The following is a 72,089-nucleotide window of genomic DNA, read 5'->3' as shown; positions in this document are numbered from 1 at the left end:
TAAGTTGTTATTTTGATTCCTAGTATTATGTTAGGATGCTTTTCTTAGTATGATGTTTAGGGTAAGAATAATTTTCTTAATTATATCAATTATGATTTCTATGATGCTTCCTATTTTCTTTCTTAATATCATGTTAGTATCATGTTAGGGCTAAAGCTTTGATTGTGCTCGGGAATTTACCACTTCTCTTTTCTAGATCTCCATTTAGAACACTTATGGACTCCTTCTGGTTGGGGAACCTCCACCGTAGTAACAAAGTATCAAAAGGGTGAGTGTTTAGGACAAGAGGGGCTAGGTTTCACAAGTTCACAAGTTATTTCGCCAGAGTTTTTAGGTTAATTTCTATCTGTTTAAGCCTCGGTCTAAGCTTGTATTTATAGGGAATGATTAGGTTTAGGGTTTTGAACATTCTGCCGCAGCAGGTGTCTCACGCAACAAAATGAGTCGCGCGCGGCATCCCAGCGCAAGTGATTTGGTTGCGCTGCTAAGGGCAGCGCAACTAATCGCCTTGCGCGCGGCTTTATGGTAAGATTCGATTTTATATTTTCCGTATAATTCTGAATCTTCCGCAACGGAACTCTTGGGGTTTCGCTCTGGGTGTCGCGCGCAACTGAATTAGTTGTGTGCGGCAGCCAAGCGCGACTCATTGAGATGCGCGCGACTTTTTCAGCGGCAGCACTAAGATTTAACCTAGGCGCTCCTAAATCCGTCATTATTAGGGTTTAAGCACGGGCTTAATTCTAATTATGATCGAGTTTAGTTAATTGGACCTTTGTTTTGGCTTTTTCTTTAATTTGGGCTAGTCTTTTGTGTTTTGTGGCTTAACTAGTTATCTATTAGTATTCTTCACTTTGATCCAACATGAAGATGGTTTTATTTATCGTCATTGCACTTCCTGTCGGGACAGGAGGCCAAAAGTAGATGTCTACACAATCCCAGATCGATGTTCCAGCAATGGCGCAAAGGTTTAGGTTGTGGCGCCAAATGTTGTTGTGCAACGCCGGGCGACAACCCTGTCGTTTGGCGCTGCACTTCAGTGTGCGGCGACAATTCAGTTTATTGCTCGAGTCATCACGACGAGTCTAATTAAACAGTTTAATAATCAGTTTGATCAGTTTGTTAATGGCAGTAGCCATATTTAGTCCTTAATTGAGTCTAAGCACTTAGTCCCATGGTCAAACACAAGAGTCAAAGCATGTCACTTACACTCACTAATAAAGCACACACTAATATGTATGTTCACTTTGACCATGTCTAGAGAGTCTTGTATGCGCGCGTTTCCTGTCATTTTTAGGGTGGTAAGTCAGATATTAATCCTCCAATTAAACCACACTTGTTTGAACCCATATACTTGATTCCCAAAAATATGCACTCTATTTTTGCTTTTTTTTTTTAAAACCAGTAAAGTCAAAGTCAATTTGAGTCATGTCATTAAAACAAATAAAATGGTTTAATTTACAGCACGTGGTCAAGAAAGGAAGGGCATTTAGTCAAAGATAACACCTTCTCCAAGTTCAACTTTTTGATAAACCAGTCAGTCGGAAAAGAAAAGCTAAGAAGATAATGGCAAGTCAAGAAGAAGTCAATGAGCTTAAGAAGCAAATGGCTAGCGTGACTAAGGTGTTGAAGGCTTTAACCCTTCAAATCAATGACCCTGTGAAACAACAACAAATGGAGCTCATGCAAGAAGCTTGAGCAAAATATCCAATGACTATAGATTCCAGGGCATTAGCTCGCAAGGGGTCTCGGTGGACAAGGAGCTTCTTCCGCAGAAGTTCAATGCCAACGACATCCCTAGTTTCAAGGCAACAGATAATCCTTATTTCCACTTAAGAGCTTTTGAGACCATAATGAACATTAAGGGGATTGATAGAAAAGTCTTTCATTCCTTGTTTTTTTTATCTCTTGAAACCGTTTGTCAACAATGGTTCTTTTCCCTTGACAAAGAGAAAACCTCTACTTGAGAATCTATTGTAAACGATTTCATTGATAGGTATAAATGTAATATTCAAGTTGAAACTGATCATAGGGAACTTGAAATACTTAAGAAAAAAGAGAATGAAGGTTTCACTTCTTTCTTTAATAAGTGGAGGGAAACTTCCGCTAAGATGATTGAGGTACCTAGTGAAAAGGAATCTGTGAGGATGTTCATTAAGAACCTCCTAGAAAAGTACTCCAAACATCTTAAGTATCAAAACAACTTGCATACCTTTAAGGCCGTCTATGACATTGGAATTAATATTGAAGACGATCTTGCTAAACAAAAAGCTGCTAATAATAACTCTAACAGCGGCTGGAAAGGAAAGAAGAATGACAATCCTTCTTCTTCCAAAACCACCCACTCAAACAATGTTAGCACTTTTAATTTGAGTGAAGTCCTCGCCATGAACAATCAAGGACAAAAGAAACTATTTAGGAGGAACTTTACTTCTATTGGTATGAGCTATGACACCACATTTGACCGATTACATACAAAAGGTCTTATAACTCCCATTGGACAGTTTGGGGATCCACCTGTAAAAAAGAGGACGGCTAGCTGGAATCCCAATGCACATTGCAAGTATCATCAAGGCAGGGGCCATCTCACTGAGAATTGTTGGAAGCTTAAGGAAGCTATCCATGACTTAAACGATAATAATAAACTCCCATTGCCCCCTGCAAGTAAGAAGACAAGTATCAATAATGCGCCACTTTCTGATTCTTTGGCTAATTCTGATGAGGAAGAACATGGTGACCCCTCATCACTCATCAAACCAATTGAAAAGATTCATGCTATCGAAGAAGAGGAGGAAACCTTTTTCGATGCCATGAGTGATTTCCCTCCCAAACAAGAACCCGCAATTACAGAAGAAGTATGGATTCTCATACAATCAATGAGGGAAGAAATGGACTTGTTACGCGAAGCTCTCAAATTCGCAAAGAAACAAGAAAAGATGGTCCAAAGAAAACATGTCAACAACAAAGTACCACCCATGGAGAAGAAGCCATTTTCTCTCCAAGTAATTGATACACCCAAAAAGAGTAATAAGCCTTACACTCTAATTGGGACTTCCTATGCTAATATGTTCAAAATTCTCTCCGAGAGTCGTAAGATTAAACCTCTCGAACCGAGACCATTTGAATCATTAAAGAGGACAGATAGATTCTACTGCCCATATCATCAATCAGGGGGACATACCATAGAACATTGCTTTAAATTTAAAGATTTAATTCAAAAGTTGATTGATAACAAGAAGCTAGTCCAAATTCCACAAGAATAAGATGCTAGCATCAATGGAGTCTGGGACAGCGATGACGAGGACGTCTATCTCAAGGATATAGAAGAACCTCCACTTTCAGTGACATATCCAGTAAGTGACTACTCAACAAGTTCCTATACCAATTATAGAAGACACCGATGTCGTCAAGCAATTTAAAAAGACCAAGGTCGAGATGAATGTATGGAAACTTCTAGCTACATCCCGAGAACATAGGTTGGCGGTTATGAATGCTTTGGACAAAATAGGAATAGACTCTGAAACCACTCCTGAGGGGTTGGCTAACTTTCTCACGAGTGACCTTCCTAGTCCCATCAACTTGATCACCTTTTCTGACAAGGATCTACCTCCGAAAGGTGACAAACATTACAAGGCTCTAAACCTCACAGTAATCTGCAAGAAAATGAATGTCCCAATGTCTCTTGTAGAAAATGGATCAGCAATCAATGTTTGTCCACTTAGAACTGCGAGGATGCTAGGAATAAGGGATGAGGATTTATCCCCATCAACGCAAGGAATAAGAGCCTATGACAACACTCGTTGCCAAGCTCTTGGAAAAATTACCATGAATATAACGGCGGGAGTGATAGAACATGCCACTACCTTCCAAGTATTGGATATTAAGGCTTCCATCAACCTATTGTTGGGATGACCTTGGCTTCATGACCTTAAGGCCATCACTATAATGAGCAAAAAATACCCTTGGTTCACCTAGCTACTAATCCCCACATCACCGTCTCAGCGTCATGGCCCATCTATTTTATAAGATGGCACGAGATTAAGCCTGTAATTTCAATTTCAAAATCCAAAAAGCTAGAAAACAGCAAAATGCAAATCACAACAACAAAGTACATCTACAAACATCTAATAACCTAACATTTATGACGATTTAATAACGAAAAAATAGCAAATATTTTGCATCTAAACACAACAGAACCAGGATTCTAGCGTCGATCTAAAACGAAAACATCAAAAATTGAAGAAAAAAATAGAAATCGATCCAAAAACATATATAAAGAAATCATAGACCAGATCAATTTCAAATCAAAATGAACAAATTCATCAAATCAAAACAAAAGATAAAAAAAGAAGCAATGATAAGCGTAATACAAGTGAAACAGATGATCACAGATACCTTTACCTTCAAGGCAGCATGCACCTACAACAGTGGACATGCTAATTTCAGATATTATAATATATATTAATGTAGACATACATAAACACATACACATGTAAACGTAAAATTTTAGATGGAACTTACAGCAGAAGAACCAATAGATTCCAGGTGAGACATTGACTCTCCCACATACTTGACAGCTTTCTTGAAGTATTGATCTTAATTAATACCTTTTCAGCCTACATTGTAAAGTAAGATTCATAAATAAATAATTAAATACACAAAAAGGGAATAAATAGGCATGAAGACAATATTGAAAAGGATTCAGCATGGTGACAAAGCCCCAGATATTCAGTTTACCTCAAAACAAATCCTATTAATAGTTCTAAATGTGTCAAAAGGATATAAACCTCGGTGTGTCTCAGCTCCAAGAAGAATTGCATCACTACCTGAAATCATTAACAGTCAACCAATCATGAGTTGTGCATCATATATCTATAGTAGAGCACAATACTAAATGCCTTTTACTGGGATGAATTGCATGCACACAGGGAACACAAAAAAGGCATGTAGGAAATAGTTTGAGGACATTACATATAAAAATGAATAAGAGGACAGCCAAAATAAAAACTAAATATTAACAGCTAGGAACAAAGCATGGTGACAGACCATTTAAGATAGCATTCGCAACATCAGTTGCCTTAGCACGTGTAGGCCTCAGATTATTGGTGAAGCTATCAACAACACGAGTAACAACAGCAGGCTTCCCAACCATATTGCATCTGTGTAAAGCAGCCTTTTGGAACAAGAAAATCTTCATTGGAAAAAATAACAAAAGATTAGTTAAATAGTAGATAACAGTGCATATCCACTGCTAGAGCGTGTTTGAACTATAAATAGAAGACAGGAAGCAACTAAAGTTAGTGTTGCAAAAATGGCAGACCTTCTGAGGAGGGATATCTATGCCCAAATTTCCACGGGAAAGAATGGTACCGTCTGCTTCTTGTAGAATTTCATCAAAATGAGTCAAGCCTTGGACATATAATACATTAAGTAATTCAATAATGTACAATTAATCAAAATATTGAAAACAATATAGCATATAATGATGGGGAATGAATAAAGAGGATTTTAGAAGCTCATTATTGTGGAATAAAGCATGATGGCTCATACCTCAACATTTTCAATCTTTGCAAATATCTGAGTTTGATAAAGATCAACTAAACTTGCAGCAACTCACGTGTCTAAACAAAAACAAAAAGATACAATTAAATATAGGAATGCATAGGAGGAGATTACTCAAAAGATAACCATATTGCACCACCTATAATACTTGGCGAACATCTTCTGCATGACGAGTATATGGCAGTGAAAGGAAGTCAATTTTGTTTTGAACACCCCATGTGCTTATAACCTGAACAACATTGAAGAGGTAAAATTATTGATCCAATAAGAACAAGAATGCTGGAGATAAAAGGAAAAAATTAATCATAAAATAAACCAATAAAAACCTGCAACCCAACAGCACACCACCATCAGCACGCACCTACAAAATTCATCAAATCGCAAAGTCAGATTTGATTGTATTTCAATAATACAAGTGCTTCAGCACGACAATTACATACCCCAAAATGACAGTATATCTCACCCATCAGCTTTAATTTCAATCAAAACAAATTTTAACTACTACTTAAGTCAAAGTAATTCAGCATACTACTTAATTCTCATTTCATCAACATAAATCTCACAATAACATAATCAATCAACCAATCCAAACTATCTAAAAGATTCAATTGTAGCACAAAAATATAATTAAGCCCAGAAACTTGAATATTTGCAAGTTCATATAAGACCCAGAAATATAAATTGATAAAAAAATATCGAGAAAAAGTAGAAAAATTAAACTTATGCTTCTACCTCCGAACCTTCTTTAGTTGTTCTTGGCACTAGCAGCACACATTTTGAACAAAGAATCACGAGAAATACCCATCATGAACAAGTCAAAATCAATAAGGCCAACACTTATAAAGATCAAATTGTACCATTATTTTATAATCTATGATCTTAAAAATTCAACAATAAAAAATATAATTCATAGAACAAAATCCAGATCTAGTAATTTTTTCTTCCTCACCCTCAACACTAATTCTTTTCGTATTTTTAGAAATACTGCTACGTACTTTGCTGCTTTGAAGGCTACACTTTTCTCTTCATCCTATTTGATTTCTTCATCTCTATTCAACTTTAAAATTCATTTAACTATACTGAAATTAGGGTTTAGGATTCATCAAAAAAATAAAAACCATTGGAAAAATCAAATTCAAAATTAAAAATAGAATTCTAATAAAAAAATTAAGGTTTTCCCCCCGATGAAAATATGCTAATTGGGGCTTACGAAAAAGCAATTCAACAAAAAATGAGGGACCTTAATTAAGAAATCGATTTGGGGGAATTAAGAAAGAAATAAAAACAATATTTTGCTCCAGATTTAGCGAAAAAAACACCAAAAATTAAAAAACTTAATATCAAAACACCAAAGATATAGAATACCTTGGAAGTTTGAGGGGCAACATTCCCTTCCTAGACGACATTATAGCATGTTTCGACCCAAAACAGCTCAGTTTCCATTGCAAGAATGAGAAGAGAGAGAAAGTTAGAGTCGTATGAGAAGAGAGAGAAATAGTCAATTGAGGAGAGAGAGAGGAGGAAAGGAAAATAAGAAAAGTGAAGTTAGACGGCTAGGGTTTTTTAACATCTACTCTGTAATTTCGTATATTGTATTTGTATCGGGCAAGTTTTTCCTATTACGAATAATATAATTATCGTAACGGGAAAAACGCTGCCTGTTACGAATAACATATTATTTGTAACGGACACCTTTTTGCCCGTTACGAATATGTATCCTCTAAATCTCCGCGCTGTTTTAATGTAACGGCTTATTATTTTGCCCGTTACAGATAGGTTTATTTAAACATGGGCACGGGCCGTGCCGGCACGCGTGCGGCACGGGCCCGACACGACTCCGGCACGGCACGGCGGCCCACCTGTGGGCCGTGAACAAAATTGTGGGATTTGGCACGGGCACGACACGTGGCACGCCGGGCGGCACGGTGGCCGGCACGTGGGCCGGCACGCTGGCACGACCCGGCGGCACGGCACGAGCCCGCAAGGCACGGCCCGGCACGGCACGGCCCGTGCCATATCGTTGGAAAACTAGCCGTTTATGGCCGTTTTCCAACAGCTATAAACGACTAGTTTTCCACCCCTTTTCCCACCCAAATTCCCTATAAATACCTCATATTTTCCTCCAAAATTTTCACAATTCATCAACTCATCTCTTCTCTCTTATTCTCTAATTTTCTTACTCACAAATTCTCAATTCTCAAATTCCTACAAATCCTACAATCTTGCTCTCTTTTGTGAAAAAAAAAAAAATTCCTACTCTCTTATAAATTTTACATTTTTACTATTATTACCTTTATTAGTCTACTACCAAAAAAAAATTGTTATATTTACATTCGAGAAATTATAAATTCAGGAAATTATAAGTTCGGGAAATTATAAATTTGGGAAAGCATTGAAGCGTCATTGTAAGATCTAACTCAACTTTATTTTAACTTGTTATTGTTAGTTGTTAATCTTGTTATTATTATTATTATTATTATTGTTGTTGTTGTTGTTGTTGTTGTTGTTGTTGTTGTTGTTGTTGTTGTTGTTGTTATTATTATTATTATTATTATTATTGTATTCTTGGAAGTTGGAACTACTTAATTATATAAAAACTACTTTCTATTTTAATTGTGGGTTATTTGGATTGTTGAAATCTGTCTAAGGCGGGACTTGGGCTCTGGACAACGTCGCTCCTAACCTCTCCTACCTAGGATCTCATTGATCCAAGTAATCTACTATTATTATAATTATTTTTAAAAATTTAATTTATATAAAAACTACTTACTAATTCTTATTGTTATTGTTATTATTATTGTTGTGAATTGTTATTATTATTGTTATTGTTACTTTGTTATTGTTATTGTTATTTGTATTATTATTACTATTGTTATTTTTACTTTTATTGTTATTATTATTGTTATTGTTATTTGTATTATTATTATTATTGTTATTTTTACTTTTATTGTTATTATTATTAATTAATCATGGCATCAAACCCGAACGCTTCCTCCTCCTCTAGAAAAGCCAAGTCAAAACGTAGGGAATCACCAAATCCAAACACTTCAATGCCTATGCCCCCCCTAACATGCCCTTTCCCTCCCCTAACATGCCCTTTTCAAACACTTCCACCCCTTTCTTTCATCCCCAAAACACGGGAGGGCAAGAACAAATGGATGATATGGCTCCTTGGACCCAATTTCAACAAAGCCAATTTCAACAACATGAATTTCCTTTTCCTCCTCCTTCCCAAGGTAGCCAAACACAAGCCTGCGGGTCGAGTGAACCATCCACCTAAATGCCCAACACCCAAAATCCTAACATATTAGAGTGGTGTACCGAAGAGGATTTTGCTCAAACCAAAAGAAAGAGTGAAGTTTGGTCACATTATCAATTAAGTAAAAATGGACAAAAGGTCAAGTGTCGGACTTGTGGTAAAATTTTCTCGGCCGATACCAAGGGAGGGACGGGACACCTTAATAGACATACAAAAAAATGTGGTGGACCATCTAGGATCCAACCCAACCCAAAATTTCTCAATTCCATCCACAAGGCTTCATTTACAATTACGAGAGAGATAGGGATGAACTTGGGAGAATGATTGTACATGCGGAACAACCTTTTCTTTTCGCCGAAAATGATGCCTTCAACAACTATGTTAACCGAGCACTATAACCAAAACACAAAAAAATCTCCCGAAAAACCGTTCGATATGCTGCCATGAAGAGTTATCTAGAGTACAAATTGAAATTAGTAAATGAATTAGCTAATCTTCCTAGTAGAGTTTCTTTAACCGCCGATGCTTGGGATGGCGGTTACGGACTCCACTATTTATGTGTTACTTGTCATTGGTTAGATAATGAGTGGATGTTACAAAAACGCATCATTCATTTCAAAATGCTTGAATACCCTCATACCGATCTTAACATTTCACATCATTTAATGGAAGCCATTGATGCATATAGTCTTAGGGATAAAATCATGTCAATGACTTTCGATAATGCAACTTCTATGACATATAGTGCGAATTTGGTCAAAAACCAATTGACCGATGTTATATTAGATGGAAATGCACTTCATGTTAGATGCATTTGTCATGTTCTTAACTTGTGTGTGAAGGATGGAACACAAGCAATTGGTCCATTTTATCACAAAATAAGGAATGCTATTATGTCTATTAATAGCTCTAACATGAGATATCAAGAATGGAAAGGTTTTTGCAGGCAACAACGGATAAAAACCATAAAAATAGCACCGGATTGTCCAACTAGGTGGAACTCCACCTATGAAATGTTGAGTCGGGCAATCGAGTACAAGGTTCATTTAACACTTTTTTATAATATGAAATTTCCACAAAATGCTTTACTAGAAGATGATTGGGTTAATTGTGAAAAATATATGCAGTTTTTACAATTACTATATGGTATGACACATTGTTTTTCTTCTGTATATAATCCTTGTTCTCATTCTTTTCTTAGTAATGCATGTTTACTTGCACAACTTTTTGCGGAACACCGATCTCAACATGTTTATCGTGGATATCTTCCATCCATGGAGGAAAAATGGCGTAAATATTACACCGATATTCCTATGATTTATATTTTTTCTTCTATTTTAGATCCTAGGCAAAAATATGATGGCACCTTTTTATTAATTGATATTTATTATAGTAACATGAATTTTGAAGATGATGTTGAAGCTTTTAAAACTAAGGTGACAAATGATTTTTTTACTTTATACTCCACCTATGAAAGTAAATATGGAACCGTGTCTCGATTTGCCCCTTCTCAAACATCCAAAAATGTAAGTAAACGGGCCAAAGGTTTATTTGCACAAGTTGCTAACATGATGTCCAAGTTTTCAGGTACGGAATCATCATCAAGTAAGAGAACACAAAGCGATGTTTCGGAGTTGCAAATGTACTTAAGTTACGACTTCATGAAAGGCATGGACGATGAAGAGAAGTTTGGCCTCGACATCCTCGATTGGTGGAAATCGCAAACCGTGAAACATCCAATTTTGTCGGCAATGGCTCGTGATATTTTTGCAATCCAAGTCTCCTCCGTTGCCTCCGAAAGAGCTTTTAGTGCGTCGGGACGAGTTTTAGACGATAGAAGAACAAGACTAAAACCCGAAACACTTGAAATGTGTGTTTGCTTCAAGGATTGGTTGGATGCCGAAACTCGTTCTCAAGATCGTACTTATGCACAAAACGACGACGATGAAGGAACGTCGACTTCTTTTAGTTCTCATACTTCTCAATAAACTCAATTGACGGATGAACTTGAACCTCTAGAAGACGAAGACGAAGACGAAGATGAAGACGAAGGCAAAGACGAAGACGACCAATAATAATTACATGATTACATATTTACATTATACACTATTGTATTCTTTTTGTATTATCGAACTTCGTATTCCGTATAATAAATGAAGTTATTCAATAATCATACACTATTGTACGATTTTTAATTATCATTACTTATTTTGTATTATTGAATTATCGTACATTCGTACCGGCTACCGTCATATAATAAAATAAGTTATTCTTCAATTTTTTGTGTTTTCGGATTATCGCACTCGTATTTTTTTTTTATTATATGCATTGTTGTTTTTTGCTAAATTAATAAAATTGTTTTTATTTGTTTAAATAAACTTAAACATAATTATTAATTAGATAAATAATTTATATAACCTAAATTAAAATAAAGTTGTTCAAAAAATGAAAACAAAATATATTAACATTAACATTTAACATAAACATAAATTAATCACATATATTAAGTTGTACTAAAAAAAATATATATCGTTTAATTCGTTTTTTTTTTCATTTATTAAAAAAAAATAATAAAAAAATAAGCTGGCACGGTTTGGCCCGCAGCCCGGCACAGCACGGCCCGCAAGGCATGTGGGCCGTGCCGTGCCGTGGGCTGGGGTGTGCCAAATTCAGGCACGGCACGACACGACCCCCACCCCGGCACGGCCAGGCACGGCCCGCGGCGGCACGGGCACGGCCCGTGCCCATGTTTAGGTTTATTGTAACTGGCATACTTATGCCCGTTACAAATAGGAATTTTTCCACTAGTGTGTTGAAAATCCAATTATTAATGTAGAGCACGATGAGAATGATGAAGATCTGTGGGGCTTTGATGAAGAGGTCTCCTTAATCGAGGAAGATGAAAGGTCCCCTCTTTGGTATGACCTCCACTCTAATATGACAATAAATGCTATTCTCAGAAAATAGGGACACTTTCCTAGAATGACTCTTGGAAAGAAAAAGGAGATAGCAAAACAAATGGGACTACCTGGCCTCCCTAAATTAGATACTTTCGGACTTGGTTTCGAACCGACTCTTGAAGATTTAAAGCGAGCCCGGGAAAAATCTAAGGCGCGTAGGAACGCTCGTACCCATAAGAAAGCAATACCAATGGACCAATATCCTCTTACTCTTAATGGGCAATTTATAAGAGAAGGAGAGGACTATCCATGCCACGAATTTCCCAAACCCTTTGTTTTAAATGGCATAAGGTAACCTGGGTTCGAAATCTTTCTGGATTGCTACTTTTTATATGAGATCCTAACTCCTATCCACAAGGAGAAAGACAAAATATATAGAGGACAACTCCTCGCTCATTCAAACAGTCCTACAAAGTGAAAACTTCGATCCTTTGAAGCTCATCACTCTAGCAGAAGGTTTAGTGCAAGGATGGCGCAAAACAATAAAGGTGACTACTCCGAGTGGAAGAAAGATCTCCATAACAACAGGACAAGGACCAATGTTTGAAGAGTCTCCCGAGTCAGAGTTCGAGTCAGAGTCTTCCCCTATCGAGTCTTCTAAGTCCTTAGCTGTAGCACCTTCTCCCTAAAATTCTTCTATTTTAGCACCTACTACTAGGATAGTTAGTAGTCAAGTACCAGTGGACATTTTCTTTTTTGATGTAATGATTTCCAAATTCAATAATATGTCTTCTTCCCCTTACTCCTTGTGGTACTCTCTAACCCAAGATGACGAGCATTGCTTAACTAACAATGAAAATGACAAAGAAATCATTAAAGCAATGGAAACACTTGAAAATAAAACACCGGTAATTGAGGATACTGAAACGGTTGATATCTCAAAAGATCCAACTATCAAAAGAGAAGTAAATATCGGACTAACACTTAGTAAAGATGAAAGAACCAATTTAATCAATCTACTAAATAATTTATCGATGTATTTGCTTGGTTTTATGAAGATATGCCCGTTATTAACAGAGAAATAGCTCAACACACTATATCACAAATTCCAGGAATGAAACATGTAAAACAAAAGTTGCGTTGAATGAAACCCGACGTAGCTCTTAAAATAAAAGAAGAAGTTCAAAAACAAATAACTCCAGGTTTTATCAGGGTATTAAAGTACCCCGAATGGGTTGCAAATGTGGTCCAAGTTCCAAAGAAGGATGGAAGGGTAAGAATGTGTGTCGACTATCAAGATCTAAATAAGGCAAGTTCAAAGGACGACTTCCCTTTACCACACATCGAAATCTTAGTAGATAATACAGCAAACCACACGCTTCTCGCATTTATATATGGGTACGCAGGGTACAACTAGATTCTCATGGCGAAATAAGACATGGAGAAAACTACGTTTATAACACCGTAGGGTACTTACTGTTACACGGTAATGCCATTCGGGTTGAAAAATGCGGGTGCCACTTACCAACGAACAGCAACCGCCCTACTCCATGACATGATGCACAAAGAGGTTGAAGTCTATGTGGATGATATGATTGTGAAATCAAAAGATCGCCCAGGACATCAAGTAGCCTTAAGAAAATTCTTCGAAAGGCTAAGGAAATACAACATGAGGTTAAATCCATCCAAGTGCGCTTTTGGAGTCACCTCGGGCAAACTCTTGGGATATGTCATAAGCTCTAGAGAAATAGAGATAGACCCAACCAAGATTAAAGCAATTATGTCAATGCCGCCGCCTATAACCGAGAAACAAATTCGAGGATTTATTGGCCGGTTGCAATACATAAGTAGGTTCATATCCAAGCTAACAACAATATGTGAACCAATATTCAAGAAATTCAAAAAGAATGTGCCAGTAATATGGGACGATGAGGGTCAAAAAGCTTTTGAAAAGATCAAAGCTTATCCCGCAAATCCTCCCGTATTAGCACCAGCGCTTCCAAGGATTCCTCTTAGGTTGTACTTGACAGTCACCAAAGAGACAATGGGGGATATGCTCGCACAATAAGTAGAAGGTAAAGAAGACGTCATCTACTACCTAAGCAAGGAAATGATCGAGTATGAAGTACGCTACACCCCACTTGAGAAATTGTGCCTCGCATTAGTATGGGCCACAACCAAGTTGAGACATTATATGCTCGTGCATACAGTCTTTGTAGTATCCCAAATGGATCCACTCAAGTACTTATTTGAAAAATCTACACTTAATGGGCGCATATCAAGATGGATAGTCAACCTAGCCCAATTTTATGTAAGGTTCATGCCACAAAAGGCTATTAAAGGATCTGTGGTCTCGGACTTCAATTCTCAGCGGATTTTCCAATAGAAGATTTGACGCCAATACATGACAAAGAATTTACAGATGAAGACTTAATGGTCACAGAAGATGATAGTTGGACCTTATACTTCGACGGAGCCTCAAACAAAAAGGGATGTGGCGTTGGAGTAATATTAGTATCACCTAAAGAAGAACATGTTAGAATCTCCATAAAGTTAGTTTACGATGTTACCAACAACGCTGCAAAATATGAAGCATTCGTGGTAGGCCTCGAAACAGCTTTGGCATTGGGAGTAAAGAAACTTCGAATATTCGGAGATTCTTCTTTGATCATCAACCAAATCTCTAAAAGATGGAAAGTAAGGAGTGAAAGTTTAGCCCCTTACCAAAATTATCTGGAAACTCTCACCAACCAATTGAAAAAGGTAGAATACACATATCTACCTAGAGAGGAAAACCAATTTGCTAATGCCTTGGCAAGACTAGCCTCAATGGTTAGGATTCCTACGGAAATCGAGCAAATGCCTTTAATCATAGAGAAAAGGCACAACCCGGCTTACATTCAAGCCATTGAAGACGATGAAGTGGTCCAAGAAGAAGAAGAAAGAAGAAGAAGAAGAAGAAGAAGAAGAAGAAGAAGAAGAAGAAGAAGAAGAAGAAGAAGAAGAAGAAGAAGAAGAAGAAGAAGAAGAAGAAGAAGAAGAAGAACCATGGTATACAGACATGCTCAACTATGTCACCAAAGGAGAATATCCTCCTCATGCTGACAAAAGAGCAAAACGAGCATTAAGACTCTTGGCTTCCCAATATGTACTCATAGACAACGAGTTACACAAAAGGATAATTAAGGGTCGAGCTCTCTTATGTGTAGGCAAAAAAGGAAGCCCAAAGAGCTATGAGGATAGTCTATGAAGGCGTCTGTGGAACTCATGTTAATGGCAAAATGCTATTCTAAAAGATAATACGAGAAGGGTATTATTGGACTACCATGAATAGGGACTGTCATCAATACGTAAAAAGATGCCCTAAATGCCAAATATACGCTAACTTGCAACATGTTCCTCCATCTCTACTCTAAACCTACACATCACCATGGTCATTTTCAACATGGGGAATTGATATCATCGAAAAAATTACCCTTCCTAGGACAGGAGGTCACGAATACATTCTAGTAGCAATCGATTACTTCACGAAGTAGGTTGAAGCACAATCATATGCTAAACTCACTATAAAACATGTAGCACTCTTTATCGAAAGGAACATTATTTGTCAATATGGAGTCCCACATGAAATGATAATTGACAATGGAACTCACTTTCAAGCAGAATGTGAGGAATTGCTACAAAAGTATGGTATTCAACACCATCATTCTTCTCCTTATAGACCTCAAGAAAATGAAGCAGTTGAGGCAACTAACAAGAATTTAAAGACTATTATCGAGAAAATGACAGAAAATTACAAGGAATGGCCTGACAAACTCCATTTTGCACTTTGGGGTTATCGCACGTCAATTCGTACATCAACAGGAAATACATCATTCTCCTTAGTCTATGGAATGGATGTTGTACAACCTGTAGAGCTAGAGATACCTTCTCTACGCATTGCGTTGGAAAGTAAACTCGATGAAGTCGAATGGATTAGGGCAAGATATGAAGAGCTAATTCTACTCAATGAAAAACGACTAGAAGCTCTACATTATACTCAACGCTATCAAACCCATATGGCTAGACACTTTAATAAGAAGGTCAAGATAAGAAACATCAAAGTAGGAGACTTGGTGTTAAAAGCACTAAGGAAAAATGTTTTGGATCCAAGAGGCAAATTTAAGCCTAATTGGTCCGGACCATATATCGTCAAAACCATTATGTCAGGAGGTGCAGCAAAACTAACTGATATGGATGGTAATGAGTTCTCAAACATGACGAACCTTGACCAACTTAAGAAGTACTACCCATAATTACTTGAGTAGGACACTCAAGAGAGCTACGTTTGGCCTGATTCCTTAGGAAAGGATACATAGGCAACCCTTTACAGGGTGCGACCACTTTAATTTTCACAAATCTCGCATCCCAGCATCAACAAAAATTTGCTCAGCATCAACGCAAAATAAAAGTCTGTCACCAAACGAAGTGCAGCGCCTGGTGACAGACTTAAAATCGCGGCGCCAATTTTCTGCGATTATCTGGAGAAATTTTGGTGTATTGCGGAAAATTTTCGACTTCCGTACTCGAGAAATTTTCTGGAAAATAATTTAAGTGGTTTTCATTGCTTTAATAAATTAAAAATGTTGATTTAATTTAAAAAGCTGAAAATGGCATTAATAAAATAAAGTAAAATTACATTATTGATGGAATTTAAATAAAAGCTTAATAAAATAAATTGACTTAAAAATTAAACTTGTCTATTAAATTGGAAGTTAAGCAATGCTTCAATCTTTCTTCACTTTCTTTGCTCTTTTCCAATTCTTGTCAGCTTTTTCCTCATCATCCATTACTTTAGCTAGTTGGCATGCTTTAGAGGACCTACATTCAATCTTGGAGTGAATAGTTTCTCCTTTAACTAGGACACCATGTTTCTTTTCCGCCCAAACTTTCTATTCTGAAGAGACAACTTTTCTTTTCTCTTTGCCTTTAGTAGTGTCCTTCTTCTTAGGCATCGTAGGTGTTTTGAACTGAACTCTTTCACCTAAGCGTTCCTTAACATGAGTTATCTTGTCACCCAGACGATTCTTCACATTGGTTCTACTTTGATCTTTCTTCTTGTCCTTTTTAGGCTTATTAAGAAGCCAATTCTTCACATCATTGGTCAAAGAAGGAGGAACCTTTTGGGTAACCACTTCCCATAAAGGCCTAGCACTCCAATAAGTGTCAAACCTCTCTACTTCTTGAGAAACAGGGAATTCATAGGGATGACGAAGATCTCCAGAAAGGAATTGTTTGAATAAGACTGTACTGCCTTTTTACCCTGCAGGGATAATAAAAAGTCATCTTGGTTAAGCTTGGAAGACGGTAGAAAGGTTGGTTGTTGACACTAACCATCTTCTTAATATTCCATTATGGGATGACCCACTTGATAGCAAAATTACGAGAGACGAATATTTTGCTCCACTCATGGCGACCCATCTTTATAGAGAAGCACTTCTTTTGCCTCACAAAGCAGTTTGGAGTGTATTTTTCAACATTGTCAGGAGGACTAATGAATTCTAGTCTCTCCATTAGCCACATCTACAAAAATTCAATGCAAATAATTAGTATTATTATACAAAAATATATGTTTTTAATTTTTATAATTAAAAATATTATTTTTCTACCTTTAATAAAATTGGAGAGCCCAGAAGGGGTGCCTTTGGATTTTTCTTTAATTCATCTAGACTAAGCATAGTTTCTTCAACAATTAATGACATTGGATTCCTTCCAGATTCGATTTGTTCCAAGACAGATATTATAATTGCTTGACCCTCATTATTTCTACCACTAGTGAGAAGGTATTGGTTAAGCATGCAAAAGAGAAAATCCCTTCATCTATAAACATGAATAGACTCAGAATTACCGCAAATTCTTTTAGATTAACTACGTTACCATCTACAATATTTGTTAGATCTCTGTCTTTTAGATTAAAGAAGCGCTCAAAAACTTTATAATAATACTCACTCACTTTAGGAATTACCACAAGATCTAATGAAAGAAAGCCTAGAATGACACCAAATTCTTCCGGTAAAGGACTAATTTCATCATAGCCCAGTCTAAAGCAATGAGTATCTGGATCCCAATATTCTAAGGCAATATGAATAAAATCTATGTCAATATCTACTCCCTTAATACCATAAATACCTCCCAAGTGGAAAAAGTCAAGTTCTCCTTAGCAGTCAAGGATCGACACCACTCACGAGTAAAATCGCTAAAACTCTTAGTGACTAAAGACATGATTACTTGTTGAAAAACTAATGTTATAATTAATGTTAATCTGTTTGAATTATAAATAAATCGACAGATTAGGGGGCTATTTATGCACAAAACTGGTACAGTTCGACTCCTAAAAAGATTCAGAGGAAAACAGTGCAGCGCCAGACGACAAATTCGTCGCCTGGCGACGGGAGCAACGTCGGGCGAAGACATGCAGCGCCCAGCGACGCAAAGGCGGTGCAACGCCAGCTCAACGCCCTATGCAAACCGCGTTTCTTCTGACTATGATTCGAATTTATACAATGACTTTACAATTGCGCCCCTTGTTCAAACACCCTATACACAAAATTCAATATATTTTTTCCTTTTTTCTTGAATTTAATCGAGCTTAATTAAATTTAGGCTTATTTTAGTCCAAACTAAATTAATTTTCATTTTTTCTTTTTAGGAGAGAATGTCAGATACCCTCCATCAATAATGAAAATGACGAAATTTTTTGCGCAAAATTAATCACAAATATTTTTGCACACACGCATATGCACATAAAATGGAAAATAAAAGGCAAAGATAATACATACATAATATATAATAGTTTGTATATACAATATGTCTAAAATATAAGTCATATAATACAAACCGGTAAAGTCCTACAAAGTTTAAATAAATAATAAGTACAGGTACAACTATGGTGCCGGAGGGCGCAGATGAGGAGGCACGTTCATCATATCAAAGAACATCGCAGACCGAGGAGTATGCTCCTCACCAACTCCAGAACTGCTAGTAGGCGGGAACCTCAAATCAGGGCCAGTCCACCCAGGCTCACCCTGGTACTGGATCGACAAAGGCTGAGGCTGTTGTGGCTGCTACGACGACGAGTCAACCTCGTACGTCTCACCATCCATCAAAGGAGACGATGTCGCGCCTCCTTGGCCCACCGGCCTAGTCTGTGCGCCTTCAGATGAAGAACTCAAACCCTTCAATGTCTCGGTACGAGCGGCATCAGATCGGACACCCCGGCCACCAAAAGCAGTGCGGCGACGCCTCGAGCCAGACCTGGACGGCTCTCTCTTAGCCTTTGGTCTCGTCCGACTATGTGGTGAAGGAATCGACTGTCCTTGCAAAATTAAACCAAGTCAGATGCAAAGAATATATGAGGATAAACAATACAAAATAAAGAAAAAGAGATACCTCCTCAGCAATGTTGTCACAACGACAGGTAGCTCGGTTCCTCATCATCACCAGCTGCTGCGAAAGGCGTCTATACAACTCGCCATCGCTGTCACCACCTCGCGAGAGAATTGTAAAAACAAGGTTAGTAACAATACAAGACAAGTACAAATAAGTAGTAAACAGGTAACTCACTCAAGTCTGGTGACGAGGAATAGACCGCTGGACAAAGCGCTGATCCTTAGGAGCTGGAGGAATCATCTCCTCAACTAGGTTGTACATCCCTTGGTAGTTGATAGACATCCGAGGAGGAACAAACTCTGTAGGCGTAGCCTGGAAAAAGGCAAATCCAAAGTGATTAAAATCCACTTGGGGGCTATCTAGCAAAAACAAAAGGATAAAAAGCATATCGCCGCCTCCTCGGATAAAGCAAGGACAAAAATTAACAGTGGCAGCAGTTACAACATTTTTTTGTATTTTGCAAGTCGCTTAAGTCTGCGTAGTTGTCATATCTCTTGTTTGAATTGACCATGATGTTTGGATAGATAGTGAAGTAGTTGCAATTAATGGTGAAAATATAATGGTCTTTTATTTTGATATATGGTGAGTGTTGAATTGCCTAGTCTCATGGCATATATCTTAATGTATATATATAGCTTTGATTGTAGCAGAAATGTTTATTTAAAGTAGGTTTCTATGAAGCCTCTCTTTAAAACAGTGCACAAGTGTGCAAGTGTACATGCATGGCTGCTTACTTTCCACTAGATTACTTTTAATGTTCATCTTTGTTTATATGTTTTTTTTTTCTCCAATTCAAGGATTTCATGTTTATTTTCAATGATAATTTTTGTCCTATTTTGTGATAATTAGTGACTAAAAAATGGTTTGTTAGTTGTTGATTTTGTAATTTTATTACTTTTGAGAAATATTAAGCCAAATTTTTTATTTGATTGTGAAATTGTTGCTTGTACTAGGATTTCTGTATTAGACATAGAATTAATATGAACTTAGGTTGTAAATTTGTGATTAAGACCTCTCTAGAGTTGCTAACAATAAGGTCTTATCACAATTGAAAGTCCAAAGATTAACTAATCGTAATGGAGTACAGGTCGCATCAGGGAATTTTGTTGTTAAAGTGGTGACGCTTAGTCTAGCTGATCACCCTAAACGTGTGAAATTAATTGGGTACTATGATGAGGGTAATCAGAGGTTGTTGGTGTATAAGTACGTGCCACTAGGATCCTTGGAAAGCCATCTACACGGTACATAGGCGCCTCTGTGTGTGTGTGTGTTTTTTTTTTTTTTTTTTTTGCTACAGTAGTCCTTCTCTAGCAACTTTTTTTTCATATCCTAATGCATTTTTTGTATTCCCTTGATAATGAATGCTGCAGACCTCCAAAATAAGCAAAAGGCTCTTGATTGGAACAGAAGGATGAAAATAGCCGCTAAGGCGGCTAGGGCTTAGAATATTTTCATGACAAGATGGAGCCACCTGTAATATATCATGATTTGAAATGCTCAAATATCTTGCTTGGCAAGGGCTATCACGTTAAAGTGTCGGATTTTGGGCTTGCCAAAATGGGTCAAGTTGGAGGCAATATTCATGTATCGACTCGGGTAATGGGTATATATGGTTATTGTGCACCAGATTATGCAATGACGGGTCAGCTGACTTTTAAATAAATATATACAGTTTTGGATATCTAAGAGTTTAAGAGCAAAGTTAGTGATTATAATTAAAATCTTAGTCCCAGTTTGTTTACTAAATATGGAGTGTTATAATTAGAAGTACTATGTCATTTAGAGGTTATTGCTTTCCTTTTAATCCATTAATTATTGTCCATGATTCTATTCTATGTCAGGGTCCTGCTTTTACTGTCAAATCATGTATTGTTTGAATCAAGGCTTATCTCAAACTATGGGCTGCTAGTGTCTATCTTATGGAATATAGAAATAACAATTAAGCTTTGATAAATTGCCTTGAATTTTTGTGCATCCCTAGTAATTAGGTTGTATATTTACAATTATTGGTCACATGGCTGCTGTTATGAAGCTCTTTTGGTAATTTACAATTATAGGTCACGTGGTACATGGCTTCCTCAAAGTCACACATTCATTGGTGCAGGCTCATTATTTGCTTCCAATGGTTGTAGGCCCATTTGTTTTGCAATGGTCGGGGATCAGTGGCGGACTTGGGCTTAGACCTGGTGGGTCAAGTGACTCACCAGGCCCAAAAAAAAATTTTAAGTTATTTAAAAAAAAAAAAAAAAAAAAAAAAAAAAAAAAAAATTAAAATCAGTTACAGGAGACTTCAAGGCTTTCAAGCCCTAGCCTCTTCGTGCTCTTCATTCTTCTCTTCGTGAATCGTGACTTCTCCTTCTCCGCCTAATCGCCTCCATTCTTCTCTTCGTGAATCGTGAGTCGTGACTTCGCCTTCTCCGCCTAATCGCCTCCATTGTTAATCGCCTCATCTCCATTCTTCTGTTCGTGACTTCGCGTGACTTCGCCTCTTCGCTCATCTCCATTCTTCTCTTCGTGACTTCGCCTCTTCGCTTCGCCAGGCAGCCACCGTTCTCTTCGCCTAATCGCCTGGTAGTCGGACGTCGGTGACTCGGTGGTCGTGACTCGTGGACTCCGTCCTCTTCGTGAAATCACTACTCGAAACGTCGGTGCTAGTAAGTTGATTTCTAATTTTTATTTTTAATTTCTAATCTTCAAATTAATTCAGTCTAATTTGTTAATTTTATTAAACTTTGGTTTAAACTTTGGTAATTTGGTTGATTTGTTATTTTACTGTTGGGCGTTGGCTGTGTTGCTGATTGCTGAATGCTGAATTGGCGAATTGCTTAAAGTCGAGTGATCTACTTACTCCTATTTTGAATATCTTTCAGTGGCTTAGCTGCTTTTATTCTTTCCTATTCATTATGCTGTCTTTTATTGCATCGGCCCGTTCATAATCGAGCTATTAAAGACTATTGATCTTTGTTATTGTTGTAACAACTGATTTGCTAAGCTGGATGATGAAATGTGGTTGTCTGATGTGGTTATTGCTGTGATTACACTCCTGCAGTCCTGCTCCTGTGATCAGGAGAAACCCTGTTGCCTGTTTCTATCTACAATCTACTTGCTCATATTTGTATTTTATGCTTTGAGGATGTCACTGCAGAACTCAGTGGGTATCATCTTATCAAATGATCATAAATTATCAATTTATCAGCCTTCTTGGTTAGATCTTGCTATTATCTGGTATCCACATTTTTGTACGAGATTTCTCTTATTCGAGCCAATTTAAGCTGCCATAAATCATGCTATTCATTTTAGAGATAAAGGGGAAGAGAGTTTAATGTTTACTATCTAGATTCCCCAACCAATTTAGCTTCAGGATAGCTAGAATATCACTGGTAATATGTTTGTGGATGGTGACCTTAAGTATGTAGGTTTTTAAGTAAAGTCTTGATTCATGTTTGCACTTTTTACATCATATTTTATCATATATACTGTAAATTGGTCTTTTCTCAGAACAGTTATTACAGCTATCCACAAACCTTAGAGTTAACTTTTTTGTCTTGTGTTGCTCAACTGGAAGTTTTGTTTTGCTAGGCATTGAAGCAAGAGGTTTTATCTTTGGTCCCCCTATTGCCTTGGCTATCGGAGCAAAGTTTGTGCCATTGAGAAAGCCAAGAAAGTTGCCCGGTACTTACTCCCAAGCAAGGTAGGTAATCAACTAATCATCAATTGATTTTTTTTGTGAAATCTGTTTTGTGTAATTGTGTTTTGTGTAATTGTGTTTTGTGTAATTGAAATCTCTTGAACTTATTAGTTATTACTTATGTGAAATCTGTTTTGTGTAATTGTGTTTTGTGTAATTGTGTTTTGTGTAATTGAAATCTCTTAAACTTATTAGTTATTACTTATGTGAAATCTGTTTTGTGTAATTGTGTTTTGTGTAATATGTTTATGTGATTATGTCATTATGTGAAATTGCTTGATTTAGACCATTTAGTTGAATATTTATTCAAATAATTTTTCTGGGGAATATTGCTTGATTTAGTTCAATATTTATTCAAATTTCAGAATGAAGAGAAAACATACTCCAAATGAAATGCAAAACATTACTAGCTTCTTTGCTAAAAAAAATCCTACTCCAACTTCTCTTCCACATCCAACACAAAATGAACAAACTATAACTCCACCTCAACAAAGTGAGCAACTTTCATCTCCATCTCATTATTCAACTCAAAATTCCCCTCAAAATGAACAAGGCCAATGTTCTCCTAATGCCCCAATCTTTGGAGAAAGATTAAGTGAACATGAATTTGCTAATCTTCCACAAGATCCAGGAAAGAGGAGAAAAATGAGTAAATTTCATAAAGATGATAGAGATTTAGTGAGAAGAATTTACATTCAAAGAAAGCCTTGTCAGCCCAAAGACTTTACATTTCCTCAAACTTCTATTTTTGGCAAAAATCGTCGCTTTTGTGCTAAGTGGTTTGATACTTGGACTTGGCTTGAGTATAGTGTGGAAAAGGATGCTGCCTATTGTTTCCCTTGTTATTTATTCAAGGATGAAAATGCCTTTGGAGGTGATGCTTTTGTTAGTGATGGTTTCAAATCATGGAATCGATCGGATTTAATAAGAAAACATGTCGGTAAACACTTGAGTGCACATAATAATGCTGTTTTAGCTATGGATTTGTTCAAGAAACAAAATTCAAGCATCACACAAGCCTTAACAAAACAAACCGCTGAGAGTACAAATGCATATAGGACGCGACTTGAAGCTTCAATTGAATCTATCCAATGGCTTTTACTCCAAGGGTTGCCTTTCCGTGGTCATGATGAAAAAGAAAGTTCCTTAAGAAGAGGTAACTTTCTTTCACTTTTATCCCTTATTTCCAAAGGTAATCCTGAATATTCTAAAGTTGTTTTCAAAAATGCTCCTAGTAATTGTCAACTTACTTCTCCTAAAGTCCAAAAAGATATCATAAATGCATGTGCAAAAGAGACCACTAAAGCAATGCTTGAAGATATTGATGGTGGTTTATTTTCTATCCTTGCTGATGAGTCCGCTGATGTTTCTGACAAGGAACAATTGGCTCTTTGTTTGAGATATGTTAATAGAAAGGGAGAAGTGTGTGAGCGTTTACTTGGTATTGTGCATGTTGTAAACACTGCTTCTTTGACTCTCAAAACTGCTATTGAATCCTTATTAATGGAGCATTCTTTGTCTTTCTCTCAAGTACGGGGTCAGGGTTATGATGGGGCAAGTAATATGCAAGGTTCTATTAATGGCCTTAGGACTCTTATAGAGAATGAGTGTAAAGAAGCTTATTTTTTCCACTGCTTTGCTCACCAACTTCAATTAACTCAAGTTGCACTTGCTAAAAAGAATTCAGATTGTGCTTGGTTATTTGTTGATGTACTTGCACCTCTCTTGAATTTTGTGGGGGGTTCACCAAAAAGGAAAGAGTTTCTTCGTGAAAATCAAGCTCAAAGAGTGGTGGATGCATTGTCTCTAGGTGAACTTGAAACGGGTTCAGGTTTAAATCAAGAACGTGGATTAGGTAGACCTTGTGATACTCGTTGGGGATCTCACTTCAAGACAATCTTGAATGTACTTGATTTATTCCCTGTAATCCTTGGTTCTCTTGAGGATATTGCAAAAGTATCTGATACAATAGATTCTAATAGAGCTCAAACACTTACAAATCTTCTGATGTCCTTTGATTTTGTGTTCGTGGCACACTTGATGGTTAGTATATTTGCGATAACAAATGCTTTGAATGTGACTTACAAAAGCACGATCAAGACATTGTGAATGCAATGGCCATGGTTAATGTAACCAAGACTAATTTGCAAAAAATGAGAGATGAAGGATGGGATTCTCATATGGAAAAGGTAATTTCTTTTATTGGTGACTATGACATTGCAGTTCCAGATATGGAGGCTAAATATGTTGTTCCCGGGAGGAGGTTGTTTAGAGGTAAATGCCCACAAGTGTCCAATCTACATCATTTTCGAGTTGAAGTTTTTTTTGGTGTCATTGATCTTCAATTGCAAGAACTTGAAAATCGATTTCCCGAAATAACTAAAGAACTACTTGTGTGTATGTCTTGTTTGAGTCCTGTGGATCGTTTTTCTAAGTTTGATAAGGAAAAATTGATTAAGCTTGCAAAATTCTATCCTAATGAATTTCCAAGTTCAGAATTGATAGTCTTTGGTCATACACTTGATAGTTACATTTGTTCTGTTAGAGGAGATGAAAGGTTTTGGAATTTGAAGGGTCTTAGTGATCTTTCAATCAAATTGGTTGAAACGGGATTGTCTGAAACTCATGATAGGGTCTATTTACTTTTGAAATTGGTGTTGCTTCTTCCTGTCGCAACGGCAAGTGTGGAAAGAGTATTTTCTGGCATGAAGCAAGTGAAAGACAAACTACGAAATAGCATGGGAGATCAAATGTTGAATGATTGTTTAATTACTTATTTGGAGAATGATTTGTTTTTGAATGTTAGCATGGAAGATATCATGAATCGATATCAAAACATGAAAACTCGTCGAGAACTATTTTAATAAGTTTGCATTACTATTTAGTTGTCTTTTATAGTATTATATGAACATTTGGTTGTATTTTGTACTGTTTGAATATTTGGATGTATTTTTTAGTACTATTATTTGGTTGTTTGGTAAAAAAATTTTTTTTACATATTTGATTATCGATTGTGACTCACCAGTCGGAAAATCCTGGGTCCGCCACTGTCGGGGATCATATATTACTTGTAATGATGCAGGCTCATCAGGTATGCAATTTAAAAAGCTCACTTATCTTGGATATTTCTACAACTATAAGTGGCGAAACATTGACCACCTGCTAGTTCAGAAAAATAGATTATGCTAGTTCAAACACCTAAGAAACTGAAAATTGAGCTAGTTTAGGCACCAAGCATCTGCTACCCTATGTTTTGTTGTACTTTATATGTGGGGTTTTGATTTCTGTATTGAATTTATTTGTGACTAGTTTTGTCTAATTAAAGATATTATTGGTTTTGATTTATGTGTTGAATTTATTTGACTAGTTTTGTCTAATAAGTGACTGAAGTTTTTCAATTGAGTTTTGATGCTTATTTTCTTTTATATCCACTCAATTTGTGCATTGACCATGTTGGAAGAGTTCACTGGTGACCGTCTGAAACAACCTTTTTTTTAATTTTGGCTTTTTTTTATGTTTATATTTTTTTGCCATGCAGAATTCTGTTGCAATTTCAAGTGCTTAGTGTGAACAACTGCTATCCTATACAATACAGAAGAGTCAAATTTATGAAGCAGACAGAGAAAATCGACAAAATCATCAAATTTTGAAGGTTGACCATTGTAGCAATTAACTAACTAGCTTTTATTAGTTATAGAGTATTGTTTATTGTGAATTGTGAGATAAATATTTGTAATTTACAAGTACATAAATTCAATATAATTTACAAGATGTCGTTTAAAGTTGGTCTTGTATTGGTTAGATTGATAGTTATTGTATTTTATAAAAGTTTATTAACAATTAATGGTATTTACGTTAAAAAAATATAAATGTAGTGTACGGGTGGTGGCAGTAGAGGAATTTTCTATTTGCTACTGTTACCATTTTATTTATTTATTTCATAATAAAAACACTATTCGTAACTGGCGTTAGGCTATGTAAGTTACAAATAATATTCTATTTGTAACCGGCATAACTTAACGCCAGTTACAAATAGTATGCTTTCTAACTTGGAAAATAGCCTATTTGTAACCGGCGTTAGTTTAAGCCAGTTAGGAATAGTACATTATTTGTAACTAACATGAGCCGGTTACGAATAATTTTCATTAGTTGTAATGGTGGCATTCGCAACCAACAATGCCAGTTACAAAAAGTCAATTTCGCCAGTTACAAATAGCATTTTTTCTACTAGTGTTTGACCAACACCGGCGGATTAGGCTTTCGCTTTTTAACGGCTGGTGGGGCCGGATGATCATCCTTGACCTCATCAAGGTCAATTGGCTCTTGGCCCTGTACGGCTGCAGCTGCCGCAGGCTTGACGTCCGAGAGATATCATTCTTGGGCCATCTTCTGGTCCCCGTTCAGGGAGCCAACAGTCCCATCATCCTTCTCATACTTGACAAGCATAAGATCTGGAATGATGACGGCCTTACACTCGTTTAGAGTGGGTCGGCCAAGGATGAGGTTGTAGGCGGTCAGCTCCTCGACTACCAAGAACCGGATGGTCATATGCCGACCGCTACCTTTTTTCCCAGTCGGATGGGCAAATCAATGCGTCCAACTGGATGCACAACTCCTCCCCGAAAGCCCACTAGGGGATGGGAGACATCCGTCATACTATCCGGCCTGTATTTCAGGTTGGATAGACATTTGTAGCTAATGATGTCTGAGGAGCTTCTTGTGTCAATCAAGAAACGACCAACCAATTGGTTGGCCATTTTGCATTCTATGACCACAAGGTCATCATGCGGCCGACGAACTTTGCTTCTGTCCTTTTCGGTGATGATGATTTCAGGGAAGGCATATGTGCTGGCCACCTGTCCCTCATCAACAGAGTGGACCATCTTTCTTAGATGTCCTTATTTCCTCGGATGTTTGGACCACCACCGGCGAATCCGCCTGCTATCGTATAGACGGGTTCTTCATCCATATCAGAGCTGATAGCAGGCTGGGGAGTCTTTTTGCTTGACTTCCCAGGTTTTGATTTTGAAGCCACTTTGGACTTCATATAGGATTTCAGTGCTCCTTTATCGGCTAGACGGTCAAGCTCCCGCTTAAGGCTGAAGCAGTCGTTGATGTCATGGCCGACATCCTCATGGTAGTTACATCGTTTGTTTTTGTTCCGATTTTCAGCGGAACCTTTCATAGGAGTCGGCTTCTCAAGAGTCAGCCGATCCTTAATCTCCATGAGGTAGCTGTCCTTGTGGAACTCGAACCTTGGAACGTACGGTTTCCACTCTTTCTTTTTCTTCTGGACCGGCTGATCGGAGTTATCAACCGCCCAGATTTGTTTTTTCTTTTTTCTCTCTTTTGGTTTTAGAGACTGCTAAGCAGGCCGACTCTCCTTCTGTCGGTCGGACTTCTTAGCGTCCGACTGCTTATTAGAGGAGCAAAGCTCGGTCGCCTGTATATAAGTGTCCGCCTCCATTAGGGCTCCTTGGAGGGTGAAGATTTTCTTTCGGACGAGTTCGAACTTGAAAGTCGACCCATCCTTCAGACCTTTGAAAAAGTCTGTGAAAGCCACTTCGTTAGACAGTCCTTGTATCTGGATTATCACCAGATTGAACCGCCTGACGTATGAGCGCAACCCTTCTCTATCTCCCTGCTGCACATGGCCTAAGTCAAGGCTCATTTTCTTTGCAGGGATGTTCATAGAGAAGTTAGAAGCAAACAAGAACGCAAGCGTCTTGAAGCTGTTTATGCAACCAGCCGACAGGTTGCCAAACCACTGCTGGGCTATGCCCTTCAGGGTAGCTGGTTGGCATCGACACCAGGCGACATCATCCAACCCCTGTAAGTACATGAGGTGGGTGTATGCCAAGAGGTGGTCTTCAGGGTTAGAAGTACCATCATAAGTTCCAACCATGACATTTTTAACCTTGGTCGGCTGCTCGGCCTCAGCTATTTCCTTTGAGAACGCAGAGGGATGCTCCCCAAGGTTTTGTAGCCGAAGCTGCCAGTCCAAGGGCTGGTAATTGTATGCCATCTGTCCTCCGAAGAAGGCAGGCTGGATGTAAGGTAAAGCAGGCAGTCTGTATGGTGGCTATGCCACATACTGCGCCGAATTGATTATGTGAGGTCCCGACTGTACGAAGGGGCCGCTTGAAGGAGTCCTCGGCCCGGAAGGAGAATTCCTCACCGAGGTGTTTTGAAAGCTGTCATGATAAGTCGACGTTGAAGCCGACTCGGACAGCTGCTGATTCCTTAGCTGTTCGATGTACTGACGAGCATCATGAAATGTCTGTTTGCTACCATCCGGCTGAACATGCCGGATGGCTTTCCTTTTCCCTATTTCAGGGAAACAGAGTCTTGATAGGTCGAATGGAGTCCGAGTCTTCTCCGGATGAGGATTCGGTTGTCGGTCTCGGACCGACTTCTGTTGCCCAAACTTGGCAGGCTTTGTGGCCGACTGCTCCTTTCTAGAAGCAGTCGTCCGCTTGTTGATTAGTCCTTTGATTTCACCCCTGAGGCTACTCATGAATTTTATGAGCTCATCATGGGTGACTGGGGCTGATCCTGCCACCTAGGAGGCATCAGTCGCATTCCCTGTGGGATTACCGGATCCAGGGGGCCTGTTAGCACCCGCCTGGTTACCATTGCGCTCTCGCCCGTCTCTCTGGCGGAGGCGCTTAGAGATGAGTGACCCATTAGGAGCCACATAGGTTTCGACATCAGCGTCGTCACTTGATTCATGTTCCATCTGGACATGTACTTCTTCTAGAGGCCGAGTGGGCTCTAGAGGCGGCACATGATTTTCTTGAGAAGCCATCTTAGAGGTACTTTCCCCATAAATAACGCCAAATGTTTCGGGTTTTTTGTGTCCCTTGGGAGAGTTACAGCTCAAGACTGGATTCACAAGGTTGCCTGTACCTGCAAAACAAACGGACCGCGCGGATGGTTGGTGGTCCGCCTCCGAAGATTAAGTTAGTATAGGGTTCGAAGTAAAATGTGCGAAAATTTAGGTATCTGCTCGGATTCCAAGCTTAGGTGCTGTCCGTTTCTTGGGAACAACAACTCAATATTAATTTCAATAATTAATGCAAAGTTATTATATTGTCCAATCCTCTTCATTAATGAGGGAACTGTCCCTATTTATAGGGTCTTTTGGGGAAGTGTGCCCTCCCTAGGGTTTGATGACCTAGGGATTAGGGCACGCCGCAAAACGACGCCTCAAAGTTTGGGCCTTTGAAGGCCGCCATTTCAGAAGCAATATCTGAGTGACACGTGTCGCTCATCCTAAGAGGCCATTTGGGCGTCTCTTAGGGCGACACGTGTCACTCTCTTATTGGACTACTTTGGATCATCAAATACCCCAAATCAAGGGTGGTATCTGCCCGACATGTGTCACCATCTGGAAGGTCCAAGGTGGCGCCCCTTCCAGTGACACATGTCAGACTCCGATTGGGCCACTTAGCCGGGTATAAAATACCCAAAACAAAGGAGATAGAGAGATTCTATCTCTCTCTTTTTCTCTCTTAAAAGCATAATTTCTTCAAAATTAGAGAGATTTGAAGGGAAAATTGAGCTCACCTCCCCCTTTCCTTCCTTCTTTGCATCTGAACAAAGCGTTAGACTATCAATTCACTAACACTGTCTTGTAACAGCCTTAAAGGGAAAATGGAGCTCACCTCCCCCTTTCCTCCATTTCCTTTCCTTCCTTCTTTGCTATCCAAACAAAGCGTTAGACTATCAATAGCCAAATAGAGGTAGCTCTTTAAGGGGTGCTCAAGCTATGGACAACAAGTGGAAGCCACCAAAAGTAAGGGTTATACAAGATTTAATATTGATGGCGTTTGTTTTAATTAGGATATTGTTGTAGGTGGTGGATTATTAGACCCTCTGATGGGACTTGGTTAGTGGGATTCCCGTGTAAATACAATGTGGTCCCCCTCTTGCAGTTGAGCTTTATGCAATAAATGATGGCCTTGCAATTGCCGAGGACATAAAATTTAAGAAAATGAAATTGAAACAGATGCAGATCTCTTCGTACCATGTCGTTAACTTCTTGTGCTAATCCACACCACGAGCTTGCTGCCACAGTTTGTGATGTTGATAGGATTTTATAGAAGTTTGAGATTGTTATAGTTACTCATGTCCCTAGGGAAAGGAACAAGATGCTCATCGTTTTGCGGTTTTTGGCAAAAACACGTACAAGACTCACTTCTTGACAGGCTAAAGTCGTATCACCTTATCCAAAGTAATTCCTAAAATCACTAACTAAAATAGATAGGGAAGTAGGGTCGAATCCACAGGGAAACAAGTCTTTCTATTCTAATTAATTAATATAATCTAGATTATATAGTAACTAAATTATAGATATGATAAAATTAAACTAAAGGAGATAAAAGTAGGGAGAAATCAATTAATAAAAACCTAGGATATAGGTTCACCAATAAACAATATTCCAGGGTAAAACATAATAATCAATCATCAATGCATTAATTAATCAGATCATAAAGGGCTTTCACTACGTATTACAATCACATAGTTAATCTACCTGTATTAAATCTCGACATAACCATTTATAAATTAGTCTGCCTATTGAAATTAAGTCTAAATATTAATTCTCATCTCTCGAATCTCGAATCAATATTGCTTAACTCATACATAAAAGATCTGTGCAAATATAGTTGCATAGCGTTAAAACAATCAATAGGAAATTAATTAAGCATTGACAATCAACAAAATAAATTACCCCTTCATATTATTTATGGATCCCCATAAACCCTAAAAAGGAAACTACTCACACATAATAAAATCTAAATTAAACAAAGCAATTAAATAAGACATGATCAAGGAAAGAGATTAAATAAAGGATGGAATTAAACCAAGAGTTGTAGAGAGAGAAACAAAAGAGAAAGTAATACTAAGAGTTTAATTAAGAGGAGAAAGAAAGAAAAGTTTGAAAAAGAAAGAGAGAATAAAACTAAACTAAAAACAAATTAATAAAAGTAAAACTAAATTAAAAACTAATCTAACTAAACTGCCCCCCATCTTACGTACTACTCCTATCTCTTTTATAAAGAAAACAAAAAGGAATTCCAACCCCACTCAAACTATAATAACCAAAACAAATTACTCAAATTTGCGTGAGAATAGACTTCGACATCCGACATCAGCGAAATAACTAGAGTAGACCCAAATAATGTGCAAGCCCAAAAACAATCAGTAAGCCTAATGCTGAAGATGTCCACCCGACCGGGCCAGGCCTCTCCCAATCGGGCCCGCTCAACTGAAGCTGCGAGCTGGGCTTTGTGGCTTCTTTTGTTGCCCATTTAGTCTCTTGTTTGGTCCGTAATTTGTGTGGGAAATTTTGGACCTCTTTATATATCGAGCCCCTTAATCACCGGATTAAATTCCTTTAACTCGGTCTTGAACTTCATATGAACGGTCATAAATACGATCAAACTCCAATGACTTTGTACTGGCTCAATAAGCTTAGGAATTATCATAAATCTGCAAATTCCTATAAAATAATACCAACTCTACAAAAACACTAGAAAACGTATATTAGTAATAAAAATAGCTCCGCAGAGCTCAAATAAGCACAAATATGACCGTGGGACAGGGAATAAAAATATATATAAATTAGACTCATCACTTCTTTGTACATGATGTGTCAAGAATATATATGAAGCTGATTTGGCAGAGGCTTCTACTGCAGATCATCGCTAACTCTTTTACTTGTCTTTGCTTTGGATGGAAAAATATTGGTTGGCTTGTAGTATATGCTTTTGGGAATAGGTCATACCTAGAGCTGCTCCCATTCGCTGATATTGGTGGTCTTCTTATTAGCCTTTTTTTGTGCAGCATTGAATTTTCACTTTGTGTATTTAGAAATGTAGATAGTAATTAAATTTATGGCTGTAACCTTTTATATATTAATATAAGTCTTATGTTCATATGTTAAAAAAAGAGAACCTTAAAACTTATAAATGAATGTAACTTGTTTAAAATAATCCATCATGTGAGAAGTTTTCTTAAGGTGCAAAGGGTAAAAAGCAATTATGACAATTAGATCATGAAATAAACGGGCACAATTACATAGCTAAGATAAATTTTTTTAGTTCCTTCCTCCCTCTCCCGATAGAATGCTTTCCCTTTATCCTCCTTTCTCTCTCTTCAATGTTCTATCAACCTCAAGCGTAGCTACAGGGATCAAAATGGGGCCCAACACCCTTCCCTTTAATTTCGCTCTCATCTCACAATCTCACATATAGGTCCATGCTGTATTCAATCAGCTTCGCCGTACTATGTTTGCAATTCCTCGTCCATTGTTGTCAATTCTCATCTCGTCGTTGACTTCCTGCCTTCGTCGCAAAAATTCTAGAAATTAAGGCTTAATTAATGGAATTAATGGAAGCTATAGTGATTTTGGAGCTCTAATTCTGTTATTTGGCGTATTAAATTATGTTCCTCAATGTGTTTAAATGAAGGTGACAAAAATTTAATTGCATTTATTAGATTTGAAAATGTCATTCTTTTATAAATTTAAATAGGGTTAGCTAATAAAAACATAATTTCCAAATTGGATCATGGAGGAGGTTTTCCTTCATAAAATGTGTTTTTATTTGAGCACATTTTCATAATTCAAGTGATATTCACAATGGTCTTTTAGTTTGCTTGCAATCTGTTGTTTTTTAAATGTACCTTAACCGAGTTTTTTATGTATCGATTATGAATAGTTAATGAATTCGTTATGTGTTTTTATTGTATCTAAGAAAATTTTTAATGTATCTATAATAAATAGTCAATCCGCAATGAATATTATTGTATCTAAACTGATTTTTGTAATGTATCTATAATTTGTAGTCAATGTACTTGTAATGTATATTTAATGTACATGATCTTCTCACGCACCTTGGTGTTCAGGGCTCCGAGAACTCTCTTCTTATAGAGTGCAAGCCGGGGTGTTTCTTTCTTTCCTTTTTTTAGTTAGGTTAGAGTTCTCAGGTCCATTAACTCTAGTTATAGGTGTTTGTCATGGAGTTTCCAGTTGATATGGAGATTACATTAGGTCAATTGGATAGCTCGGTGGTGGTGTCAGACTGTCAGTTATAGAGTTAAAGGAAAATAGTAACGACCACTTATCAACACCCTCTGCTAATGTAATACCCTGTATTTTTAATGTATTTTATAAATTATTTATTTAATTATAAAATATATTTTAGGTCAAACTATTTTAATTATTGAATATAAATAAGAAAGTTTTAAATATTTAGGGTCAAATGATTTATAATAGTTGACTCTCAAGGACCGTATGTAATATAATTACATACACTATTTAAAGATAGCCCATGTCCATTTAATTAGCCCATTAATCTTTGAAAATTTTTACCTACAACCTCTTTTAGCTATTGGTGTCTACCCCCCCTCTTTAGCTACGTCGTTTTGATCATTTCTACATTTCTCTTTTTTTTTTCTTTCTTCTTTTTTTTTTCTTCCTTTTTTTTTCTTTCTTCTTTTCCTTACTTATTGTTCAAGCCACCTATATATTTCATTTTAAACCTAATTTTTGTATTTTTGACTCTTTTTTGTGCATTTTCTCTCTCTAGATCATTGTTTTCCTATCAATTATGGATGAATTCGTGATTGTAGATGTTGATCGTGATTGTGAACTTCAGCATTCTTCGATTTCTGAGTTTGATCGTGATTGTGAAGCTGTTTTCTGTCTTCTACTGGATTGTTTAATTCATTTGTTGATCAATGTAAGTTTTTTTTATCACTTTTGATTCTGTTTTAGTTGTTATTTGAATGTAATTTGTTTGATTATGATCAATTTGAGTTGTTTCGATTAATTTTGCTTCTGTTTTAGTTGTTTAATGTATGTGATTTGCTTGATTATGATCAATTTGAGTTGTTTGGACTAATTTTGCTTTTTTCTAGTTGCTTTATGAATGTGATTTGTTTTATTAAATTGTTTTTGTTTTAGATTAATTTAGTCTCTGTTTTAGCTCGATTTTGAGTACTCTGATTTTGAATGCTATTTTAGTTTTATTTGTTATATAATTGTTTGATTTAGTTTCTGATTTAGTTATATTTGTGAATTTTGATTTTGATTGCTCTTTTACGCTACTGTAAATTATCATTTCATTATTATGTATGTTATTTTTATTAGTTATTAGTTTATGTTTTACGCTACTGTGAATTATCATTTATTATTGTATGTTATGTTTCTGTTGTTTTATTATTTTGAACATTTGTATAATTATAAATGATCATTATCAGTTATAATAATATTTAGAACTTTATATTATTTAAATATTTTGATCACATTGAAAATGCTAAATGATCATTTGTATATGTTCTATTTTGTATTTGTACATTTCTGTTATTCATTATGTTCATTTTGAAAAACTTATGCAGTGGGTACTAGTGATGAAATTCTGTTTGAAGAAGCAACTAAATTAGAGTTACTTTATAAAGATTTTAATTCTAAACAAGAAGCTTATGATAATTACAATGAATATGCTTTTAAGCATGGTTTTGGTATTAGAATTGATACAAGTAAATCTCGAAATGATGGCTCTTTGAAGATGAAAAGATTTGTTTGTTGCAATGAAGGTTGGAAGGATGAGAAGGGAAAGAATAAAAGGGCTTATGAGAGACTTGATATAAGAACTGGCTGTTTGGCTTTTATTCAGTTTAAGATTGATCGTTTAGGTTTATGGACATGTACAAAGCATTACATGAAACATAATCATCATATGATTCCTCTTGAAAAGAGACATTTGTTAAGGTCTCAAAGAAGTGTTTCTAAAGAAAATTTGCAATTCATGTCTACATTAAGGTGTAGTGGAGTTAAAATTTCTGCAGCGTTGAGGGCAATGAAGAAGGATGTTGGTAGGTCTCCTAATTTAGGATTTACGGGATCGGATGCCTATAACGCTTTATCTGCTGAAAAACGATCTTTACTTGATGGTTGTGACAGTCATCAATTGATCAAATACTTTGCTAAAAGACAACTTGATGAAGCTGAATTTTACTATGACTTTGAACAAGATGAGGATGGGTGTTTAGTTAACTTTTTTTGGCGTGATGGTTGGATGAAGAGAGATTATGAGTATTTTGGAGATTGCTGGTTTTTGATACCACGTATAGGACAAATAAGTATGGAATGATTTGTGCTCCGTTTGTTGGTATGAATCATCATGCTAATAACCTCATGTTTGGTATGGGTTTTATTTTCAATGAGCGAACTAAATCTTTTATGTGGCTTTTTGATACATTTTTGAAATCTATAGGAAACAAAAGGCCTATCACAATTATGACTGATCAAGCTCAAGCAATTGCAGCCGGTATTTGGAATGTATTTCCTCCAAGTGTGCATCATCGTCTTTGTGTTTGGCACATTGAGCAAAATTCAAAGAAGCATATTGGGGCTTTGAGAGCTTTAGATGGATTTACAGATTTGTTTGGTTATTTGCTTAAGTATTGTGAAACCCTTGCTGAATTTGAACATTTTTGGAAAAGGTATTTTAGTTATTATTAATTTTAATATGTTTTTTCAAATTTGTTTATTGTAGTTTATTAATATGATCGTTTATTTTTGTATATATGTACATTTTATTACTAAATTTGTTCATTTATACATAATCTAATGATCATATGTTTTATGCAGAATGTTAATGAAATATAAATGTGAAAAAGATGATTAGTTTTGTGATTTTTACAAGATTAAAGAGATGTGGTGTCCAGCCTATTCTAAGAAGCATTGGTCTGGTGGTGTTTTATCATCTCAACGAAGTGAAACTACAAATAAAACTGTTTCGGAAAGGCTTAATAAGACACAAGGTTTGTATGACTTTTACCATGTTTTTCTTGATGTTATTTCTGAGTGAAGGAGCAAAGAGAATGGAAATGATTATAATACATTGAGGGGTAATCTTCATCTTGCTTTTGCTCATATTAGCATTTTAGTTCATGCTAAGTCTTTGTACACCATTCAAGCATATATTATTTTTGAAGAAGAGTTCATTAAGGGTACTGTAGATGTCGCTCGAAGTGCGCCTATGTTAAAGCATGTGTGAATATGCTTGGCACTCATAGGAAGTGGGAATTGACATATACAATTAGGGACAAGGAAAGTAGGGAGCCGCCAACAAGTTTTTTAAGGAACTTGTAAACCGTTCACAGATCATAAAAAGGCAACCACGATTAAGGGACAATGATAGGCAACAACAATTAAGGGACAACGATTGACCCGTGAAGGTTACATCCCATTCATAATCCATGAGATTACTAACTCCATATGGTTCGAAACCACGAAAGGAGGATCGGGAATGATGGTACGAAGTGAGTCATGGAGTCACATTCGCCCGTATTGGCCTCTACTCGATTCTTTTAGTGAAAAGTGGTTCCTGCGATCTCAAAGGCATACAAACAAAATATTCAATTTGCTCCAAACTATTATTAAGCTAAATTGGTTTAATATTAATGCAACATATAATTCTAAAATATTAGTGATCACTTGAATTAAATAACAAGATTAAAAAGGAACCTAAACCAGTTGTCCAAATTATCTTATTAGGCGTGATTTTCAATTACATATTCCCTTTAAACATGCAATATGGTGATCATAATAACAATAGAATAAATATTAATATTGGAAGCAATTAAATAATAATAGCGTTAGTGAAATCAAATATAAAATTAACCTAATCATGATACTAGCAATATTAAAATAAAATAAGAGTAATTAAATTAATTAATTACTCACATTCCGCACGTTCCTTTAAATTGCTACATCATGAATAAACAGTTAGTAATTTCAATTAAATATAAATCAAATGAAAATTAAATTAAATAAATATAGATTTGATTTGGTCCAAACCCAGTTATTTATACCTTTCACGCCTTGGTTTAAGGACGGAACCTCATAGTATAGACTCCTTGGAGTGCTTAAGGGAGAATGGTGTAATTATGAATATAGGTTTAAGGCTTAGAATATGGGAGAGAGAGAAGAGAATGATTTTTGGTGTAAAAGAGAGAAATAAGGATTTTATGATCAAGCTTGTTGATGATTGAAAAAGGGAAAATATGACCTCTATTTATAGAGAAAAAAGAAGGGTCGAAAAAACAAGATAAGATCCGAATTAAATCAGAATAAAACTCGATAGACAACAGTTTTTGCGGTTTTTGTTTTTATCATATCTTTTGATTTATAAATTGGAATAAGATGAATAAGATATATTTAGAAAGCTCTTGAAGTCTAATTTCTAACCCAATTAAAATCAGATTAAAATATTTTGTAGAATAAAAGATATGGACGAAATAGTGAGACGGTGTCAGTTTTGGATAGAGTTTGACATTTTATTCATATCTTTTTCGTTATAGCTCGGAATTGATATTATAATATATCATTGGAAAGATAATTTCAAGTTCTATCCAACCATATAAAATTTGGAAAAATAATATGGGGCACGAAAATAATATCTGTCTATCTTTGAATGTCTTTCAATTCGGATAGAAATTAGGATTTTCAAAAAAGGAGTTTTATTCAATTTCAAACTCTTTAATCTTATCTTTTAAAAAAGGATAATCAAGATATTTTAGAAACTTTTGATGCTTCCAATTAATCCTAATTGGTTTAGGAATTGGATTAAATAATTTGGACCCTCCACATGATCATTGGGTCGTAGGTAAGGTAGGCTTAGGTTCAGTTTGGGCTCGGTTTAATATTTTGGCCATAACTTATTCGTTATAACTCGGATTTGGGCTTATAATATATCGTTGGAAAGCTCTTTTAAATCCCCATCCAAATATTCAATCATTGGACCCAGATTATGTACCAAAATAAACGGAAATAAACATTTTTATAAAAAGGACACGAAATGAATGATTTTAAAGGACACGAAATGAATGATTTTAAATGACACGAAATGAATTATTTTGGGTTTAAAGGCACTAAAAGAGGAAAATAAGTTATGGTTTGGGGAAATGGGCTAGAAGTTGGTTTGGTTTATGAAATGGAAATATGGATTTAAGAACTCCAAGATTATTAAATACTCAACCCGACCAATAATGGCGGTGAAAGGTTGTTCATCATCGGGTTTGGTTTTGGAGAGACATTTTTAGGTGTCTACAGGTACTGCTTATGAACATTCTGATGCTGGTCTTCATTTTCCTGAATATTCATACCATTTATGGAGATCTGGTAAAGATATGATTAGGCATGAAGTTGTTTTCAACAAGGAAACTCATGCTATATGCTGCACATGCATGTACTTTAGTGAAATGGGATTGTTATGTTCTCATTCTCTTCGTGTATATCATTTACATTGTGTACCTAAGATTCCGGATGAGTATATTATGAAGCGTTGGACCAAGGCTGCAATGTGTACTCATACTACTGTTGATAAACCTTCTTCGAGAACTAATTTGGTGTCCACTACTGTTTGGAGGTCACAAACATTAAGGAAGTTTGTGAAGTTGGTAATTAGTTGTCAAAATTCTTGGTCTGCAAGAGCTGAAGTTGACCTCTATTTTAATATTTTAAAAGACAACGTTGAGAGTGTTAGGGGCACAATTGATTTCAATGAGGCTGCTGAAGGTATTGAAATTGTTGATCATGAAGTTAATGATCCTCCGAAAAAAAGGCTTGTTGGTGAAAGAAATGTACGGCCTAAAAGTACTGTAGAAAAAAAGTTTAATAAAGCTAGGGGTAATTGGAGGAAGAGAAAGTCATCATATACACCTTACATGAGGGCTAAAGGTCAAGCAGGAGTTCAGGTACTATTCAACATAAAGGTTTTCATATTTGATCATTTAGTTTAATACTAATGTTTATTTTCTTTGTTTTAGGAAATTGATGATAATGGACTTCCTGTTTCTTATGCTAATTCTATGTGTGATTCTAATGAACTGGTTATATTGAAAAATCCACCTTCTAAGGTAATATTTTTATATAAAAAAAAAATTCACAAATTTGTTCATTTATGTTTTTATGAATGATCATATTTTATGCTTTTATAATTTAGGTTGCTAAGAAGGCATCTTCTGTAGAAAAGGTTCTTTATTTTTCTAATGACTCTGATGAAAGTATTTTTAATGGTTTTAATCAGATATTATTTTTTTAATTTGTTTTGTTTTATTTTTCAAAATTATTGCCATTATGTAACTATAATTTTTGTATTATTGGTTTGTTGTTTAATTATATTTTTTTATAGGCTGCTGTTGAAAGTTCTTTTGGATCCAATTTATCTTTTGATGAAGATATTTCTGCTCTTGCTAAGGTTTATTTATTCTTTTTAAATGTCATTTATAATTTTTAATATGTATATTTATATTTATGATAATGCTTAATATTTCTTATGTAGGAGAAATATTTAAATGTTTCAAGTACTGCTCAGGTTTCTTCAAGTGTACCTCCAAGAAATGTTCAAGTTCCTCCAAGAAATGTTCAATTTCCTACAAGAAATGTTCAAGTTCCTCCAATCAATGTTCAATGTTCTTCATCAAATCTTTAATTACCTTCAAGAAATGATCAGTTACCACCAAAACTTGTTCAAATTCCTTTACCATCTTCAAGAAGAATTGAAGTTACAGCTCCTTCAAATGATGAATGTGTTCAAGGCACTCAACGTGGTGGTCAACATGTTTCTTATAAGTATGATAGGTTTTTAGCATTTTTTGATACTAATGCAGCTAAGAGGTTGGAAAAAAATAACAAGTAAGAATTTTCTTTGTTGAACTATTATACTCCAGTTTAATATTTTCTTGCAAGTGATGCAATTGAACAAATTTGATTTTGGTATTGAGCATATACTCTATTGGTAATGAACATTTTAAATGTTTTGTTTATTAAGTAATTTAAATTCAAGGATAAAAACAAATTTATAAAATTTGCAATTTTGATATAAACTATATCTAAAAAAGAGAGAAATATTGTTAATATTCAAATAACTATAAGAAACATCATATAGAATACTCTATGAAAAACATAAAATCTATATGTCTATATATATAAATTGATCATATTTATATTCGTAAATGAACATGTGACATTACTCCTTTGCAAACTTTCGTGCTTTTCTTCTATTTATCCTTGCTTCAGTGTTTTCTTCAAATAGCATCAACTCTATTACATATTGAATCCTTAGCTTCATAATTTGGTTCACCTGTTGAACAAAGTGAATAAGAATGTTTATTTTTTGTACAGTTTTTTAAATGAACATGATGTATTATATAATCACTAGTGGAAAAAAGGTTATCCGTAATGGGCAAAAAATGCCTATCCGTAACGGGCAACGTCCGTTACGTATGCTGCCGTTACGGGTGGCCTTTGTTATTTGTAACGGGCACCTCCCATTACGAATAATAGGTTATTCGTAACGGGCACCTAAAAAGTCCGTTACGAATAACCCCGTTATCCGTAACAGGACATGGTTTGCCAATTACGAATACTATATAATCAAATTTTAAAAAAAAAATCCAGCAAAATGCTGGATTTTCCACACTATTTTATCATTGAATGATAGATGTAGATATTTTAATACAAATATAGTATACAATTTATATTTCTTTAAAAAAAATACAATTAATATTAATAAACTAATAACTAAAACTTTAAAAGAACAGCTAAATTAAACCAAATCTAAAGTACACTTGTTTTACTGATTTGAAAAAAAAAATTACACTGAGATTTTATAATTGATTGTGGATTCAAAATAATTGATTTATTTATGTACATGCATACATGCTTTCAAGTTTCAACACCTTGTAATCCGGATTTATAACATACATAAAGCTCATGGAGGGGAAAAGAGAAGGACCTAAACACAGTCGATTACCTTGACTTTGATGATAGCATGATCAAGTAGAGGAAGTAGATTGGGATATGTAAACAGGGAGGAAACTCGGATCTCCTCCCTCACCAAGTCCAGCTGCTCATTGTTTTGATCAATACTTTCTTCATAGCATAAGTCCCATCATCTAAAAAAAGGTTCATTTCGAATTTACATCACATATTAACAAATCGAAATCAAACAGACAAAAAATTACAAATAATCACAATTTCAATACAAATCATACATTATTAACCATATTAAGATCAAAATTCCTCATAAGTCATAAACCCACAAATCAAAATTCAAATCAATCAAAAAATCACAGTAGCTATGACAACTGCCTCTAATTCACCTTGTTTACAGGTTGAACTAGAGAAGACCTTGTCTCCATGATTCCTAGTGACAGGAAGAGATTCCACATGAAGCCAAGACACTTCAAGAGTTTGCTCTCCTGTTAATTCCAGATCAACGGTATCAGATTTGAAAAAAGTTTGATTAGATCGACTGGAAGTTAATGAACACAGTTAATACTTAATTTTCTTCAAGAGAGAAAGAACAATGGATAATTTTTTTTTTCTTCTAGCTTGTTATGTCCAAAAAATTGAAGACGGTTGGTTACATCGTCTGAAGTCAGACCTTCTCTTGAGCATCTCAAACTCTCAAACACCTCCTCTATAGGAATTCTCTCCTGCAAAGCACACATGTTTAATCATTGAAAACATGAGCCCCTCATAAATCATTATTAGTGTCAAAACCATTTTTTTACAGAACGAATTAGCATAAGTTTAAGAAGCAAAGGGGGAATAAATCAATAAAGTATCCAACAGATCAATTCTCTATCTTACACCAGGCAGTGCTCCACAATGGACTCTCTCACTAGTAGAAAAAGGCTCATTTGCGTCGCTCATTTATAGTGTATTTGCGTCGCTTCTATGAGCGACGCAACTGCTCGCGACGCAAATGATTTAAAAGTCATTTGTGTCGCTCCTAGGCGCGACGCAAATAAGAGTCATTTGTGTCGCTCCTTTATAAAGGAGTGACGCAAATGACTTATTTGCATCGCTCTTTTATAAAGGAGTGACGCAAATAGCTGGTCTGATCAACTTCTTGTTTGTTATTTGCGTCACTTGTTTATATAGGAGTGACGCAAATGACAAACAAGACAATACAAAATTGCTTTATTTGCGTCACTTGTTTGTTTAATGAGTGATGCAAATGAGGTGATTTTTTTTTTAATTATAATAATTGCTTGTATATGTTTGTAGTACCTGTTTTCCTTGCTAGTGGTATAAAGTAATATGCTAACGCTAATAATTGAAATTAAAATGCAATATTATTGAATGCAAATGTAAATTTCGGCAGAGTATCAAAATTTTACAACTCAAAATTATTGATATCATCAACCAACACAAGAACAAAGACCAACCCAAAATGTTGGTACCCCAAATACATTCATTTCAAGCCTAAGAACTAAAACAAAAAAAAAGTCTAACAAACAAATGGATTTAGCTAAGTTTAAATCTAATTTCAACGTTGATCATGAAATAGTTTGACTAAATATCTCGAACCTCATTTATCTCCTCCCCATTATAAGGTATTGTTCTTGAAAAATCCTGTTAACACAACACAAAAAAAAAAACTAATCAATTCAAGAGTGTAGCCAATTTAAAATAAATTGATGAATTAGTAGTGAAAGATCTGACAACACATACTAACAAGATCCTCATTACTACGGTGATGTTGAACTGTTTCAAACATATAGTACACGACATAGTAGCCACATCTCACTTCCTCCCAATTTTTGATGACACTACACGCTCGCATCATAGCCAGAAAGTCAATAGACTCATTCAACTCATTTCAAACAAGATAAAACCTAAGCATGAAAAATAAGAATACTAATCATATCATTCTCACCACATTTTAAAGAGAAAAACATCTCGGATTAGAACTTAATTCACAATTTTAAAGAGAAAAACAAGCCCTTATATTCAGTTTTGATAAATTTATATCCATGATTTAAGGATCATACATATATTAAATCAAAATCAATCTTCTTCAATAATTCTTCCTGTAAATTCTGCAACTGCAACTATTACAGTAACTAATGGGAATTCTAGTAACGTATTATTCGAATTTTGCATTCTTCACAATGTTAGCATCATTCATTGACTCCAGAGTAAGATCATGATACCTTCGATTCGAACACTTGGTGATGAGGACTACTAAAGGTTATATTTCAGCTAGAACTCTACAGAGTTAATATACTGCTGGAAGGTTGGGTGATTATTTCATTATTTGATTAATAACATACACAAAAACTATGGACCAATTTAAGCTACAATTTCTATTAATCACGGCCCTAATAAGTTTAGTCCTGTTTTACCAAAGTTTATATGTCTAGCTTAAACATGTTCATTGTACCTGTCTTCTCGTACACAAAACAAAATGAAAATTGCAGTGCTATTATTCTCTTAAAATACGAAATGCAAAAACAGAATGCCATCAACTCATAATCACTTTATCAGTAAGTAGTAATTAACATCATCATTTCAATTTGAGGTAAACAATATCATACACAAAACAAAGGAATAACATTGTGTCATTATTTTGACTACTTCTCTTAAAATTCTTATTCGGTAATGAAGAAGTAGATTATGCCGCTTCAATTGTAATTTTTTTTTTAAAACCTTCAATTGTAATGTTAAATTACCTTTAATATGAGAGAAATGAAGTAAGAAATTAATTATTACCTCAAATTATAGAACAACTAAACCAGAAAATTCACTGAATAACAATAAGATTAGAGTTAATCTAAATATAAGAGAGAGAAACCTTGACATTATCCCTTGCAATTCACAAACAACTCAACAACAAAATAGCTATCTGTAACAAATTTCCCACTACACTAGGCTAGACCACCACACTCACCATCAACCACAAGCACCTGCTGCATACCTGCACCAAGTAATTCACTAATCTAACTTTATATCTAGATACAAACACTCGATTAAACAAGAAAAAGTCAATATAATTAAGCAATACTCTAGAAGTAATCTGATATAGAAACAAATACTTTATTTTTATAATGGAAAATCTACTAATTTTGTAATAAGAATCTATTATTACACTAAATTAATAATCTGACAAAATTCCAATCAACATATAACAAACTAAACAGAAATTCAACTATAACACCAAATTAATTTTTTAATTTCACGCCAAAATCAATACACACTCATGAAATTAAATTTTGACCCTACATCATCTACTAAGTTAAATTCCTTATAAAATTAAAATCATTTCGCAACTCTAATTACAGTAAAATTAAAAACATCATATAAATCAATAGAACAAAACGATAATTTAATAAAATAGTTTAAATCAATCGAAATTAAATCATTTCGCACTTCTTATTGCCTAAAACGATAATTTCGCACCTCTTATTACTGTCAACCATCTCCACTGCTTCCCCTGCTAACCATCAACAACAACACCAACAAGCAGCAATTCCTTGCTAGCCTCGATGTAGAGTATTTCATCTCGACTATCAGCGGTTTTAATAGTTCGAATTTCGTGGGGGTTTTGGTCGATTTTTGCTCAAAAATAGGGTGTTTTGCCTCGGATTTGCTTGAAAATGGGGGGTTTTGGCTTGGATATTCTGGGGTTTTCAATTACAGGTTGAATTTATTGATTTTGGGGTCAAATTTGTTGGTTTGGGGTCGAATTTATCAGGGTTTTGCTGTTGAATTCGCTAGGGTTTTGCAGTACGAACGACAACAAGGCAGCGCTGGAGATTCGGCTAGTTAGACGATTTTCTTGAGGTTTTGATGTTGAATTTTAGGGGATTTTTCAGTTGAAGCTGCTAGGGTTTTGAAGTTCGAACGGCGACATGGCAACAAGAGTGTTTTATATTGAATGTGAGGAAGAGTTGAGTGGACTGTAATTGTAATAGTCATTTGCGTCACTCAATAAAGAAAGAAGTGACGCAATTTACTCACAAAGCTATTTGCGTCACCTGTCAATAAATGAGCGACGCAAATAACATTATCTTTTGCGTTTTTTTTATTTATGAAAGCGACGCAAATATGAGTAAGCTGAAATATATCAGACTTTTGCTTCGCTTTGTAGTTAATGTGCGACGCAAATTACTTATAGTGAAGCTAAAATGTATTATTTGCGTCATTTGTTTCTACGAGTGACGCAAATAAGGTGACGCAAATGAGCATTTTTCTACTAGTGTCTCTACCTCATACTTAGTGATACAAACTGACAGCTTTAAGGCATACATAATTTTATCTTTCACTGGAACCTACACCATATTATCCCATAACATGAGCCAGACAACTTTTTTAAATAGGACTTGAACTTAAAATTAAAAACTAACACAACATTGCAGAACCTACATCACAATATGCAGGAAATGGAATCCATAGTCCATATTCATGAGACAAGACCCTCTAATTAGTAACTATTGCAGTAATGCTTATGTATTTATATTATTAAGGTACTTAATTCTTCCTGTCTTCAAAGCCTTGACTGAAGTACTATCATACCAGTGTTCTTCCTAAAGGCTACTTAACATCAAAATTTGACCGCGAATTAAATCCTTCCTTTGACCTTCAAGCACACCGAAGCAGGAACTAGCTATTACTCTATTAGCCTTCATCAATGAAGGCATCTCAACAGTTTGTTTTATTCCCAAAATCACGTAATTCATACAATATCAACCTCACACAGTAGGAGAGGCATTGCTGCTGGCCATATGATCTGTAAAGCTAGAACAAATCAATTAGTTAAATTGATTCCTATTATTTTTCACCAATTCATCGAATAAGGGTGAGTAACAAAAGCAAGCACTCATTACCTTAGAGACAAAAGGCATTGACTATTGTCACCCAAAAAATATGCAACCAAACACTTCCTGATTTCATAGCTCTGTATATATACTAGTTGCTTGAAACGACTAATGACATTTCCTCTCCCTTCTTCCCACTCCTTCCAGCATAAGAACACCACCATTATTCAATCAGAAATAAGTACTCTCTAATTCTCATAATTATTTTTATATCACACCTCCAATTCATTTTTCACAATCACAATAATAGCGCATTTGTTGAATTGTTCAAAGTACTCAAATTCTATTAAAAGCTCATCACATCAACCAAATAAAGAAAATATATCACAGAGTGACAAAACACAATTCTGAATTTCAGATTATACAAAATCTACTCAAATGAATTTTCAGCCAAAAATAAACAATTATTCAAATGAAAACTAAACCACAAACATTAGAAAAATCAGTTAATGCAAAAAAACTACTCAAAATGAAAATTCAGCCGAAAAAAAAAAAACAATAATTATAACAAATATTAGAAAATTAGATTACAAAAAATAGACTCAAAATGTGATGAAAGATCAGCCAAAAAAACAATTATTCAAATGAAAATTAAGCCACAAATATTAGAAAATTCAGGTTATATAAAATTTACTAATTCAGCCAAAAAAATATCAATTAAAATGAAAATTAAGCCACAACAAGTAGAAAAATCAGATGATTCAAAAACTAATTAAAATAAAAGGAAAAATAAAAATAGAAACCGAGTACCGTGATTAGGGTCATCAGGAACAAAGGCGATATCAAGTAGAAAAACACCAGGATCAATCGAAAGATAAACTCTCTCCCATTCAGAAAGCAAGTCATCGGACTTCGCCGGAAGAGTAGTCAACAATGGCGACATTGACAACGACAAAGCGCAGTAGTTCGAAAATAGAGGCTGTGAAATTGAAGACAACTCGCAATTCAAATTCGACATTGACAACGACAATGAAAGCGCAATAGTTTTTTTCTCTAAGATTGATGGAGGAGAGGAGAGGAGAGGAGAGGAGAGAAGGACGGAGAGGAGAGAGAGAGGAGGAGAGGAGAGGAGAGAGAGAGAGAGAGAGAGAGAGGAGAGAGGAGAAGAGGAGAAATGATGGCTATTAGGTGAAACCCTAAAAAGCCAAGTAATGGGCTCCTCTATAAGTTGGGCCAAGTTATGTGTCATATAGTATTTGTAACGGGAAAAATAGTGTCTGTTACGAATACTTATTTATTTGTAACGGGCACTTATTTGTCCGTTACAAATACATACGTATTCGTAACTGACATTATTTCGCCCGTTACAAATAAATAAGTATTCGTAGCTGACACTATTTTGCCCGTTACGAATATCTTAATTGTAACGGGCAAAGCTTTGCCCGTTACAAATAGCCTGTTACGAATGAGATTTTTTCCACTAGTGAATTGAACATTTATGATACTTACATTGTTTGGTTTTAAATCACAAACCCATTTCTCATTAGGATCACCAGTGAAGGTTTCCATGTGCTTCATAATGTATACTCCACAGTTTGTATAATCATCGTTGCCACGCCATTTCATCTTCTCCAAAATAATTTTGTATTCTTCAATTCTATCAGCATCTTCTTATCCAAGGTGTTTCATGTACCCTGCCAATCCTTTCAACTAATAAAAGCAATAGTAAAACTTAATTAGAAGTTGGTTGTGTGTAGAATGCATGAACAATTAGGAACTGAAAAATGATCATTTAGCCAAACATAAATGAACATATTTACTCACCATAATTTTTGGTTGCTCTTCATACTTCGCTTGGATTGTGACATGTTGTGGTAGTTTCTTATTGTCAATAATATGAATTTTCTCTTCTATATGATTGACGCACAAGAGAAAAAAAGGTTGAGAAGTTGATACCGGGAAGAAGACCTGAACAAATATTAAATTATTATTGATCATTTTACTAATCATAATTGAACATTTTTATTATGAATTTCATGGCAATACCTGTTTGTATCCAACAATGCTTTCAATCTTATTCATCTTCAACTCATTGTCAATTCTTTCAATGAATGCATTAATTCTTGTTTTCATGTATGAGCCTTCCTGACAAACTCTATTCGTACACATAATGTGCTGTTGAAATAGAAACAATCACATACAAAATTAATGAAAATTTTGCAATTATATATCATAGGAAAACTGAAACAATCATATATAACAACACTTGTACTATAAAAAAAAAAAAGTAAAACTAACATGAAGCATTATGGAGAAGTAAATCTTGCTTTTTGGCTTTTTATGATTAAGAATTATTGCCCATCCATCTATCACACAATTTGTTACTTCAACATCATCTCCAAGTGTTTTCATTTCTTTTCTATTGATGAGATTCAACCCATCATAGTATAAAAGAACGCTGCAATATGAACATTTAGTAATATAGATGTGAACATATTTTAAGATAATATATTTCACTTTAATTAAATTTTTTTAAGTAATTACCTTTCATCTTTATCACTGAGAGCAAAGTATAATGCAATTTGGTTCATTGTCTTCTCATCTTTGAATAGATCTTTGTACTTGATCATGTACGGAGATCGGAAAGCAAGATGAATTGTTTGCTTTTTACGTTGTGGTCTTGACGTTCAATAAATGTAGTATAGTTATATTAAGAACATTAAATGAACATTTAAATGTATATAAATAAATTATAAATTATACCTTTCAACTTTCTCCTTTCCAGTCTTTTTACTCTTTTCTGCAATTGATTTTTTCTTTTCATCATTCCTGATCATATCAAACAACAAAAATGAACATTTAGTTATCAAAAAATGTTCATTGTTATTTAACATTGAGAACAAATGAATATTTACTTATCTAAAAATGTTCATTACTATTTATAATTGTTTACCTGTCCATGAGTTTTGTTGATGAATCTTTTTCCTTGTTTTCTCTGAAACATCAAAGGTAGTTAGTAGGTATAGAAATGAACAATCATACATTATCATATGTTCATTCTCAATAACCTTTTGAATATAACCATCATTTCTAAACATTCTTATGTTGGAATTTTTAAAAACTTTAATTACATAATTATAATACAACAATTATACATAATACTAATTGTTAGCAAAATAAATTACCATAACACAAATTGTTCTTAGCAAAATAAATTACCATAACACAAATTGTTCTTAGCAAAATAAATTACCATAACACAAATTGTTCTTAGAAAAATAAACAGTACTTCTTCCTAGTAAAATAAAAGACCAGTCTTACTAATTACAAATTTAAATTATTTTAAAGATACATAGCCACTGAATACATCTTGAAGTTTATGGTGAGGTATTCATATTACCCCTGTCCTCCTTGTTTGTCTTTTTCAGATTCTTCATTTTTTCCTCCTGTGCTCAATTCCAAATCAATACCATGAGGAGGTGTTGTAGAATAACCCTTCTGTGGATCACCTAAAAAATAAATATTTTTTGTTAGAAATGAACAATTTACTATTTTGTTTAGTTTCACTGAAAATACATTTAAGTATTTGTAAATGATCATTATAATTATTATACTACCTCTGGTCCAAATTACTCGCAACTTTGGGGTATTATTTGTGAGATATAAAATATTCCAAAGTTGCGAGTAATTTGGACCGGAGGAAGTATATGAACATCTTTTACCTGAAGCTGAACTTCCTTCATTAGCCTTTTCTGCTGTTTTTGTACCAGAGGCTACGTTTCTTTCTTCTGCACAATATGAACAATTTATTTTATAAATTCAAATATTGAAAATGAACAATTATGATTAAATACAACTATAAATGATCATTATATTTATTATATATTAACATCTTTTACTTGAGGCTGAACTTTCTTCAACAACCTTTTCAGATGTTTTTGTAGCAGAGACTACATTTTTTTTCTCCTGTAAAATAAGATTAATTTATTTTAGAAATTCAAATATTGAAAATGAACAATTATGATGAAGTATAATTGTAAATGATCATTACACTTTATATATATGAACATCTTTTACCTGAATTTGAACTTTCTTTCACAGCCTTTTCAGCTTCTTTTGTACCAGAGGCTACATTTTTTTCTTCTGTAAAATATATCAATTTATTTTAGAAATTAAAATATTGAAAATAAACAATTATGATAAAATATAGTTGGAATTTGAAAATGAACATTATAACTATTAATTATGAACATATTGAACCTGGAATATATTTTTTTTCATCGGCCTTTCCAATTGATGCTGAAGTAGATGCTTGAATTGGGGGTTCAAGAATCAATGCCTTTGTTGTAGATGTAGAACCTGTACCTATTTTCAACTAAATTTTGTTAGGGAAACAGAAATTTTTAAATAAAAGTGATAACATGATGCTTAAAAATGAATTTAGTTTATACTTACCAATGGCTGGAGATGGTGGAGTTAAATGTAAAGTGAATGCTTTTCGTACATCATAATTCTCCTTCCAGTTTGTAGTTTTGATAAAATTAGCTGCTTCCATGAGATCTTTTTCAATTTGAGCAATTGCATTTAGGAACTCCTCTGATTCATAGAACTCTTCATCTTGGCTTAGAGTTGATTGCTCCCTTGTAGCCATTCTTCCTAAAACTTCATCAACCTTTCTAACCAAATGATTTTCTGGAAATATTTCCTTTGCCTTCATCAATTTTCCAGAAAGTCTTGAAAGGTTTGTACTTGTCTCTTTCACTAGGCTAACAAAATCATTCATGAAAACCTGTATTGTAAATCAAATTATAAGACTTACCAAAATAAATTTATTATAAATAAACTGAACGTTTATGTCATTATAATTGATCATTTTTTTTACCTCTGGACTTTCTTCCACTTGTACAGCAATTCTAGGTAAGATTTTACCTCTACCAAACCCTAGTTCATACTCTATTTTCAACCTCTCAAGAACCATGTGTCTGTTCCAAACAGATATAATGGAGAATGTTCTTGGAGGCCTTTTGTCTAACCTTTGAACCCTATCAAAATAAAACAGCTACAAGGCAAAACAGAAAATGAACATTATTAAAATTACAAATGAACATTAATTATTAAAGGAATGATCAGGTTTCACATTATAAATGAACATTGTATAAAACCATTTATTACCATAAAAAATTGCAGAGGGCCTTTGTAGAACCCCTTTCCTTTCTGCTTTCTCCAATCAACATGACTTTTGATTAGTGAATCAAACACATACTAACACCAATTTAAATTTCTTATTTTTTCTTTGTCCATCATTGAAAAAAGAAACTTGAAGTGACATTGATTGTTTGATATGCAATTCATCATGCAGTTCACAGCAACTGCTAAAAAATTGGTTATGAAATGTTCACTTGGTGGTCTATTGTTCTTGAATTTATCATGTATGTATCCATTTACAATCTGTAAATTACTTTATCAGACTTTGCCTCAGCAATTGGAATTTCTCCTGTAGGCAAGCCATAAACAACCCTCACATCCTCTACCTCAACTTGAATTTTTCATTCTTTGGCAATTCAAAATTCTGACTGCTCTCCTCAAAACTATCCAATACCCAATTACAGAACTTCTGATCAAGTTGTGGTAAAATGATCTTAAGAAGTGATCCTAACCCTATGTATAGGTAAAATCCGATTTGGGCCAAGTTTAGTATTTTGGCCATAACTTCCTCATTATTCATCGGAATTGGGCTTATAATATATCGTTGGAAAGGTCTTTTCAAACCCCATCCAACTGCACCATTATTGGACTCTTATTATGGAACAAACTAAACTTAAATGCACGTTTTTCATAAAATAGAGTAAGAAAATAAAAATTTTCAAAAACAAAAAGAAGAGATATTTTAATAAAAGCATCCTCATCACTAGACTTTCACACTTTCGCTTTGTTCGATAATCAAATGACATGAAAGGTATTCATCACTGGGTTTGGTTTTGGGGGGACACATTTAGGTGTCTACAATCACCTATTTTGACGATGTCCTTAGCGTGCCGAGTATTTTTCTCGGACGGAGCATTCATCACCGTTTGATGACGAGCCCTCTCTATGGCCATCAAGCCGGTATTCTCGTCTTGCAGCTTATGGAGATCTGTCCAGGCCAACTCGAGCTCACGTCTTTGCCTCAGACGCCAGTCCCGGAAGGCAGAGCCTAAGGAGAAGCTGCGTACATAACGAAAAAATTAGTGAAGGAAAACTAAATAACAAAAATTTGGCCAAGTAAATTGGTTGAAAAGCTAAAAGACTACCTCATCACAGTTGTTGATCATGGGACCGAGGTGCCCATCATGGATACCCCAGTATTTGTCCTGAGTCTCAACCAGGACGACCTTTTAGATAGCGTCCCGGACGGTCTTGCATTTGGCCCCAGTTAAGGAAGAACCAGGGGGACAAACGTCCAAATCCTCAAAAGTCTCTGCAAAATAAAAACAAGTTAGAACTCTGAAGAAAAGAAAAAGTCAGAAGGGAAAAGGACGAAAAGGTATAAGTACCTTCTGAGAGATTTGCAAAGCGCGGACGCCCCTCTAGAGGAGGCGCCAGCTGAGTCTGCTCTGCTGCCTTGAGCGGAGAGGGAAACTCCCCTTCAGTTTGGGAACCAGAAGGCTTAGTTCCCAAAAACTCAACATGTAAAGCTGAGTCCTGATCCACTGTGTTGTCCGGGGTCGGTACATCCCCTCCGTCCTTGCGGACGGGTTCATTTTGGGCCACCTCGAACGAAGGTGGCTCCGAGGACTTAGAGTCCCCACTAGGTTCCAGCTTTAGGTTGCACCGATGCAACCCACAACCTAGCCCTGGCCGCTGGCGTTCTGGACGCTGAAACCTTGCGAGCCTTGGACGACTCATCATCCTTTAAAGCGGGCGCCGACCGCTTCTTCGCATGTCTAGGGATAACTGAGTGAAAAAACAAGAAAGAGTTTAGTTAGAAACCTCTGTCCAAATAGCATTGAAGAAAAGAAGCATGAACACAAATTTATTCGGCACAAGTACTTAAAGGACCTGGCCGAGTAGAATTGCACCAAAGGTTATTTAATTCTAGTTTGCTCGGCCAAGGTTGCAATGTCAGCTAATATATTAGCTGTTCGAGTAGGGTTATTGCAAGAGACCAACAAGCTAAATTCATTCGGCCAGAAGTGGAAAACGTGTAGAGGCCGACTCAAGTTAAAACAAAGTCCACTAATGTATAGCAAGTCGGACAGACAAAAAAAACAAAGAAAATATATTCAAGGCAAAGAGAGCAGTTGTACCCGTTTTTCCGCCTCATATTGAGCTTGTAGCGCTCCATGTCAAACTCGTTCATGTCCATGTCTCCCCTCTGTACTAGGTTGAGTTTGACCGCGACTTCCTTTGAAAATAACAAAGCATTGGGAGTTAGAAAAATTTTTAAAGAAAGAAAAGGACAATGCGTACAGCGAAGGTCAACCTTGGGAATAATTCCTAAGCAGGCCAAAGGAGGACATAAAGATAGAATCCCTTAGCCAGATCACTAAAGGAATCCACCGTGCAATGACAGATACCCGGCGCTGTAGGCGTCGTTCGAAGTGCGCCTACGTTAAAGCATGTGTGAATATGCTTGGCACTCATAGAAAGTGGGAATTGACATTACGATTAGGGACAACGATTAGGGACAAATAAAGTAGGGAGCCGCCAACAAGTTTTTAAGGAACTTGTAAACTGTTCACGGATCATAAAAGGCAACCACGATAAAGGGACAACGATAGGCAACAACGGTTGACCCGTAAAGGTTACACCCCATTCATAATCCATGAGATTACTAACTCCATACGGTTCGGAACCACGAAAGGAGGATCGGGGATGATGGTACGAAGTGAGTCATGGAGCCACATTCGCCCGTATTGGCCTCTACTCGATTCTTATAGTAAAAAGGGATTCCTGTGATCTCAAAGGCATGCAAACAAAGATTCAATTTGCTCCAAACAATTATTATGCTAAATTGGTTTAATATTAATGCAACACATAATTCTAAAATATTGTGATCACTTGATTAAACAACAAGATTAAAAAGGAACCTAAACCGGTTGTCTAAATTATCTTATTAGGCGTGATTTTCAATTACATATTCCCTTTAACATGCAATATGGTGATCAAAATAATACTAGAATAAGCATTAATATTGGAAGCAATTTAACAATAATAGCGTTAGTCAAATCAAATAATAAAATAACCTAATCATGATACTAGCAATAAGAAAATAAAATAAGAGTAATTAAATTAATTAATTACTCACATTCTGCACGTTCCTTTAAATTGCTACATCATGAATAAACTATTAGTAACTTCAATAAAAAAAAAAAATCAAATTGAAACAATTAAATTAAATAAAAAGTAGAGTTGATTTGGTCCAAACCCTCAGTTAATTCTACCTTTCACACCTTGATTTAAGTATAGAATTTCAGGTAAAGTATGAACTCCTTGGAGTGCTTAAAGGAAGAAATAGTAAAAGAATGGGGATGCTAGTGTTTAGGCTAAAGAGGGAGAAGAGAATGATTTGATGATCAAGCTTGTTTATGATTGGAAAAGGGATGATATGACCTCTATTTATAGAGAAAAAAGAGGGGTCGAAGAATTAAGAAAAGATAAGAATTCGAATCGGATAAAACTCTTGCGATAGACAGCAGTTTTTGCGGTTTTTGTTTTTATTATATCTTTTGATCCAGAAATTGGAATAAGATGAATAAGATATCTTTGGAAAGCTCTTGAAGTCTACTTTCTAACCCAATTAAAATCAGATTAAAATATTTTGTAGAATAAAAGATATGGACAAAATAGTGAGACGGTGTCAGTTTTGGATAGAGTTTGACATTTTATTCATATCTTTTTCGTTATAGCTCGGAATTGATATTATAATATATCATTGGAAAGATAATTTCAAGGTCTATCCAACCATATAAAATTTGGATAAAAACTATGGGGCACGAAAATAATATCTGTCTATCTTTAATGTCTTTCAATTCGGATAGAAATTAGGATTTTCAAAAAAGGTGTTTTATTTAATTTCAAATTCTTTAATCTTATCTTTTCAAAAAGGATAATCAAGATATTTTAGAAACTTTTAGATGCTTCCAATTAATCCTAATTGGTTTAGGAATTGGATTAAATAATTTGGACCCTCCACATGATCATTGGGTCGTAGGTAAGGTGGGTTTAGGTTCGGTTTGGGCTCGGTTTAATATTTTGGCCATAACTTATTCGTTATAACTCGGATTTGGGCTTATAATATATCGTTGGAAAGCTCTTTTAAATCCCCATCCAACTATTCAATCATTGGACCCAGATTATGGATCAAAATAAACGGAAATAAACATTTTTATAAAAAGGACACGAAATGAATGATTTTAAAGGACACGAAATGAATTATTTTGGGTTTTAAGGCACGAAAAGAGGAAAATAAGTTATGGTTTGGGGAAATGGGATAGGAATTGGGTTGATTTATGAAATGGAAATATGGATTTAAGCACTCCAAAAATTAAATACTCAACCCGACCAATAATGGCGGTGAAAGGTTGTTCATCATCGGCTTTGGTTTTGGGGAGACATTTTTAGGTGTCTACAGGCGCCCCTCTCTATATACTCGCTTGACCCTAAAATAGTCAAGCTAATCGACGTGGTCCGGGTGAATCGGGGGCGGGGCGGCTGGTGATACCTTCTTCCAAGTTGGAGGGGAGGGGAGTTGAATTTGTTGATCTTTTTGTTGAACTCCCGGTTCCCCGTCTAGATGAGGTAGAACCTATGCTTTTAGTCGCACCACTTACACGTCTTGAGCAAAGTCACCATGTATTCCGTCCGGGTGCTCAGAACAAACCACCAGTCCGAGTCCACCTCCATCTTTGTCATATTGTGCATGGCGTAGAAGACGGGAAAGTTGGGGGTGAAGCCCATCCGAAGACAGGTCACCAAGTAACCAAAGCTATCTAATATTCGTCCAGCAGCTCTTAGACGAATGGGTGAAGAGGAAAGCGAAGGCCGACTTCAAAGGCCGCCTTATATACATTGAAGCCCCAGCAGATCTTCTTGGGATCATCCGAGGCGGCGATCGAGCCGGAGGTTTGAGGGGGAGTTATTGTAAAACCTTCACCCAACATGAGGAATTCTTCCCATTCCTAGAACCTATTGTTTAGGTACGCCAAGGCGACGTGCCCTATCATGCAGCCGTAAGGGCTGCCGAAATTGTTCTCTTCTTCTCTGCCTTGGCGGCAGCATTTTCAGCCTGCTGTTCGGCCGGCTGAGGTTCAGGGTCCCTTGCTGAACCAAAGTCTTGAGATAAGACCCTGTCTAGCTCGTCCGCCTCAGCGGAACTTCCTCCGACCGAGCCCTACCTTGGCTTGACCATCACTGGTTCTTAAGGCACCAAAGGGGCTTTGCCCTTGTCTTTTGCCCCAACCCCAGAACTATGACTTCTAAATGGAACGGGGCGGGGAGAGTTAGTGGGTTCGACAATCACTATTCCAGTCCTAAGCCTGGCCGACCTAAGAGCTTGAGAGAAAGGGGGAGCAAGAGTTCGCCCGGCTTCAGTAGAAACACACAACTAATTTTGGTATATTTCCTGAGCAGTCACCGAAGACTGTGGCCGATTTTTGCCAAATAGAATATGGTGGTGGTATAATGACTGCTCAAGCTGATCTTGTTCAGATCGACCTGTAACCATCCTGGGAGGAGAGTGGGGCAAAGAAGTTGGTAACTCGTCCGCTCCAAGGATCGAGTTAGCAAATAAAGCGCGGTTTACACTCGAACCCCTCCTAGAAGTGGAGGTGCCTAATTGATTCTGGCGCTCTTCAAAAGAGGTAGTTACCTTGACCACCAAGCACGCACTACCATCAATAGTAGTGGTGGTGTATGTGTTTGTGTTTGAGGGGTTAGTTCCCATGTCTGAGTTATTCGGACCATAGGAAGCCAAAGGTTGAACAAGAGTGCCGTCAGGATTTCTGGTGGCATGGAGATCGTGCGTTTGCCTTGTACCCGACATGTTCGGCTGCAGGGACACAGAAGAGTAGGTGGGGTGAGTTGCTATGCACTAGAAATGGACCCACTCCATAAAGACGAGGACCTGTCCCCGTCCATTCTAGATTCTTCAGTCCCAGGCGAACAGACGGCCTCATGAGCAGAAATGTACGAGGCCGAGTGTTGATCCAGGATGTTTGAAAAATAAAGCAAAAATTGAAAAGAAAATTAAAGAAGGAAGAGTATTCGGTTACCTTCGTCCTAGTAGAAAGTTGAAAAACTTGAAGAGTGCTTGGGAGGTCTTGGTTGAAGAAAGGCCAGAAAACTCAAAGTCTTGAACGGAAAAACTCGAATGTGCAGTGGAGCTCTCGAAGAATCCGGGAAGAAGTAACTTTCTCTCTCTAGAAGCTCCAACTTCTCTCTAGAAAGCAAGGAAATCCAAAGTAAAAAAATGAAGGTCAAACCCTTGTGTAGGGAATATTTCAAGCATTATCCCAAACTTGAACCCCACTGTGATCATACACTTAAGCATGGTGGCGTCCAAAGGGAAAGAAGCTAGAGCAAAAGAGTCGCCAATTAAGTTTTAGGAACTTGTAAACCGTTCACAGTGTGAAGGTTACACCCCTTAACGATCCAGCTCCAATAAGTCTGGAACCATGAATGGAAGTTCGGGGATGAAGGTACAAATCCAACCTAAAAGAGATTAAATCTGCCCTAATAATAGGCCTCTACTTTATTCTACTTGTATTCATGTGCGCTTTCTGACTAACATGCAATCATTAGGTTAACCCTAAACCTATGTAATCTATGTTGGTTGAATATTAATGCACTAATAAAACTATTATTGGTAATCACTTGAATTATAATAATATTACCCTAAATAAGATTATTAATTATCTTATTAAGCGTAATTACAAGTACAAATTCCCTTTAAACATGCATATAGGTGTGATCAAGAAATAACAATAATAAGCATCTAGCAACATAATAATAATCGTAATAATTATAATCAAAATAACAATCATAATTAAAATAATCATGACCATAATCATATCAACGCTAAAGCATAATAATAGCAAGATCCTAGGCATGATACTAACAAGATTAATAACAAACCTTGGCATGTCACTAAACATCAAAGATCAAAGCTTTAGCCCTAACATGATATTAAGAAATAAATAGGAAGCATCATAGAAATCATAATTGATATTAGAAACTTAACTATTACTCTAAACATGATACTAGGAAGCAATAAAACATCCTAACATGAATTCTAGAAATCAATAAAACAATATAAGCATGATTTCTATAATAATAAAACAATTAAAGTACTTACTTCGATGCGTCGTACCTCTTTCTAATAACAAAATACATGCGTTAGTAACTTCAAGGAAAAGAATAAACAAAACAATTAAATTAAATAATTGAAATAGGGATTTGGGACCAAACCCTCATAAATATCAAACCTTTCACGTCTGGGGCGAAGGCAATTTCGAACTTAGATAGGTGTGTCTTGTGCTAATGAGTGCGAAATTGTGTTTGTAAAAGGTTAAGCTAGAAAGAGGAAGAGAGAATAAGCTTTAGCTTAGAGAGAGAAGAATTAGAGAATTCTGGCTATAAAAAACGGAGGTCCAAGGACCCTATTTATAAGAAAATAGTCCAAAAACATTAGAAAATACTTCAAGTTCAATGCGGAATAAAACTACATCCTGGTGCGGCGACAGAGTGTGTGGCCACGTAATATGGTTGTGGACCTCATGCAGCAGTTTGGTGGAGTTTTGGTGGAGTTCTTCTGGGACACCACCAACACTTTTCACTTTCCTTGGGGCGAGATGACTGTCACCCCTGCTGACTTTAGTCTTATTTCGGGACTGGAGTTTCGTTCTGCTGCGCTACCGTTTGACGGTGCGATCACCGTATTTTCTCCGGAGGTCGAGGAGTTGTTGGGTCTGATTACTATTCAGGCTTATGCCGAGGTTTAGCTGACACGACTTAGTTCCAGGGGTATCCGCCGATCCACTCTTGTGATGGATTTTCAGGATGGTGCGACCACCCGTGAGCAGCGGGTGCACATCTTTGTTCTCATTTTATTGTCAGGGACCTTTTCTCCTGACAAGGGTAGCCGAGTACTCCTCTGCTACCTACATGCTCTCCGCGACCTTCACCTGGTCGGGACTTATGGTCGGGACTTATGACTGCCAGCTTGGCCTATGCTGATTTTTTGCTTGGCTTGCGACACTTATGTCGTCACACGGCATTCACGGGGATATTGCACTTTCCAGCTTTTGGAGAATTGTAGAGGTATACTTTATCCCCTTTTAAAGTTAGCTCTAGATTCTTATTAGCATTCGCTGATCTTCCTCTGTTTTTGTAGATTTGGTTCTACGAGTACTTTCTATCGCTGTCGCCGGCGAGACCTTCGCCTCGCGAGCTCCCCGTTGGCGGCTGTTGGGGAGGTTGCATCAGTAATGAGGCCGCTACTCCCCGTGTCCAAGATTTGATCCTCTCGGTATGTTCTTTTGGACGCTTGTATTTTGTATTGCCTTTTTTAGACACTACTTTTGGCCTCTTGTCCCGAAAGGAAGTGCGATGATGTTACAAAAATTCATTCTTCATGCTAGATCAAAGTTGAAGTGTTTATGGACTATGAAAAGAATTATGAAGTAAGTTAAACCCATATTTGAGATCAATTTATCTTAAAGCCTTGTCCTATTACTATTTAGGCCTAAAACATGTTCATACATGTTTAAACTTGATTAATAACGGGCCCAAATGCATCGAATACAATGATTGGATCCAATGGAACCTACATTGTTGAAAAACCGAGCCAAACAGATGAACCAAACATCCAAATCTTGTGTAAGGCCTATACAGATGGATAGCCCTTTCAAAGAGCTTTCCAACGGTACATTATAAGCCCAATTTTGAGTTAAAATGAAGAAGTTATGATCAAAACACTAAACCGGGCCTTAAAACCGACACCCTTGCACTCCAACGGCCTTTTCTTTTGATCAATAAAATATTTTAACCTAATTCTAATGGAATTGGAAAGTATACATTTAGAGCTTTCCAATGATATCTCACACGCCTGAATCCGACTTTGCAATCAAAAGTTATGAAAGTTTTAAAAACGCGTTTTCGTATAAGGCAAACCGCAAACCAGCACAACTCAATAAGTTGCGTGCGCGACTCAGAGAGTTGCATGCGCCACCTGACGCCGCGGCTCTAAAATCCTAAAACTAGATTCCTACGCCTATAAATAGGGGTCTTCATTCAGCACTAAACACACAAAAAAATCAAAATACTAATAAACCTTAAATTCTGAAAACCCTAATCTCTCTCAAACCTTCTTAATATCATACTAGTTTTCCCTCGTTCTTCCCAACTACTCTTCAACCCTAATCCATCCATTGAAGCTCTTGAAGGTACGAAGAAGAAAGAAAGACCATAAACGCATAAGACGGAGATTTAGCATAAAAGAAGAACGGTTAGTTTCCTGAGCACTTAGATAAATCACTTTTCTTTTATTGTTTAAATAACTTTAATTGATTAATTAGTGTTGTTAGATCACTTTAAATAAACTTTTAATTAATTAATTCATATAGTACTCTTTCATTAATCAATACTAGAATTTTAATAATTAATTGTTGTTTTATCACTTAAGACAAGGCGAATATTGTTTATTTATTGTTCTTTCACGAATATTTATTAAAAAAATAACGACTTTTGCAATGTAATTCCTACATGATTAATGCGTGAAAATAAAATCAACTAACTTAGTTTTAGGTATCGCGTTTCATTTATTGTTTGGTGATGAAAGTGTGAAAAAGGAAGAGCTAGTAGAGGCCGCACTAGAGCTAGAATAGTGATTCCTCCCTAAAAGGAACGTTATTTTAATATCCTCGCTCCCGAACTCATTTCTGGTTTATGTAGACCAATTTAGGCATGGGTAAACTTACGATTTGTGCTAATTATCCCATGAACTCCACATGGGAGAAAGGCATGAACGGGGTTTATGAGTTTTCCTAAAACTCATTGGCGACTCCTTACTTGTTTCTTATAAAAAAGCGTGATGACTAGATCAATTCTAATTCAAGGTCCCCCAAACAGTTAGGAATTCAAATCCTAATACACCCTCACAAGTGTAAAGCCCTAGGCTTCTATCTCACAGACATGTTTTGTAGGAGCCTGATGTGGTGTATCGGCCATGGGCCGATCTGGATGTTCCTGCGCTGGCGCAGTACACTATCGAGGGTCACTACTTCCAGGGGACGTACGAGGCTATGGTGTACCTCGGTGAGAGAGTGGCTATCCAGCACTCCTCGGATAACTTTGCCGGCCATGCTCACCCGCCTCGACACATGTTCAACCAGGCGGTGCCGATAGACCTGTCGGAGAGGTCGCCTACTGGTACTCCTTGGCGATCTCATGCCCGTCCAGGGTAAGAATTACGATAGATGATCTAAAAGAAACGGAATAAGAAAATCAAGCAAAATACAGTCAGCATTGCCTTGTTAAGAGGGCAGTAAAACAGTCATGCAAGGAAAATTCAGCAATATTGATACAGGCTAATTTAGATTAAAAACACTAAATTTGTATTATATGTCAATACTTGAAATTATTCGCCATATGAGCTTTATTTATGCACTCATGTTTCTCGACTTTTATTTTTCAAATATCAAAGTTTTCCATAAGATAAATAAGATAAGTTTCACTAAAGTTATTAAAATTAGCATCAATGTACTACATATATGAGAGATCTGAGTACAGAGATATGAATGGCTCCAAGCTCATATTTTGTATGGATTGTCCAATTCCTACATTTTAAGAAACTAGTAGCAAAATTTGTTTCACAAGAACCAAGAACTATCAATATTTATGAATTCTAATCAGTTAGGTGGTCGAAAATTTTCCTGAGAATTTATCAGATGAAAATTATCTATAAAATAGATAAATTGAGTTTTCAAGTAGGGTGTCTCAAACTCTTTCTTTTTTTTTTTCTTTTTTTTTGACAATAGGGTGTCTCAAACTCTAGATAGGATTTAATCACAAATTTGCAACCCTAGCACAAGCAAAAATTTCTAAATAAACTCAAATTTTGGCTTAAAATTCTTCAAAAACTAACATTTCCAGTCACAAGCACTAAAATCTTCAAATTAGAAGCTTGTTCATATTCATTAATTTTGAATCCCTTAAAATAGTGATAATTAAAATTGTAAAATTTCTCATAGAAGTATTTAAAAAAAAAGACACTATAAATCATAATCAAAGATTTTACCTGAATTGAAGAGCCATACCGAATCTTTCAGCCCAGCAAATTGTTCAACAAGACACCGATTTAAGAATTATAAGCTTCAATTTATCAGCTCGAAAATATCGCAACCCATCATCTCAAATGTAGATCAACTCCTTTAATTCCAGTTTAACATGAACGAGTTTGCAACCGGAAAGTCATAAAACCCCGCCTAGTTTCATTGCAGACAATCTAATCTTTCCGGCATGATTTCCCAATGTCAGCAACATTTTAGTAGTATATATTGTTTCTTTATTGTTCATTCTCCAAAACAAATCATAATTACAAGGGATACATTGAACCATACCTTAACTTCTGAGAGGAATCAGCTCCCTGCGACAACCACCCTCCGATAGCCTCCCCTACAATGGTAGCAAGCCAAATAGGCCTGTTACGAGGATCTATCTTGAGCAGCTGGTCTCATTAACACATGCTAATATAATAGTTAGGATAAAGTCTTAGCTTCTATCATTCATCCAGCCAATAGAAAAGAGGATACTAAGCTAAGATTGGTGAGGTACTTATCAATATAAAATGGTGCAATAATTTATCTTGAGAATATTATCTTTGACTTACTATAACTGTAAAGCTTTTATCTAACAAAACTAGCTACTTCTACACGCCACTAAAACAACAATAATTCATTACTATACAATCTAAAATGCCAACCTATTAATGCTGATGCATAGCCACAATTACATGTATACTTCTCCCGTTTTATTAGTGGTCTTCATGATTTTCTTAATTAATTTTTTTATGTTCAAAATGAAATGAGGTGTATTGATAAGTTTCCGAGAATGGAACTATAAGCGAATACATTTCTGTATTATGACAAGATATTGATAATTGTTGTTAGCAAATTTTAATAATTGCACAGCATAAGCCTACCTCAAAGGGACAAACCTAGAAAATTCAACAAAAAAACACATCATAATTCATATATACACCATCAAAAGGCGGGACAAACCCAGAAAAATCAACACAAAAAACATCATAATTCATATATTCACCATCAAATTTAATCACAAAATCAATCAATTTACAAAATTAATATGACAATTTCCCAAAATCTAACTAAAATAGTATACATCAAACCTCATCCCAGCAAAAATACAACAAAAAAACAAAATTTAGGGTGAAAACCAAACTTTCAGCAACAAATTGTTGTAATATATAATATGATAATCATACATAACTTTAATAAATAATAATTATACCCATTGCTTTAATATTTACACGCACTTAACAGCCAAAAACACCTAAATTAACAACTAAAATCAATGACGAAAAACCAGAAAACCCCAATCAATCAAAAAACATTAAAAACAAAAACAAATTAAAATCACATGCAGTACAACCTCATTTGAGTAAACAATACACAACGAAAATCAACAAAAACATAATGAACTCAATAACGAAGCAGAAAATGTAGGTGAATCCGAAAACACTAGAGTCAATTAGTTAAATCTAGCTAAACCAAACAAAAAGGAAGAAGAATAGGAGGAAAAGACGAACCTTAAAATGGGGGAAAACGAAAAACTGCGCGCTCTAATAAATGTTCTTTAATCGCGACAACCACCCTCCGATAGCCTCCCCGACAAAATGGGGCTTGCGCTGCAATTTCTCATCATCATCCGACAATTAGGACGATTCCAAAATGCATGACTGCAGAAGCAGAGAGCGCATGTTGCTCTATGAAAAAATGAGGAATTTTAGAGGTTTTTTTGAAGGAAAATTGAGGTTTTTCGAAGGAAAATTGAGGTTGTTCTGTGAAAATTAGGGGTAAGTTTGATTAGGAGGAAGGAAGACTAGAAGTACTTTCTTAAAAAAATAAAATAGAATAAAGAATACAAGTAAAATGAGTGTTGTGCATAATAGCAATTGTAACTAACCTTAATAAAGTCCATTATAATTAATATAGTCAACAAATTTGACCTATTAGTTGTAACTAGCTTTTTCTATGTCCATTACTAATAGTTGGTCATTCTATCTTTGAACTACTTTTTGTAACTAATCTTGGATATGCCAGTTACTAATACTAATTTATTTGTAACCCGCACTAACAATGTCAGTTACGAATACCCTTGTAGTAACTAACACAGTTTATGCTAGTTATAAATAGAGCGTTACAAATAGTATTTTTTCTACTAGTGAAAAAAGAAAAGCAATAGCAATCATTGACCGGGGAGCGGTCAGATGACCTCCGTCCCCAGCCGGCTGGTGAGCATACTGATATTCCTCTTGACGACAATTGTCCAGAGCGAACTGTTAAGGTAGGGACGGCTGCTTTTACTTAGTTGGGCACAAGTTTGCACCAACTGTCCACAAACTCGCTACGGATCCCAAAAAGACATTTTTTCTAAGTTGGGCACAAGACATTTTTGCCTTTGAAGTGGAAGAGATGTCAGGCTTCAGCTCGGATCTTGATGTCCACAAACTCGCTGTGGATCCCAAAAAGAAGCTCATTCGGCAAAAGAAAAGAAACCATGGCGAGGAAAAAAGTCAAGTGGCAGCCGCCGAAGTTAAAAAGCCGTTAGACACTGGGTTCATTCAGCCATGTAGCTAACCTGACTGGGTTGTGAATGTTGTGCTTGTAAAGAAGCCGAATAGTACCTGGCGCATGTGTGTAGATTACACTGACTTGAACAGAACATGTCCGAAGGATAGTTATCCACTTCCAAAGATCGACAGTCTGGTCGACTCGACAGTTCAACATGCCCTGATGAGTTTTATGGACGCCTATTCAGGCTTTCATCAGATTCCCATGTGGAAAAAGGATTAAGAAAAGACGGCATTCGTCACTGATCAGGGGTTATTCTATTACAATGTGATGCCATTTGGTTTGAAGAATGTGCCTGCTACTTTCCAACGAATGATTAATACGGTCTTCATTAATCAAATTGGGATGAACGTAGAGGCATACATTGATGATATGATAGTTAAATCCAAACAACAGGCGGATCAGCTGTCTGATATCTGAGAAACATTCACCACACTCAGGCGGCACAAGGTCATGCTTAATCTAAAAAAGTGTGTCTTTGGTGTTGAGTCTGGGAAGTTTCTCGGATTCCTGATTGACCAAAGGGGGATTGAGGCCAACCCTAAAAAAATACAACCGGTAATCGACATGCAGTCGTTCTGTTCTGTAAAGGAAGTTCAACAACTAACTGGTTTTCTGGCAGCTCTGGGAAGATTTCTCAGTCGGTCAGGTGAAAAGTGCCTCTAGTTCTTTCAGGAGATCAGGAAGAAGACTAGATTTGAATCGGGGAAGGATGCTGAAGCCGCCTCCAAAAGCTGAAAACGCATCTGCACTCTTTGCCAAGGTTGGTCAGTCCCTTGCCCAAAGAAGTGCTCTATATGTATTTGGCAGTTTCAGATCATGCCCTCAGTACTGTACTCTTAGCTGAAAGAGACGACATCCAGCTCTCGGTCTACTTTATTAGCCACATCCTCAGAAACGCAGAGCTTCGGTACCCCATGGTTGAAAATTTTGGTCTCACCCTTTACATGGCTGTCAAGAAGTTGAAACCATACTTCTTGGCGCATCCGGTTACGGTCTATACTGACCAACCGATCAAGTGGCCAATGACAACCCTGGAATCTTCTGGACGAATGCTCAAATGGGCTATTGAACTACAGGGACTGGAAATCGCTTTCGAACCAAGGAAGGCAATAAAGGAGCAAGCATTCGTCGACTTTATTGTTTAAATGACAAGGCCGGCTAAGCCGGATCATATCAATTAGGTTTGGAAGGTGTATGTGGACGGGAGCTCCACGATGAACGGCTGTGGTGCAGGCGTAATTTGTTAGTCTCCTGAGGGAGACAAATATGAATATGCGCTACGTTTCATGTTCCAGGCCTTAAATAATGAGGCCGATTACGAAGCCTTGTTAGTCGGCATTCGGATGTGCAAGGCGGTAGGGGCAACAAGAATTGACGCCTGCTCTAACTCCCAATTGGTAGTAAGCTAATACAATGGTGTCTATGAAGCCACCCATCCGGCTATGATCAAATATTTGCAGAAGGTCAAGGCTGAAGCTGGGACACTTAAATACTTTAAGTTAAGTCAAGTGCCTAGATCAAAGAATAATCAGGCGGATGCTCTGTCCAAACTGGCCTCATTCGCCTCCTGTAAAACGCCTCGGTCAATATTCTAGGAAGTCAAGGAAAAAGAGAAGTATATCTAATGAAGACCCCATTAGAGTACTTGACCGAAGCTCCACCTGGATGGATAACATCCGGGCGTATCTGACAGACGGCACCCTCCCGAATTTCACCCCAGGAGGCGGTCGTGCTGAAAAAACGAGCTGCAAACTTAAGATAAAGCAAGGAGAGCTCTTCAAAGCAGGTGTCATGAAGCCTCTTTTGAAGTGTATGACCTAGAAAAGGGGCAAGAAATCCTCGAAGAATTACATGCCGGATTCTGCGCCTCTCATGTAGGCGACAGGTCTTTAGCTGTTAGGGCCAGGCGACATTACTTCTGGCCGACCCTAGAGTCGGATGGTATGGAAATGGTAAAAAAAAAATGTGACAAGTGTCAAAATTTTGGCAAGTTGATCCATCGTCCAACCACTGACCTGATGACCATCCATAGTCCTGTGCCATTTGCTAAATGGGTCATGGACATCTTGGGTCCATATACGACTGCTCCAGGAGGCAAGCGCTACATCTTAGTGGCTATGGATTACTTTACCAAATGGGTAGAGGCAGAGGCGGTCAAAAATATCAAGACTAAGGACGTGATTTCCTTCATCTACAAGAACATCATACTCGTTTTGGGGTGCCTATGTCTATGGTTTTTGACATTGGTCCTCAGTTTGAGACCCCTCACTTGAAGACTTGGTTAGGAGATCAGGGGATCTCCAATTACTTTGCATCAGTCGGCCGATTCCAACTCCCCAAGCAAATGGCCAAGTTGAAGCCTTCAACAAGTTAATCTCAGACGGCATTAAAAGAAAGTTGAGAGAGATGGCGGCCAATGGGCGGATGAATTACCACACGTCCTGTGGGCCATCAGAACAACTGCAAAAGGGGCGACTGGAGAGACCCCATTCCTTATGGCGTATGGGGCAGAAGTTGTCTTGCCCATTGAACACTATGAGCCGACTCTTCGCATTAATTATGCTATATGATGAAGAGGCAAACTAGGAGGCCATGCGCCTGACATTGGATTCATTCCCAGAATGCAGGGGCAATGCTGCCTTACGTCATGAAATCTACCGTCTGAAAATGACTCGAGCATACAACAAAAGAGTACACAAGCGCCCTTTAAAAGTTGGGGACTTTGTGTGAAGAAAATGGAGGCAGTCGGTAGGGCGAATGAACAAGAGAAACTAACCCCAAATTGGGAAGGCCCCTATCGAATCTATGAAGAAGTAAGAGGAGGCACCTACCGCCTGGAAACACCAGACGGTAGAAGGCTGCCCCAAACCTGGAATGTAGATAATCTAAAGAAGTATTACTTCTGAAATTTTGTAAAGTTTTTTGACTTGTTAATGAAATTTTGCCTTCATTTTCGTACTTGTCTTTATTTACTTTATTTTGAGCACCGGATGCACACAGTGCAGAATAACCAGCTCATAACAATGAAGGATGTCGTCTGTGTTGGTGGATCCTACATACCCATTATGGTACCAACTGCACAATGTGTAGGCGGACCAAAATCTTTAAAAAGAAACATTGGGGTACCGCCTGTATGATATCTAGGCGGCCAACACTGAGACTCTGCGAGCTACCACCTGCCCAATGGGCAGACGGCTAAGAACATTGTTAATCTAAATATAATTTTGGGATCGTCTGCTCCAACAGAAGACGCCCAAAAGATAATCCGACTGCACCAAACTTATGATTAAGCTAAGTTAATAATTTAGTAGCTAACTGTAGGCGTCGTTCGAATTGCGCCTACGTTAGAAGCATGTGTGAATATGCTTGGCACCCTTAGGAAGTGGGAATTGACAAAATACGATTAGGGACAAGGAAAGTAGGGAGCCGCCAACAAGTTTTTAAGGAACTTGTAAACCATTCACGGATCATTTAAGGCAACCACGAATAAAGGGACAACGATAGGCAACAACGATTGACCCGTGAAGGTTACACCTCATTCATAATCCATGAGATTACTAACTCCATATGGTTCGGAACCACGAAAGGAGGATCGGGAATGATGGTACGAAGTGAGTCATGGAGTCACATCCGCCCGTATTGGCCTCTACTCGATTCTTATAGTGAAAAGTGATTCCTGCGATCTCAAAGGCATACAAACAAAATATTCAATTTTCTCCAAACTATTATTTAGCTAAATTGGTTGAATATTAATGCAACACATAATTCTAAAATATTTGTGATCACTTGATTTAAACAACAAGATTAAAAAGGAACCTAAACCGGTCGTCCAAATTATCTTATTAGGCGTGATTTTCAATTACATATTCCCTTTAAACATGCAATGTGGTGATCATAAAAATAATAGAATAAACATTAATATTTGAAGAAATTTAACAATAATTCTAACAACACAAAATCGTTAGAAAAATAATAGAAATAAAAGGAACATAATTCTTACTTTGATTCTGTTTGTTTGCAACTACAAAACAATAAACGAATTAGTAACTTCAAGGAAATAATAATAAAACAATAATTAAATTAAATAGAATTGATTTGGGGCCAAACCCTCAAACAGTTCTACCTTTCACGCCTTGGCTTAAGGACAGAATCGCGAGTAAAGTATGGACTCCTAGGAGTGCTTGAAGAAGGAATTTTGAAAGAAGAAGGGTAGGCTAGTGTTTAGGCTATAGAATATAAGAGAGAAAAATAGAGAATTAATTCATGCCCCATACATCAGAAATGAGGGGTAATTTATAGAAAAAATGTGCTGAGGGAACACACGGAACCCTAAAATGATAAAAACCCTAAAAGAGTATACACTGACATGGCAAAGTGTACCGTGACACGGGAAATCCCACCGTCAGACGGGAAACATTCCCGTGACACGATGTACTTTTGTGTGATGCGGGAAATATATGCTGAACGGGAAAGAAAACACGTTAAGGGTTTACGCGAAAAGGACACGGAAACCCCCGTGTCACGGCAGGTGTCCCGTGTCACGGGGAACCCCATTGTCAGACGGGAAAGTTTCCTGTGACACGGTGGACTGTTGCCGTGACGCGGGAGTTTTCAGTCCGCTTTTCCGTCTAAATTCATTTTTAATCCTAATTTCGTTCAGCATTTTAAATGCCGATTGATAATTTCAGGCCTTTTCTTATTTATTATTATTTGGGCCAAAATAAGAATTAAGTAAATAAAAATAAATAAAAAGTTTGGGCCAAAATAAATAATAATAATAAAAAAGTAAAATAAGTTTGGGCTGAAATTAAAACTATGCTTTGACCAAACATCAAGACTGACCCATGGACTATTCAAAAATTGAATTAAATATGATTTTTTTAAAGCACTCTAGGGATTAAATACTGAACCCGACCAATAGTGGCGGTGAAAGGTTGTTCATCATCGGGTTTGGTTTTGGGGAGACATTTTTAGGTGTCTACACTAACGTCTAAGTGACAAAGAGGCCAATGGCCGGATGATAAACTAAGTTAATAATTTAGTCATATTTTATCCTAAGCTAAGTCAATGATACTTAGTGGCTAACCAATTCTGTATAGGATAGCTCCCGCTGAACTATCGCCCAGCCCCTAGGGTGCGCACTCATTGCCAAGAAAGTAATTAAGGAGGGCTCATCAGCCCGGTGGAGTCAGCCTGCAGGGCTACCAGGCTGAACTCTCCACGAAGGAGATGGTACGCCTATAAATAGAGGGTAAAGTACAACGGAAAAGGGGTTAGACACTCAAGTTATTATACTTTCTACATCTCTCTAAGTACACTTTCTCTCTCTAAACACTCTCTAGCTTAAGCTTCGGAGGGGGGTTCCTCGAGCCACCCCCGAGGGCAGTTTACGTGTGCTGCCTTGTGTAGGTTGTTGACGGGACCCAGCTCACCCAGCAGAACCCTTGGATCCATACCTGGAACAATTGGCGCTAGAAGGAGGGGAAGGATCACCTAACGTGAGGTTCACCAACCGAGCTAGGGACCAGTTAACTAACCACCATGGCCGGAGAAGAAACTGTACCGACACCCATGTCCAAAGCTAATGAGACCAACCAAACACCACAAAAAACCCCTCAGTAACCCTCGATCCAAAAGGATCCACCGAAAATTCCAAATCGACCATCTCTCAGAAATCCAACCCCATTGGATCAACATCGGCCGCAGCTAAAGCGGCGTCGAAACCAGTCGATCCGGCAGGATCCAGTTCCATTTTCAAATACGGAATGCCGTTAATAGGCGCGAACAATGAGCTCATTGTTTCAGCACTAGTAACCCAGAACCCGCAGCCCGTAAATATGCCAGCTGTAGGGAATAATTTCAAGCCTTTAAAATCCCACTAGCTTGAACCCCACTGTGATCATACACTAAAGTACGGTGGCGTCCAAAAGGGAAGAAGATAGAACAAAAGAGTCGCCAACAAGTTTTTAAGGAACTTGTAAACCGTTCACGAGGTGAAGGTTACACCCCTTAACGATCCAAGAGATCGTCAACTCCATAAGGTCATGAACCAAATAAGGGTTCGGGGATGATGGTACAAATCCAACCTAAAAGAGATTGAACCTGCCCTAATAATAGGCCTCTACTTTATTCTGCTCGTATTCATGTGCGCTTTCTGACTAACATACAATCAATAGGATTAACCCTAAACCTGTTTAATCTATGTTGGTTGAATATTAATGCACAAATAAACTATTATTGGCGATCACTTGAATTTATAATCACAATTAACCCTAAAAAGATTATTAATTATCTTATTAAGCGTGATTGCAAATACCAATTCCCTTTAACCTGCAATAAAAGGTGATCAAGCAATAACAATATAAAATATATATCAAGCAACATGATAAATAATAATAAACATTAGAAAGAACATAGGAAGCATCATACTTTTAATCATGCTTGATATTAAAAACACCCTAGACATGATACTAGGAATCAAAATAACAATATAAACATGATGTCTACATCATAAAATCAATAAATCAATAAAGTACTTACTTGGATGCCTCGTACCTCTTTCTAATTACAAAATACACACGTTAGTAACTTCAAGGAAAATAATAATCAAAACAATTAAATTAAATAATTGAAAGAGAGATTTGGGACCAAACCCTCAGAAATTAAAACCTTTCACGTCTAGGGCGAAGGCAACTTCGAATATGGCTAGGTGTATCAAGATCTTGTGAATGCGGAATTTTGTATTAAAAAGCAAAATAGAAAAGAATACTAAAGAA

General features: G+C 36.4%; 3 protein-coding genes and 2 long non-coding RNA genes across 14 annotated transcripts; 1 reads left to right on the top strand and 4 right to left on the bottom strand.

Annotated features, from left to right (window-relative positions):
• The first annotated feature begins 20,607 nt into the window (after positions 1-20,607).
• LOC110726007 (zinc finger MYM-type protein 1-like) lies at positions 20,608-24,943 on the top strand. Its single transcript, XM_021905483.1, has 3 exons — positions 20,608-20,788; positions 22,726-22,837; positions 23,200-24,943. Exons 1-3 carry the CDS (start codon positions 20,608-20,610, stop codon positions 24,941-24,943), a joined length of 2,037 nt encoding a protein of 678 aa, XP_021761175.1.
• A 16,726-nt stretch (positions 24,944-41,669) lies between these two features.
• On the bottom strand, positions 41,670-48,902 carry LOC110725964 (photosystem II stability/assembly factor HCF136, chloroplastic-like). Of its 7 annotated transcripts, XR_002512277.1 has the most exons (5): positions 48,506-48,902; positions 48,284-48,427; positions 47,969-48,169; positions 47,270-47,438; positions 41,677-42,333 (listed from the first exon to the last, which is right to left on the bottom strand). XR_002512277.1 is itself a non-coding variant. In XM_021905441.1 (2 exons), exons 1-2 carry the CDS (start codon positions 47,706-47,708, stop codon positions 42,203-42,205), a joined length of 570 nt encoding a protein of 189 aa, XP_021761133.1. In that variant the 5' UTR covers positions 47,709-47,744; the 3' UTR covers positions 41,677-42,202. The 7 variants fall into 7 exon arrangements, 2 of the variants coding, with proteins under 2 accessions (XP_021761133.1, XP_021761134.1); XR_002512278.1 differs by lacking the exons at positions 47,969-48,169; positions 48,284-48,427; positions 48,506-48,902 and having other exon boundaries at positions 41,670-41,806; positions 42,014-42,333; positions 47,270-47,551; XR_002512279.1 differs by lacking the exons at positions 41,677-42,333; positions 47,969-48,169; positions 48,284-48,427; positions 48,506-48,902 and adding exons at positions 42,976-43,274; positions 43,374-44,619 and having other exon boundaries at positions 45,102-47,559.
• A 772-nt stretch (positions 48,903-49,674) lies between these two features.
• LOC110725963 lies at positions 49,675-52,335 on the bottom strand. Of its 2 annotated transcripts, none has more exons than XM_021905440.1 (8): positions 51,632-52,335; positions 51,342-51,518; positions 50,915-51,248; positions 50,720-50,824; positions 50,537-50,602; positions 50,359-50,425; positions 50,182-50,247; positions 49,675-49,968 (listed from the first exon to the last, which is right to left on the bottom strand). In XM_021905440.1, the coding sequence occupies exons 1-6, from the start codon at positions 51,632-51,634 to the stop codon at positions 50,388-50,390; spliced, it is 723 nt and encodes a 240-aa protein (XP_021761132.1). In that variant the 5' UTR covers positions 51,635-52,335; the 3' UTR covers positions 49,675-49,968; positions 50,182-50,247; positions 50,359-50,387. The 2 variants fall into 2 exon arrangements, with proteins under 2 accessions (XP_021761132.1, XP_021761131.1); XM_021905439.1 differs by having other exon boundaries at positions 50,384-50,425.
• Positions 52,336-52,387: 52 nt separating this feature from the next.
• Positions 52,388-55,045, bottom strand: LOC110725962. 3 transcript variants are annotated; one of them, XR_002512276.1, is made up of 5 exons: positions 54,747-55,045; positions 53,746-53,843; positions 52,993-53,392; positions 52,750-52,916; positions 52,388-52,663 (listed from the first exon to the last, which is right to left on the bottom strand). It is a non-coding gene; the product is annotated as an uncharacterized LOC110725962 (long non-coding RNA). The 3 variants fall into 3 exon arrangements; XR_002512275.1 differs by lacking the exon at positions 54,747-55,045 and adding an exon at positions 53,922-54,094; XR_002512274.1 differs by lacking the exon at positions 54,747-55,045 and having other exon boundaries at positions 53,746-54,094.
• Positions 55,046-61,520: 6,475 nt separating this feature from the next.
• LOC110725961 lies at positions 61,521-64,668 on the bottom strand. Its single transcript, XR_002512273.1, has 3 exons — positions 63,058-64,668; positions 62,736-62,942; positions 61,521-61,919 (listed from the first exon to the last, which is right to left on the bottom strand). It is a non-coding gene; the product is annotated as an uncharacterized LOC110725961 (long non-coding RNA).
• Between the last annotated feature and the right edge of the window lie 7,421 nt (positions 64,669-72,089).

The sequence above is a fragment of the Chenopodium quinoa genome, unplaced genomic scaffold (genome assembly GCF_001683475.1).
Source record: "Chenopodium quinoa cultivar QQ74 unplaced genomic scaffold, ASM168347v1, whole genome shotgun sequence".
Lineage (NCBI taxonomy): Eukaryota > Viridiplantae > Streptophyta > Magnoliopsida > Caryophyllales > Amaranthaceae > Chenopodium > Chenopodium quinoa.
Note: the sequence above shows the minus strand (reverse complement) of the source record. Positions and strands in the feature narration are given on the sequence as shown.

What these genes read in the sequence shown, in the direction of transcription:
- LOC110725964 (XM_021905441.1), bottom strand. Translation starts at nt 47,708, where the DNA reads ATGACACATAACTTGGCCCAACTTATAGAGGAGCCCATTACTTGGCTT. An exon ending in TCCTGATGACCCTAATCACG is followed by an intron (nt 42,334 to 47,269) that starts GTACTCGGTTTC and finishes GAATTCCTATAG; the next exon opens with AGGAGGTGTTTGAGAGTTTG.
- LOC110725963 (XM_021905440.1), bottom strand. An exon ending in AAGTGGAAGAAAGTCCAGAG is followed by an intron (nt 51,249 to 51,341) that starts GTAAAAAAAATG and finishes TTTACAATACAG; the next exon opens with GTTTTCATGAATGATTTTGT. An exon ending in TCCACCATCTCCAGCCATTG is followed by an intron (nt 50,825 to 50,914) that starts GTAAGTATAAAC and finishes AGTTGAAAATAG; the next exon opens with GTACAGGTTCTACATCTACA.
- LOC110726007 (XM_021905483.1), top strand. Translation starts at nt 20,608, where the DNA reads ATGGAGCCACCTGTAATATATCATGATTTGAAATGCTCAAATATCTTG. An exon ending in ACCAGATTATGCAATGACGG is followed by an intron (nt 20,789 to 22,725) that starts GTCAGCTGACTT and finishes TTGTTTTGCTAG; the next exon opens with GCATTGAAGCAAGAGGTTTT. An exon ending in GGTACTTACTCCCAAGCAAG is followed by an intron (nt 22,838 to 23,199) that starts GTAGGTAATCAA and finishes TTCAAATTTCAG; the next exon opens with AATGAAGAGAAAACATACTC.